We start from the raw sequence: 69,263 nt of genomic DNA, 5'->3' as shown, positions 1-69,263 counted from the left end.
TGCTGCAACCTGATGGCCAAAGAGAGCAAAGCATCTGTCAAGGCCCCAGGAGGTCAAATTCACCAGAGCTTATTTGCTGACAGGAAAAATTACACTGAGGAAGTCGACCCAGCCTCTACGAGGTAAAGATATGGGCGCAGGCAGGGCCTTGAATTACCTCACAATTGTATTTTAGTTTTTGTTAGTGGGCCCTTTATTCTGATACTTACTAGACTGCTCCACAAAAGACACATTTGTTTCCATATGTCTTGCCATCAGTGCCACAGACCGGGTTGTACTCTAAGGTGCAGATTTCTGGAGGCTTCTTGTACTCACTGCAGAAACCCTACCAGGAACATTAGAATTGCTATTACAGTAATTGTCTGCATTTCAGTAGTGCCCCGATGCCCCCACTCGCCCATGGGGCTGGGCATTCTCTGAATAGAGAGGAAGGGACAGTCCCTGCCCCCCAGAGCTCACAGTACCTAATCCTGTCCCTAGTCTCTGCTGACGTTCTGATTAACTGACTTCCCAATTCCCCTCTCGCTGCCAGGAGGAGCCGGGCCCATCTCCCTGGTGTAAGAGACGTTTCTGAACCCACATCACATGGTGTGTGAGCGAAGGGGCATCTCCGTAGGCATCAGATGCTAATCTGACATTACCCAGGGTACAATCTGGACTGATGAACAGCTGTGTCCCCTCAATCCTCCAACCTGGGGTGCCTTTTACTCTGCTTTGCTATGAAAGCAACCACTCCTGTTCCTACTCACACACAGCTTCCAGCATGTAAATTACTCCGAGCTGTACGGTATGAGTCTTTTGGCAAGCCACTCTCGAATTACACTGCAGGGGAAGAGCAGCAAATTTCCAGTCCCAGACTTCCCCCAGAAGTGTGCATCTTGTACTGCCCAGCACCCTCCTGGACCATATAAGCTCCTATAAAGTCTGTCATTTTATTAATAGAAAATGAAATGCACAAATCCTATTGTCGCAAATGGAGTTTTCCAAACACTTCAATCCAAACACACTGGTTTAGATAAAACAAGATGCTTAACTACAGAAAGATAGATTTTAAGTGATTACAAGTCAGGAGGCATCAAAGTCAGGATTGGCTACAAGAAAATAAAAGCAAAACACCACTAATGCCTGACTTATCCAGCTAAGCGAATTCAAAGCAAAAGGTCTCTCTCACCAAATGCTTCAGCAGTCTTACTGGCTGTCATTTCCGCCAGGACCCCTCCCTCAGTCCACTGTTACTTTCCTTGTCTTTCAGGTGTTGTTGATGTCATGGGCAGAGAGAAAGGGAGGAGTAACTTGGGGAGTTTGTTCCCCATTCTTATATTTTTCCCTCTTCTTTGAGCATCATCTCCAGCTGGGGTTCATGCGACAGAAAGTTTGTGGGGATGGGAACCTCCAGCTGTTCCTTTGCCAACAAGTAAATTTCTCGCTCACAGCTTTTTTGCTGCCAAAGAATGGCCCCTTAACCACGTGATGGTCCGTTTGATTATGTAGAGACCTGGCTGAGGTGTTAGTTTGTCTTTTGTCTCTGGTTTATGACTGTTTCCCCAGATTGGGGACATGTCTTATACAGTAGAATCTTATAACTTTACATACCATGGTGTCTCACAGACTTAACAGGACAATAATGTTCAGCACATTATGAGTTTTCAAATGATCCCTTACACTGCATACTTTGTACAAAATTTATCACAGTCTTCTTAAAGGGGTGAACATAGGGGTACAGGCTGGTCTAAGAGAGGCTTCTGAACCTACATCATATAGAATGTGAGTGAAAGAGCATCTCCACAGTTAGCAGATGCTCATAAATAAAAAACCTCATGCTCTTGTCATACCGTCACCTCCTCTGTTCTGTCTCAGTTGCTCCCTATGTCTCCCCCAGGCCCATCACAGACTGCCCTGTACAATAGTCTATGGAATCCATCACTCTGACCCCATGGCTTACGTCTACTCGGCAGTGAGACACTCCTGGCTAGCTCAGGTCAGCTGACTTGGGCTCGGGCTGTACAATTGCTGTGTAGACATTTGGGCTTGGGCTGGAGCCCGAGCTTTGGTACCCCACGAGGGGAGAGGATCCCAGAGCCCGAACATCTATACCGCAATTTTTAGGCCTGCAGCCCAAGCCCCCTGAGCCCATGTCAGCTCAGCCGGTCCAGCCATGGCCAGGCCCTGGATCTTTTGTTCCAGTGTAGATGTACCCAGGGATTCTCAGCCTCAGAGATTCACTCTCCCCTGGCTCGGGCATGAGGTAGACTCTGCTTCTGCTTTGAGTCATGAGTTCTAGCATGTTTCTAACCCAGAGATCATGGTCCCTATGATGTTACAAGCCAGAGACTGAGGAAAGTGATTATTAATGAACAGGGAGAGTTCGACTTACCTTACCAGCCTGGCCAGCAGCATCTGGAACAAAACATACAGACAGAATGAGACTGTTTCAGATTCTCTCGCCCATCCTGGTGCTGGGGTTATTGATGTCCCGAGTTCTGACCAAGTCTCTCTCTTTACTTTGGTACAGAGCCTTTTCAAATGTTCTGGTATGGGGTTGTGCCACTAGGGATGTCAGCTCTTGTATACCTGTATTAACTGAATTGACGTCGCAAAGGAGGAACGGAGGAAGGAAGAGGCAAACATTCTTGGGACGTTCCAGAGTGATCCTACTCTAGACAGGTGTCTCCTCTACAGGATCTCACCCTCACCTTTGCAGGAGGCTGGGGAGTTTCCTACTTTTCCAGGAACTTCTGAGAAGATATCAGTGCTATTTGTTTTAACCCTTCTCCTTCTGGATGAAGGGTAACACTGTATCTACTCACTCAATTCAGTGAAAGGGTTCAGAAAACATTCATGTTGTCAGCAAGACTTAATCATAAAAATGCAAAGAACTTTCTTTCTTTCTTTCTTTCTTTCTTTCTTTCTTTCTTTCTTTCTTTCTTTCTTTCTTTCTTTCTTTCTTTCTTTCTTTCTTTCTTTCTTTCTTTCTTTCTTTCTTTCTTTGGAGTTTCATGGGGGATCAGTTCAACCATATAGCGGGATCATGCTTGTCTTAAGCCACCTATAATAAAACAACACCCACATGTTGATCTCCTCTTTAGCTTTTGAAACACAGGCCCCTGCCACTTGAGCCTAAGGACTAGCTCTGTTAGCTGCCAGCTCCATAATACCCTGATGTTCTTTCAAAGCTACATCCAGCCAACAGAGGCCAAGAAACATTCATTGACACCAGTGGTAGCAGGATTGGACCCAAAACTATCCACAACAAAAGTGGTTAATGGCTTTGCTTTCCAAAGCCTGTTACGGAGTCCTGCATTTCAGAGGCATTTCATACCACAGCCACTTTTCTGCCATTGGGTTCTCCTGTTCTCAACAGGCTGCCTAGTCCATTCATTGACACTGTCAGGTGCTGGCCTCTCACATTGACTCCACTTCAGGTGTCTCTGTTGTTCCCTGATCTCTCTTGAAGTGTGCGGGGTTTCCTGGTTCTGCTTCTTGGTCCTGCTAATTAGGGGCTCTGTTGGGAAACTTGTGATCTAGGTCTTCAGGAGTCCATTTTCAAAGAGCCAACCTAGAGCAATAGGGATTGAATTGTGCCTCGGTGCCTTCGGGAGCAGCCTGCTTTGTCTCTCTCTGTGTTTTGGGTTCTTGTGTGTTAGGGTTCTGGATTCTGAGAAATCATGTCGTAGTACATTACAAGCATCCAGAAAGAGAGTTTTACATTTTACTCTAACATCCGTTTGGATGGTGTGACCATAACACTGCACACTCTGCCACGGACCCTGTCTGGTCCGTTCATTGACACTGTCTGAAAAATACCAGAACACTAACGGTTGTGTCTCAGCAGCTATTTTGCAGGATCCAGGATCTCACGGGCATCCATAAAAACCTCAGCAGCTTTTGACTCTCTCTCGCTCCGTATCTGATGAAGTGAGCTGTAGCTCACGAAAGCTTATGCTCAAATAAATTGGTTAGTCTCTAAGGTGCCACAAGTCCTCCTGTTCTTTTTGCGAATACAGACTAATGCGGCTGCTACTCTGAAACCTCCATTATTTGAGTGTCTCTTCAGAGTTAAGCCATAGCACAGAGTTACATCAACAATTACTCAATTCTAATGAGACGTTTCATTCTGAACAGGTCTGACTCTGTTAATGAAACTCTATCCAATTGACTAAGATCTCAGCCCCCCAAGTGACGATTATCTGTATTAAGGAGCTATGGATAACGGGATCATCCAGCATTACAAGGTAGGGATTTAACCCCAACAAAGCAAATGTTTGGAGAGGATCTAAATCCTCCGCTTTCTACTTTGGCAATGCCATAGATCTTGTCATGCTAATAAAGTATCGTTGAACTGGATTAATTCAGGGCATAAAGCAACTCCTATGTAATACAAGGTAAGAAGAAATTTTTCCTGTGGGAAGCTTCCCTCAGAACTGCTGAGGGCCTTGTACATCGCTCTAAATACACTGGCACAGGCTAGTGTTGGAAACAGAGATTGGGTAGAAGGGTGCCTGGTCTGATCCAGGGTGGGAATTTTTGACTCCTGATGGTAGGGTAAGTAGATAAAAATTGTGAAAAACTGGGGGGAAGGGGAGGGGAAATAGGCACCTATATAAGAAAAAGCCCCCAATATTGGGAGTGTCCCTATAAAGTCGATACATCTGGTCACCCTACCTAATGGCCTCTTTGTGGAGTTTCTTAATAAACAATGACAGGAATTAAAATTATGTAGGCAACTAGATCAAGAATTTTACTGCCAACCAACCCCCTTGTCCCCAACAAAATAATCAGAAAACAACTAGAACCGTGGATGAGAAGAAATTCCAAAAGAAAGGGGATTCCATGGATGTTTGTTTTCTAGGGGCTGTGAATCTTTTGAGCTGCCTCGGTTTCTGGCAGAGTCAGTGAGATCCCAGTCCATAGAGAAGCCCGGGAACAGCCCTTCCGAGCTCTGGGATCCGTGCAGGGAGGTCAGCGCTCCTGGAATCAGCCTGCTGCTCAATGTCCAGGCTGTGCAGTGGCATCTCAGAAATAAACCAGCTGCTCCTAGAATCAGCCACTGTGGGGGTGTGCGAACCCCTATAGAGATGAGAGTGAGGCTGGCCCCATCCTTTCGGGGATTAGGGCAGGGTTCAGCACAGGCTACAGCCAAAGTGACTCACCTGAGTAGAAGCAGCAAAGTGCCAGAGCGAAGAGCAGAACGGCCCCTGTTATCTTCATGGCGGACGTGGCTGTCTGGTCTGCAGTGGGCTCTTGGTGCTCTGCTCCCTCAGTAAACCCCCCACACAGAGCCCCACTATATATAGGGTGTCGGAGAACCCACCTTCATTGTGACTCACCCGAAATACTCACTCACAACTCCGGCAACCGGAAGCAAAGCTCTCAGTGGGAATGCCAAGCTGTGAACAATGTTTCCTCCACAACAAGTTTCCAGGATAAGTTGGAGGAAAAGTCACACCCTTGATTTGGTGAATAATGGAGTAGTTATGTGGGCTGAGTGCTCACCATGGCGCACATGGGCAGCCGAACCTGGACATTCCTGATTGTCAGGACTGTGAGTGTGGAACATATTCGTCACGCTGCACGTTAAAGGCACCGAGCCAAAGCACCTGTGTTACCAGCCTCTTCCGGCTATTACCAGCAGGAGAGTGGGGTGGGAGGAGGTATTGTTTCATGGTCTCTGTGTATATAATGTCTGCTGCAGTTTCCACAGCATGCATCTGAGGAAGTGAGCTGTAGCTCACGAAAGCTCATGCTCAAATAAATTGGTTAGTCTCTAAGGTGCCACAAGTCCTCCTTTTCTTTTTGCAAATACAGACTAATACGGCTGTTACTCTGAAACATCTCAGTCTGAGAATCAAAACCGGGTCCCTGAGTCATGAGAGCATAAGAACAGGCACACTGGTCAGACCAAAGGTCCATCTAGCCCAGTATTCTGTCTGCCAACAGTGGCCAATGCCAGGTGCCCCAGAGGGAATGAACAGAACAGGGAATCATCAAGTGATCCACTCCCTGTCACCATTTCCCAGCTTCTGGCAAACACAGGCTAGGGACACCATCTCTGTACATCCTCCTATCCTCCATGACCTATCTTCCATGAATTTATCTCATTCTTTTTTGAACCTTGTTATTGTCTTGGCCTTCACAACATTCTCTGGCAAGGAGTTCCACAGGTTGACTGTGTCTTGTGTGAAAAAATACTTCCTTTTGTTTGTTTTAAACCTGCTGCCTATTAATTTCATTTGGTGACCCCTAGTTCTTGTGTTATGAGAAGGAGTATATAACACTTCCTTATTTACTTTCTCCACGCCAGTTTTGATTTTATAGACCTCTATCATATCCCCCCTTAGTTGTCTTTTTTCCAAGCTGAAAAGTTCCAGTCTCATTAATCCCTCCTCATATGGCAGACGCTCCATACCCCTAATAATTTTTGTTGCCCTTTTCTGAACCTTTTCCAAGTCCAATATATCTTTTTTGAGATGGGGTGACCACATCTGCACGCAGTATTCAAGATGTGGGTGCACCATGGATATATGTAGAGGCAACATGGTATTTTCTCTCTTATTATCTATCCCTTTCCTAATGATTCCCAACATTCTGTTTGCTGTTTTGACGGCCACTGCACACTGAGTGGATGTTTTCAGAGAACTCTCCACAATGACTCCAAGCTCTCTTTCTTGAGTGGTAACAGCTAATTGAGACCCATCGTTTTATATGTATAGCGGGGATGATGTTTTCCAATGTGCATTGCTTTGCATTTATCAACGTTGAATTTCATCTGCCATTTTGTTGCCAAGTCACCCAGTTTTGTGAGATTCTTTTGTAGCTCTTCACAGTCTGCCTGGGATTTAACTATCTTGAGTAGTTTTTGTATCATCTGCAAATTTTGCCACTTCACTGTTTATCCCTTTTTCCAGATCATTTATGAACATGTTGAATAGGACTGGCCCCAGTACAGACCCCTGGGGGACACCACTGTTCACCTCTCTCCATTCTGAAAACTGACTATTTACTCCTACCCTTTGTTTCCTATCTTTTAACCAGTTACCAATCCATGAGAGAACCTTCTCTCTTATCCCATGACTGCTTACTTTGCTTAATAGCCTTTGGCGAGGGACCTTGTCAAAGGTTTTCTGACAATCTAAGTACACTATATCCACTGGATCCCCCTTGTCCAAATGCTTGTTGACCCCCTCAAAGAGTTCTAGTAGATTGGTGAGGCATGATTTCCCTTTAAAAAACTATGTTGACTCTTCCCAAGAAATTATGTTCATCTCTGTGTCTGACAATTTTGTTCTTTACTATAGTTTCAACCAGTTTGCCAGGTACTGAAGTCAGGCTTACTGGCCTGTAATTGCCAGGGTCACCTCTGGAGCCCTTTTAAAAAATTGGCCCCACATTAACTAACCTCCAGCCATTTGGCACAGAAGCTGATTGACATGATGGGTTAGAGACTACAGTTAGTAGTCCTGCAATTTCACATTTGAGTTCCTTCAAAACTCTTGGTGAATCCCACCTCGTCCTGGTGAGTGATTACTCTTTAATTTATCAATTTGTTCCAAAACCTCCTCTGATGACACCTCAGTCTGGGACAGTTCCTCAGATTTGTCACCTAAAAAGAGTGGCTCAGGTTTAGGAATCTCCTTCAAATCCTCAGCCGTGAAGGCTGATGCAAAGAATTTGTTTAGTTTCTCCACAATGGCCTTATCGTCCTTGAGTGCTCCTTTAGCACCTTGATCGTTCAGTTCCCCACTGGTTGTTTAGCAGGCTTCCTGCTTCTGATGTCATTAAAAAAATGTTTGCTATTACTTTTTGAGTCTTTGGCTAGCTGTTCCTCAAATTCTATTTTGGCCTTCGTAATTGTATTTTTATACTTCATTTGCCAGAGTTCATGCTCCTTTCTATTTTCCTCACTAGGATTTAATTTCCACTCTTCGTAGGATGCCTCTTTTGCCTCTCACTGCTTCTCTTACTTTGTTGTTTCGCCATGGCGGCTCTTTTTCGGTTCTCTTACTTTGTTTTTTAATTTGGGGTAGACATTTAAGTTGAGCCTCTATTATGGTGTCTTTAAAAAGTTTCCATGCAGCTTGCAGGGATTTTACTTTTGGTGCTGTACCCTTTAATTTCTGTTTAACTAACCTCCTTGTTTTTGTGTCGTTCCCCTTTCTGAAACTAAATGCTACAGTGTTGGGCTGCTGTGGTGTTTTCCCCGCCACAGGGATGTTAAATTTAAGTATATTATGGTCACTACTACCAAGCGGTCCAGCCATAGTCACCTCTTGGACCTGATCCTGTGCTCCACTTAGGACTAAATCAAGAATTGCCTCTCCTCTTGTGGGTTCCAGGAGTAGCTGCTCCAAGAAGCCGTCATTTAAGGTGTCAAGAAACTTTCTCTCTGCATCCCGTCCCGAGGTGACATGAACCCAGTCAATATGGGATAGTTGAAATCCTCAATTATTATTGAGTTTTTTATTTTAATAGCCTCTCTAATCTCCCTGAGTATTTCACAGTCACCATCACCATCCTGGTCAGGTGGTCGGTAATATGTCCCTACTGGTATATTCTTATTATTCGAGCATGGAATTACTAGCCAGAGAGATTCTATGGCACAGTTTGGTTCATTTAAGATTTTTACTTCATTGGATTCATTTGATTTCTTTCACATACAGTGCCCCTCCCCCACCAGCATGACCTGTTCTGTCCTTCCGATGTATTTTGTACCCTGGTATTACTGTGTCCCAGTGATTATCCTCATTCCACCAGGTTTCTGTGATGCCTGTTATATCAATATCCTCATTGAATACGAGGCGCTCTAGTTCACCCAGCTTATTATTGGTATAGAAGCACTTTTAAAATGTGTCGCTTTTTAGCTGTCTCCCGTTGCATGACGTAATTAAATGAGACTTTTTTTCATTTGACTGTTTCTCATCAGATCCTACCTGTACTTTATCATCTTCCATCCTCTCCTCCTTAATAGGACATAGCCAATCTCCATTAGTAGATCCTGCCCTAAGGGACGTCTCTGTCCCAACCACGTGCTCCTCCGCACCTCTCGGCTTTCCCCCAGCCCTTAGTTTTAAAACTGCTCAACGACCGTTTTAATTTTAAGTGGCAGCAATCTGGTTCCAGTCTGGTTTAGGTGGATCCCATCCTTCCTGTATAGACTCCCCCTTTCCCAAGAGTCATTTCGGGCTGCCTCTTTATACCAACCTCCCCGTTCTTTGTCTCTGACGTCTCCCTGCCCCCAGACTCTCATGAGTCACTGGGAGTCCCCCAGGGCAGCCCAGAAGTGAGGCAGCTTCCATGCACGTGAAGAACCAAATGTGGAAGGTTGTTGGTCTGCTGCACAGCGCAGCTCAGACCCCAGTCAGAGGGACTCTGCAGTCCCCTGCGCGCCATGGAGGAGACGGACAGGCTGGGCAGCTCGTGGGTCTCTGGGGGGGCAGTATCGGAAGGATCAAGGGTTTGTTGGTGTGTAGGGTGTGACGCACAGCATGGATCCACATGCCCACAAGCCCTTTACACCTCCCACCCCGACAAGTAGCCCCCTGGGCCCTATGTCTGGGTTGGGGATCCTGTATCCTCCCATCCCTTGCTGTTCTCCCAGGTCAAGGCCTTTTACGTGGGCTTTGCTCACGGTCTCGTGTTGTGGTCCATGGAGAATACTCAGGCCTGGAAGGGAGTCAGACACAGGGAACGTGTCCGGGGTTTGTGTATCGATTTATCTTGTAGGAAAAGCCATGGCAGGAGGAGATATAATACTTGCCAGTCTGTGGCTCCCTTAAAGCCTGTGACTGGTTACTGCACTTTGTGTTCTCATTAACTCTGGTCTGTAAGCTGGGGAGAGCTTGTGTGAGACACGGGAGAGCAGAGTCCCTCCTTGGAAAGGGGGAAAAAACCCCACAGAGGTCACAAATTCTGCTGAGTTTGCTTTATTGCATAGACAGGTGGAGAGTCAGCGATGCTCTTAGAGGCCTGGAACCGATGGATGAGACGAGAACGTGACTCCGTGCAGGGATCTGCTCATGGGAACCAAATGCTAAAGGTCTTCTCTTTCCTTGTCCTCATTGTGCGACTTGCATTCTCCATAATGCTGAAAGCAAAGACTTCCAAGGTTTTCACTAGAGGGAAAGAGAGAGACACAGAACTCAGTGCTGCAACCTGATGGCCAAAGAGATCAAAGCATCTGTCAAGGCCCCAGGAGGTCAAATTCACCAGAGCTTATTTGCTGACAGGAAAAATTACACTGAGGAAGTCGACCCAGCCTCTACGAAGTAAAGATATGGGCGCAGGCAGGGCCTTGAATTACCTCACAATTGTATTTTAGTTCTTGTTAGTGGGCCCTTTATTCTGATACTTACTAGACTGCTCCACAAAAGACACATTTGTTTCCATATGTCTTGCCATCAGTGCCACAGACCGGGTTGTACTCTAAGGTGCAGATTTCCGGAGGCTTCTTGTACTCACTGCAGAAACCCTACAAGGAACATTAGAATTGCTATTACAGTTATTTTCTGCATTTCAGTAGTGCCCCGATGCCCCCACTCGCCCATGGGGCTGGGCATTCTCTGAATAGAGAGGAAGGGACAGTCCCTGGCCCCCAGAGGTCACAGTACCTAATCCTGTCCCTAGTCTCTACTGACGTTCTGATTAACTGACTTCCCAATTCCCCTCTCGCTGCCAGGAGGAGCCGGGCCCGTCTCCCTGGTGTAAGAGACGTTTCTGAACCCACATCACATGGTGTGTGAGCAAAGGGGCATCTCCGCAGGCATCAGATGCTAATCTGACATTACCCAGGGTACAATCTGGACTGATGAACAGCTGTGTCCCCTCAATCCTCCAACCTGGGGTGCCTTTTACTCTGCTTTGCTATGAAAGCAACCACTCCTGTTCCTACTCACACACAGCTTCCAGCATGTAAATTACTCCGAGCTGTACTGTATGAGTCCTTTAGGAAGCCACTCTTGAATTACACTGCAGGGGAAGAGCAGCAAATTTCCAGTCCCAGACTTTCCCCCAGTAGTGTGAATTCTGTACTGCCCAGCACCCTCCTGGACCATATAAGCTCCTATAAAGTCTGTCATTTTATTAATAGAAAATGAAATGCACAAATCCTATTGTCGCAAATGGAGTTTTCCAAACACTTCAATCCAAACACACTGGTTTAGATAAAACAAGATGCTTAACTACAGAAAGATAGATTTTAAGTGATTACAAGTCAGGAGGCATCAAAGTCAGGATTGGCTACAAGAAAATAAAAGCAAAACACCACTAATGCCTGACTTATCAAGCTAAGTGAACTCAAAGCAAAAGGTCTCTCTCACCAAATGCTTCAGCAGTCTTACTGGCTGTCATTTCCGCCAGGACCCCTCCCTCAGTCCACTGTTACTTTCCTTGTCTTTCAGGTGTTGTTGATGTCATGGGCAGAGAGAAAGGGAGGAGTAACTTGGGGAGTTTGTTCCCCATTCTTATATTTTTCCCTCTTCTTTGAGCATCATCTCCAGCTGGGGTTCATGCGACAGAAAGTTTGTAGGGATGGGAACCTCCAGCTGTTCCTTTGCCAACAAGTAAATTTCTCGCTCACAGCTTTTTTGCTGCCAAAGAATGGCCCCTTAACCACGTGATGGTCCGTTTGATTATGTGGAGACCTGGCTGAGGTGTTAGTTTGTCTTTTGTCTCTGGTTTATGACTGTTTCCCCAGATTGGGGACATGTCTTATACAGTAGAATCTTATAACTTTACATACCATGGTGTCTCACAGACTTAACAGGACAATAATGTTCAGCACATTATGAGTTTTCAAATGATCCCTTACACTGCATACTTTGTACAAAATTTATCACAGTCTTCTTAAAGGGGTGAACATAGGGGTACAGGCTGGTCTAAGAGACGCTTCTGAACCTACATCATATAGAATGTGAGTGAAAGAGCATCTCCACAGGCAGCAGATGCTCATAAATAAAAAACCTCATGCTCTTGTCATACCGTCACCTCCTCTGTTCTGTCTCAGTTGCTCCCTATGTCTCCCCCAGGCCCATCACAGACTGCCCTGTACAATAGTCTATGGAATCCATCACTCTGACCCCATGGCTTACGTCTACTCGGCAGTGAGACACTCCTGGCTAGCTCAGGTCAGCTGACTTGGGCTCGGGCTGTACAATTGCTGTGTAGACATTTGGGCTTGGGCTGGAGCCCGAGCTTTGGTAGCCCACGAGGGGGGAGGATCCCAGAGCCCGAACATCTACACTGCAATTTTTAGGCCTGCAGCCCAAGCCCCCTGAGCCCATGTCAGCTCAGCCGGTCCAGCCATGGCCAGGCCCTGGATCTTTTGTTCCAGTGTAGATGTACCCAGGGATTCTCAGCCCCAGATATTCACTCCCCCCTGGCTCGGGCACGAGGTAGACTCTGCTTCTGCTTTGAGTCATGAGTTCTAGCATGTTTCTAACCCAGAGATAATGGTCCCTGTGATGTTACAAGCCAGAGACTGGGGAAAGTGATTATTAATGAACAGGGAGAGTTCGACTTACCTTACCAGCCTGGCCAGCAGCATCTGGAACAAAACATACAGACAGAATGAGACTGTTTCAGATTCTCTCGCCCATCCTGGTGCTGGGGTTATTGATGTCCCGAGTTCTGACCAAGTCTCTCTCTTTACTTTGGTACAGAGCCTTTTCAAATGTTCTGGTATGGGGTTGTGCCACTAGGGATGTCAGCTCTTGTATACCTGTGTTAACTGAAGTGACGTCGCAAAGGAGGAACGGAGGAAGAGGCAAACATTCTTGGGACGTTCCAGAGTGATCCTACTCTAGACAGGTGTCTCCTCTACAGGATCTCACCCTCACCTTTGCGGGAGGCTGGGGAGTTTCCTACTTTTCCAGGAACTTCATGTCGTAGTACATTACAAGCATCCAGAAAGAGAGTTTTACATTTTACTCTAACATCCGTTTGGATGGTGTGACCATAACACTGCACGCTCTGTCACGGACCCTGTCTGGTCCGTTCATTGACACTGTCTGAAAAATACCAGAACACTAACGGTTGTGCCTCATCAGCTATTTTGCAGGATCCAGGATCTCACGGGCATCCATAAAAACCTCAGCAGCTTTTGACTCTCTCTCGCTCCGTATCCGATGAAGTGAGCTGTAGCTCATGAAAGCTTATGCTCAAATAAGTTGGTTAGTCTCTAAGGTGCCACAAGTCCCCCTTTTCTTTTTGCGAATACAGACTAACGCGGCTGCTACTCTGAAACCTCCATTATTTGAGTGTTTCTTCAGAGTTAAGCCATAGCACAGAATTACATCAACAATTACTCAATTCTAATGAGACGTTTCATTCTGAACAGGTCTGACTCTGTTTGTTAATGAAACTCTATCCAATTGACTAAGAACTCAGCCCCCCAAGTGACGATTATCTGTATTAAGGAGCTATGGATAACGGGATCATCCAGCATTACAAGATGGGAATTAACCCCAAAAAACCAAATGTTTGGAGAGGATCTAAATCCTCCGCTTTCTACTTTGGCAATGCCATAGATCTTGTCATGCTAATAAAGTATCGTTGAACTGGATTAATTCAGGGTATAAAGCAACTCCTACGTAATACAAGGTAAGAAGAACTTTTTCCTGTGGGAAGCTTCCCTCAGAACTGCTGAGGGCCTTGTACATCGCTCTAAATACACTGGCACAGGCTAGTGTTGGAAACAGAGATTGGGTAGAAGGGTGCCTGGTCTGATCCAGGGTGGGAATTTTTGACTCCTGATGGTAGGGTAAGTAGATAAAAATTGTGAAAAACTGGGGGGAAGGGGAGGGGAAATAGGCGCCTATATAATAAAAAGCCCCGAATATTGGGAGTATCCCTATAAAGTTGGTACATCTGGTCACCCTACCTAATGGCCTCTTTGTGGAGTTTCATAATAAACAATGACAGGAATTAAAATTATGTAGGCAACTAGATCAAGAATTTTACTGCCAACCAACCCCCTTGTCCCCAACAAAATAATCAGAAAACAACTAGAACCGTGGATGAGAAGAAATTCCAAAAGAAAGGGGATTCCATGGATGTTTGTTTTCTAGGGGCTGTGAATCTTTTGAGCTGCCTCGGTTTCTGGCAGAGTCAGTGAGATCCCAGTCCATAGAGAAGCCCGGGAACAGCCCTTCCGAGCTCTGGGATCCGTGCAGGGAGGTCAGCGCTCCAGGAATCAGCCTGCTGCTCAATGTCCAGGCTGTGCAGCGGCATCTCAGAAATAAACCAGCTGCTCCTGGAATCAGCCACTGTGGGGGTGTGCGAACCCCTATAGAGATGAGAGTGAGGCTGGCCCCATCCTTTCGGGGATTAGGGCAGGGTTCAGCACAGGCTACAGCCAAAGTGACTCACCTGAGTAGAAGCAGCAAAGTGCCAGAGCGAAGAGCAGAACGGCCCCTGTTATCTTCATGGCGGACGTGGCAGTCTGGTCTGCAGTGGGCTCTTGGTGCTCTGCTCCCTCAGTAAACCCCCCACACAGAGCCCCACTATATATAGGGTGTCGGAGAACCCACCTTCATTGTGACTCACCCGAAATACTCACTCACAACTCCGGCAACCGGAAGCAAAGCTCTCAGTGGGAATGCCAAGCTGTGAACAATGTTTCCTCCACAACAAGTTTCCAGGATAAGTTGGAGGAAAAGTCACACCCTTGATTTGGTGAATAATGGAGTAGTTATGTGGGCTGAGTGCTCACCATGGCGCACATGGGCAGCCGAACCTGGACATTCCTGATTGTCAGGACTGTGAGTGTGGAACATATTCGTCACGCTGCACGTTAAAGGCACCGAGCCAGCAAAGCACCTGTGTTACCAGCCTCTTCCGGCTATTACCAGCAGGAGAGTGGGGTGGGAGGAGGTATTGTTTCATGGTCTCTGTGTATATAATGTCTGCTGCAGTTTCCACAGCATGCATCTGAGGAAGTGAGCTGTAGCTCACGAAAGCTCATGCTCAAATAAATTGGTTAGTCTCTAAGGTGCCACAAGTCCTCCTTTTCTTTTTGCAAATACAGACTAATACGGCTGTTACTCTGAAACATCTCAGTCTGAGAATCAAAACCGGGTCCCTGAGTCATGAGAGCATAAGAACAGGCACACTGGTCAGACCAAAGGTCCATCTAGCCCAGTATTCTGTCTGCCAACAGTGGCCAATGCCAGGTGCCCCAGAGGGAATGAACAGAACAGGGAATCATCAAGTGATCCACTCCCTGTCACCATTTCCCAGCTTCTGGCAAACACAGGCTAGGGACACCATCTCTGTACATCCTCCTATCCTCCATGACCTATCTTCCATGAATTTATCTCATTCTTTTTTGAACCTTGTTATCGTCTTGGCCTTCACAACATTCTCTGGCAAGGAGTTCCACAGGTTGACTGTGTCTTGTGTGAAAAAATACTTCCTTTTGTTTGTTTTAAACCTGCTGCCTATTAATTTCATTTGGTGACCCCTAGTTCTTGTGTTATGAGAAGGAGTATATAACACTTCCTTATTTACTTTCTCCACGCCAGTTTTGATTTTATAGACCTCTATCATATCCCCCCTTAGTTGTCTTTTTTCCAAGCTGAAAAGTTCCAGTCTCATTAATCCCTCCTCATATGGCAGACGCTCCATACCCCTAATAATTTTTGTTGCCCTTTTCTGAACCTTTTCCAAGTCCAATATATCTTTTTTGAGATGGGGTGACCACATCTGCACGCAGTATTCAAGATGTGGGTGCACCATGGATATATGTAGAGGCAACATGGTATTTTCTCTCTTATTATCTATCCCTTTCCTAATGATTCCCAACATTCTGTTTGCTGTTTTGACGGCCACTGCACACTGAGTGGATGTTTTCAGAGAACTCTCCACAATGACTCCAAGCTCTCTTTCTTGAGTGGTAACAGCTAATTGAGACCCATCGTTTTATATGTATAGCGGGGATGATGTTTTCCAATGTGCATTGCTTTGCATTTATCAACGTTGAATTTCATCTGCCATTTTGTTGCCAAGTCACCCAGTTTTGTGAGATTCTTTTGTAGCTCTTCACAGTCTGCCTGGGATTTAACTATCTTGAGTAGTTTTTGTATCATCTGCAAATTTTGCCACTTCACTGTTTATCCCTTTTTCCAGATCATTTATGAACATGTTGAATAGGACTGGCCCCAGTACAGACCCCTGGGGGACACCACTGTTCACCTCTCTCCATTCTGAAAACTGACTATTTACTCCTACCCTTTGTTTCCTATCTTTTAACCAGTTACCAATCCATGAGAGAACCTTCTCTCTTATCCCATGACTGCTTACTTTGCTTAATAGCCTTTGGCGAGGGACCTTGTCAAAGGTTTTCTGACAATCTAAGTACACTATATCCACTGGATCCCCCTTGTCCAAATGCTTGTTGACCCCCTCAAAGAGTTCTAGTAGATTGGTGAGGCATGATTTCCCTTTAAAAAACTATGTTGACTCTTCCCAAGAAATTATGTTCATCTCTGTGTCTGACAATTTTGTTCTTTACTATAGTTTCAACCAGTTTGCCAGGTACTGAAGTCAGGCTTACTGGCCTGTAATTGCCAGGGTCACCTCTGGAGCCCTTTTAAAAAATTGGCCCCACATTAACTAACCTCCAGCCATTTGGCACAGAAGCTGATTGACATGATGGGTTAGAGACTACAGTTAGTAGTCCTGCAATTTCACATTTGAGTTCCTTCAAAACTCTTGGTGAATCCCACCTCGTCCTGGTGAGTGATTACTCTTTAATTTATCAATTTGTTCCAAAACCTCCTCTGATGACACCTCAGTCTGGGACAGTTCCTCAGATTTGTCACCTAAAAAGAGTGGCTCAGGTTTAGGAATCTCCTTCAAATCCTCAGCCGTGAAGGCTGATGCAAAGAATTTGTTTAGTTTCTCCACAATGGCCTTATCGTCCTTGAGTGCTCCTTTAGCACCTTGATCGTTCAGTTCCCCACTGGTTGTTTAGCAGGCTTCCTGCTTCTGATGTCATTAAAAAAATGTTTGCTATTACTTTTTGAGTCTTTGGCTAGCTGTTCCTCAAATTCTATTTTGGCCTTCGTAATTGTATTTTTATACTTCATTTGCCAGAGTTCATGCTCCTTTCTATTTTCCTCACTAGGATTTAATTTCCACTCTTCGTAGGATGCCTCTTTTGCCTCTCACTGCTTCTCTTACTTTGTTGTTTCGCCATGGCGGCTCTTTTTCGGTTCTCTTACTTTGTTTTTTAATTTGGGGTAGACATTTAAGTTGAGCCTCTATTATGGTGTCTTTAAAAAGTTTCCATGCAGCTTGCAGGGATTTTACTTTTGGTGCTGTACCCTTTAATTTCTGTTTAACTAACCTCCTTGTTTTTGTGTCGTTCCCCTTTCTGAAACTAAATGCTACAGTGTTGGGCTGCTGTGGTGTTTTCCCCGCCACAGGGATGTTAAATTTAAGTATATTATGGTCACTACTACCAAGCGGTCCAGCCATAGTCACCTCTTGGACCTGATCCTGTGCTCCACTTAGGACTAAATCAAGAATTGCCTCTCCTCTTGTGGGTTCCAGGAGTAGCTGCTCCAAGAAGCCGTCATTTAAGGTGTCAAGAAACTTTCTCTCTGCATCCCGTCCCGAGGTGACATGAACCCAGTCAATATGGGATAGTTGAAATCCTCAATTATTATTGAGTTTTTTATTTTAATAGCCTCTCTAATCTCCCTGAGTATTTCACAGTCACCATCACCATCCTGGTCAGGTGGTCGGTAATATATCCCTACTGGTATATTCTTATTATTCGAGCATGGAATTACTAGCCAGAGAGATTCTATGGCACAGTTTGGTTCATTTAAGATTTTTACTTCATTGGATTCATTTGATTTCTTTCACATACAGTGCCCCTCCCCCACCAGCATGACCTGTTCTGTCCTTCCGATGTATTTTGTACCCTGGTATTACTGTGTCCCAGTGATTATCCTCATTCCACCAGGTTTCTGTGATGCCTGTTATATCAATATCCTCATTGAATACGAGGCGCTCTAGTTCACCCAGCTTATTATTGGTATAGAAGCACTTTTAAAATGTGTCGCTTTTTAGCTGTCTCCCGTTGCATGACGTAATTAAATGAGACTTTTTTTCATTTGACTGTTTCTCATCAGATCCTACCTGTACTTTATCATCTTCCATCCTCTCCTCCTTAATAGGACATAGCCAATCTCCATTAGTAGATCCTGCCCTAAGGGACGTCTCTGTCCCAACCACGTGCTCCTCCGCACCTCTCGGCTTTCCCCCAGCCCTTAGTTTTAAAACTGCTCAACGACCGTTTTAATTTTAAGTGGCAGCAATCTGGTTCCAGTCTGGTTTAGGTGGATCCCATCCTTCCTGTATAGACTCCCCCTTTCCCAAGAGTCATTTCGGGCTGCCTCTTTATACCAACCTCCCCGTTCTTTGTCTCTGACGTCTCCCTGCCCCCAGACTCTCATGAGTCACTGGGAGTCCCCCAGGGCAGCCCAGAAGTGAGGCAGCTTCCATGCACGTGAAGAACCAAATGTGGAAGGATGTTGGTCTGCTGCACAGCGCAGCTCAGACTCCAGTCAGAGGGACTCTGCAATCCCCTGGGTGCCATGGAGGAGACGGACAGGCTGGGCAGCTCGTGGGTCTCTGGGGGGGCAGTATCGGAAGGATCAAGGGTTTGTTGGTGTGTAGGGTGTGACGCACAGCATGGATCCACATGCCCACAAGCCCTTTACACCTCCCACCCCGACAAGTAGCCCCCTGGGCCCTATGTCTGGGTTGGGGATCCTGTATCCTCCCATCCCTTGCTGTTCTCCCAGGTCAAGGCCTTTTACGTGGGCTTTGCTCACGGTCTCGTGTTGTGGTCCATGGAGAATACTCAGGCCTGGAAGGGAGTCAGACACAGGGAATGTGTCCGGGGTTTGTGTATCGATTTATCTTGTAGGAAAAGCCATGGCAGGAGGAGATATAATACTTGCCAGTCTGTGGCTCCCTTAAAGCCTGTGACTGGTTACTGCACTTTGTGTTCTCATTAACTCTGGTCTGTAAGCTGGGGAGAGCTTGTGTGAGACACGGGAGAGCAGAGTCCCTCCTTGGAAAGGGGGAAAAAACCCCACAGAGGTCACAAATTCTGCTGAGTTTGCTTTATTGCATAGACAGGTGGAGAGTCAGCGATGCTCTTAGAGGCCTGGAACCGATGGATGAGACGAGAACGTGACTCCGTGCAGGGATCTGCTCATGGGAACCAAATGCTAAAGGTCTTCTCTTTCCTTGTCCTCATTGTGCGACTTGCATTCTCCATAATGCTGAAAGCAAAGACTTCCAAGGTTTTCACTAGAGGGAAAGAGAGAGACACAGAACTCAGTGCTGCAACCTGATGGCCAAAGAGAGCAAAGCATCTGTCAAGGCCCCAGGAGGTCAAATTCACCAGAGCTTATTTGCTGACAGGAAAAATTACACTGAGGAAGTCGACCCAGCCTCTACGAAGTAAAGATATGGGCGCAGGCAGGGCCTTGAATTACCTCACAATTGTATTTTAGTTTTTGTTAGTGGGCCCTTTATTCTGATACTTACTAGACTGCTCCACAAAAGACACATTTGTTTCCATATGTCTTGCCATCAGTGCCACAGACCGGGTTGTACTCTAAGGTGCAGATTTCCGGAGGCTTCTTGTACTCACTGCAGAAACCCTACAAGGAACATTAGAATTGCTATTACAGTAATTGTCTGCATTTCAGTAGTGCCCCGATGCCCCCACTCGCCCATGGGGCTGGGCATTCTCTGAATAGAGAGGAAGGGACAGTCCCTGGCCCCCAGAGGTCACAGTACCTAATCCTGTCCCTAGTCTCTACTGACGTTCTGATTAACTGACTTCCCAATTCCCCTCTCGCTGCCAGGAGGAGCCGGGCCCGTCTCCCTGGTGTAAGAGACGTTTCTGAACCCACATCACATGGTGTGTGAGCAAAGGGGCATCTCCGCAGGCATCAGATGCTAATCTGACATTACCCAGGGTACAATCTGGACTGATGAACAGCTGTGTCCCCTCAATCCTCCAACCTGGGGTGCCTTTTACTCTGCTTTGCTATGAAAGCAACCACTCCTGTTCCTACTCACACACAGCTTCCAGCATGTAAATTACTCCGAGCTGTACTGTATGAGTCCTTTAGCAAGCCACTCTTGAATTACACTGCAGGGGAAAAGCAGCAAATTTCCAGTCCCAGACTTTCCCCCAGTAGTGTGAATTCTGTACTGCCCAGCACCCTCCTGGACCATATAAGCTCCTATAAAGTCTGTCATTTTATTAATAGAAAATGAAATGCACAAATCCTATTGTCGCAAATGGAGTTTTCCAAACACTTCAATCCAAACACACTGGTTTAGATAAAACAAGATGCTTAACTACAGAAAGATAGATTTTAAGTGATTACAAGTCAGGAGGCATCAAAGTCAGGATTGGCTACAAGAAAATAAAAGCAAAACACCACTAATGCCTGACTTATCCAGCTAAGTGAATTCAAAGCAAAAGGTCTCTCTCACCAAATGCTTCAGCAGTCTTACTGGCTGTCATTTCCGCCAGGACCCCTCCCTCAGTCCACTGTTACTTTCCTTGTCTTTCAGGTGTTGTTGATGTCATGGGCAGAGAGAAAGGGAGGAGTAACTTGGGGAGTTTGTTCCCCATTCTTATATTTTTCCCTCTTCTTTGAGCATCATCTCCAGCTGGGGTTCATGCGACAGAAAGTTTGTAGGGATGGGAACCTCCAGCTGTTCCTTTGCCAACAAGTAAATTTCTCGCTCACAGCTTTTTTGCTGCCAAAGAATGGCCCCTTAACCACGTGATGGTCCGTTTGATTATGTGGAGACCTGGCTGAGGTGTTAGTTTGTCTTTTGTCTCTGGTTTATGACTGTTTCCCCAGATTGGGGACATGTCTTATACAGTAGAATCTTATAACTTTACATACCATGGTGTCTCACAGACTTAACAGGACAATAATGTTCAGCACATTATGAGTTTTCAAATGATCCCTTACACTGCATACTTTGTACAAAATTTATCACAGTCTTCTTAAAGGGGTGAACATAGGGGTACAGGCTGGTCTAAGAGACGCTTCTGAACCTACATCATATAGAATGTGAGTGAAAGAGCATCTCCACAGGCAGCAGATGCTCATAAATAAAAAACCTCATGCTCTTGTCATACCGTCACCTCCTCTGTTCTGTCTCAGTTGCTCCCTATGTCTCCCCCAGGCCCATCACAGACTGCCCTGTACAATAGTCTATGGAATCCATCACTCTGACCCCATGGCTTACGTCTACTCGGCAGTGAGACACTCCTGGCTAGCTCAGGTCAGCTGACTTGGGCTCGGGCTGTACAATTGCTGTGTAGACATTTGGGCTTGGGCTGGAGCCCGAGCTTTGGTAGCCCACGAGGGGGGAGGATCCCAGAGCCCGAACATCTACACTGCAATTTTTAGGCCTGCAGCCCAAGCCCCCTGAGCCCATGTCAGCTCAGCCGGTCCAGCCATGGCCAGGCCCTGGATCTTTTGTTCCAGTGTAGATGTACCCAGGGATTCTCAGCCCCAGATATTCACTCCCCCCTGGCTCGGGCACGAGGTAGACTCTGCTTCTGCTTTGAGTCATGAGTTCTAGCATGTTTCTAACCCAGAGATCATGGTCCCTGTGATGTTACAAGCCAGAGACTGGGGAAAGTGATTATTAATGAACAGGGAGAGTTCGACTTACCTTACCAGCCTGGCCAGCAGCATCTGGAACAAAGCATACAGACAGAATGAGACTGTTTCAGATTCTCTCGCCCATCCTGGTGCTGGGGTTATTGATGTCCCGAGTTCTGACCAAGTCTCTCTCTTTACTTTGGTACAGAGCCTTTTCAAATGTTCTGGTATGGGGCTGTGCCACTAGGGATGTCAGCTCTTGTATACCTGTATTAACTGAATTGACGTCGCAAAGGAGGAACGGAGGAAGGAAGAGGCAAACATTCTTGGGACGTTCCAGAGTGATCCTACTCTAGACAGGTGTCTCCTCTACAGGATCTCACCCTCACCTTTGCGGGAGGCTGGGGAGTTTCCTACTTTTCCAGGAACTTCATGTCGTAGTACATTACAAGCATCCAGAAAGAGAGTTTTACATTTTACTCTAACATCCGTTTGGATGGTGTGACCATAACACTGCACGCTCTGTCACGGACCCTGTCTGGTCCGTTCATTGACACTGTCTGAAAAATACCAGAACACTAACGGTTGTGCCTCATCAGCTATTTTGCAGGATCCAGGATCTCACGGGCATCCATAAAAACCTCAGCAGCTTTTGACTCTCTCTCGCTCCGTATCCGATGAAGTGAGCTGTAGCTCATGAAAGCTTATGCTCAAATAAGTTGGTTAGTCTCTAAGGTGCCACAAGTCCCCCTTTTCTTTTTGCGAATACAGACTAACGCGGCTGCTACTCTGAAACCTCCATTATTTGAGTGTTTCTTCAGAGTTAAGCCATAGCACAGAATTACATCAACAATTACTCAATTCTAATGAGACGTTTAATTCTGAACAGGTCTGACTCTGTTTGTTAATGAAACTCTATCCAATTGACTAAGAACTCAGCCCCCCAAGTGACGATTATCTGTATTAAGGAGCTATGGATAACGGGATCATCCAGCATTACAAGATGGGAATTAACCCCAAAAAACCAAATGTTTGGAGAGGATCTAAATCCTCCGCTTTCTACTTTGGCAATGCCATAGATCTTGTCATGCTAATAAAGTATCGTTGAACTGGATTAATTCAGGGTATAAAGCAACTCCTACGTAATACAAGGTAAGAAGAAATTTTTCCTGTGGGAAGCTTCCCTCAGAACTGCTGAGGGCCTTGTACATCGCTCTAAATACACTGGCACAGGCTAGTGTTGGAAACAGAGATTGGGTAGAAGGGTGCCTGGTCTGATCCAGGGTGGGAATTTTTGACTCCTGATGGTAGGGTAAGTAGATAAAAATTGTGAAAAACTGGGGGGAAGGGGAGGAGAAATAGGCGCCTATATAATAAAAAGCCCCGAATATTGGGAGTATCCCTATAAAGTTGGTACATCTGGTCACCCTACCTAATGGCCTCTTTGTGGAGTTTCATAATAAACAATGACAGGAATTAAAATTATGTAGGCAACTAGATCAAGAATTTTACTGCCAACCAACCCTCTTGTCCCCAACAAAATAATCAGAAAACAACTAGAACCGTGGATGAGAAGAAATTCCAAAAGAAAGGGGATTCCATGGATGTTTGTTTTCTAGGGGCTGTGAATCTTTTGAGCTGCCTTGGTTTCTGGCAGAGTCAGTGAGATCCCAGCCCAGAGAGAAGCCCGAGAACAGCCCTTCCGAGCTCTGGGATCCGTGCAGGGAGGTCAGCGCTCCTGGAATCAGCCTGCTGCTCAATGTCCAGGCTGTGCAGCGGCATCTCAGAAATAAACCAGCTGCTCCTGGAATCAGCCACTGTGGGGGTGTGCGAACCCCTATAGAGATGAGAGTGAGGCTGGCCCCATCCTTTCGGGGATAGGGCAGGGTTCAGCACAGGCTACAGCCAAAGTGACTCACCTGAGTAGAAGCAGCAAAGTGCCAGAGCGAAGAGCAGAACGGCCCCTGTTATCTTCATGGCGGACGTGGCTGTCTGGTCTGCAGTGGGCTCTTGGTGCTCTGCTCCCTCAGTAAACCCCACACACAGAGCCCCACTATATATAGGGTGTCGGAGAACCCACCTTCATTGTGACTCACCCGAAATACTCACTCACAACTCCGGCAACCGGAAGCAAAGCTCTCAGTGGGAATGCCAAGCTGTGAACAATGTTTCCTCCACAACAAATTTCCAGGATAAGTTGGAGGAAAAGTCACACCCTTGATTTGGTGAATAATGGAGTAGTTATGTGAGCTGAGTGCTCACCATGGCGCACATGGGCAGCCGAACCTGGACATTCCTGATTGTCAGGACTGTGAGTGTGGAACATATTCGTCACGCTGCACGTTAAAGGCACCGAGCCAGCAAAGCACCTGTGTTACCAGCCTCTTCCGGCCAGACTCTGCAGTCGGTCCCCGCAGCAGGGGGAAAGCTGACCATAAGCGACGGTCCTGCTGTCCTGATCTTGCACGTATTCTGCCCGGAGCCGGTGCCTCGTTTAGTTTGAGGAGCTAAAGGGCAGGTCTAACTCATTCCAATGGCCTGTGACCCCAAGAAGCTGTTTCCAGTGTCGTGAGATTCCAGGATCTTGGTTCTGTCCCCTTCCCCCAGTTGTGCGCCCTGCGGCAGCTGCAGTGATGGGGTGACCCAGGAGATTTTGTGGCACCTGGAGATCCCCGTGCACAGGAGAGATGCTGCTTTGCCCAGCTAATCCATCTTGAAGTCAGCTTTGTGATGGTGCCGCACCATTGAACTGCCAGAACTCAGGTGATGCTCCGACTCTTCATCTCCTTGTGAAGCCTGGGAGCTGTGCCCAGTTCTCTGCTCAGCCAGACATGATGAAATCCCATCAGCATCTTCTCTCGAGCCAGCCAGCTTTCGGGAGATGCTGTTGCTTTTGGGTCTGCACCTCCTGAGCAACCCAGCAACTCAGCCTTGTGCTCCAGTCTGCTGGGCCACTTTGTGGGACAGGTTTAGCCCAGTGTTGACTTAGGGCCCAACCCTGCATGATGCTGGGCACCCTCGAGAAGCTCTGAGAGCTATTTAGGATAAAACCAATCATACTAATGTAACCCTTCTGCCAGGCCAAGTTGATAGCAGCAAGGGCTGGGTTCAGTGCACAGGGGTTCCCTCTCATCAAAGCAAATGCAAAACTGGCTCGAGCCCCCACCCAGTGACCTGGGAAAATCTTACACACCCCCTGGGCGCCTCAAAGAGGCGATACTTCCCCTCTCGCAAGCACGGAGTCTCGGTGTAGCAGAGAATCTTTAATAACATGAGGTAAACGACATCAGCATTAAATTGGGGAAACACCACAGCTAGTGTTCATTAACCAAACCATGAGCAAAGACCCACCCCAGCAAATTGGGCCACATCCTTTCCCTCGGGTTCTTGAGTCCCAGAACCCAAACGTCTCTTGAGTCCAGCAATCCACAAATCACCCAAAGTCCAAAAAGTCCAGCCCCAGAGTTCAAAAGTTCATCTGCAAAGTGTTACTCTCCAGTCTGGCTAAAAATGTGCCTGTGTGGGGGGGGGGGGGGGGAAGAGGCAAGGGGCACCTTACGTGACCTGAAGCTGACTGCCCCACAGGGCTCCGCTCCGTCATCTCACAAACGGCTCCGCGCTGCACAGCTCTGTCATCTCACAAACGGCTCCGCCAGCCTATCCACGAACAGCACCACTGCTCTCTAGATCTTCCGGCTCCCCACTACTTGACACAGTGCTCAGTGATTCCAGCTCTCAGTGATTTCCGCTCATAGTAGTGGGAGCCTTAGTGCTGGTGCACCCTAAGGCCAAAGTGAATACAACACAGTACCTGTAGCAAGACTCTTAATAGACCCAAAATTAGCTCTGACATTCCACAGTGGAGAGAGACAGAGGTGCAATTGGTGTTGCAAGCCCTCACAAAGGGGCCCACACCACCAGCTACTAATATCTATCTCAAGCCTCTCTCAATTCAGAGTTTTGGAACCCATGGCCCTTGCCTAGCGAGTGCTACTTAGTTGATGGTGAGTCCCTCCATCGTAACAAAAGGCCCAGTACAGTTCCAAGCACAGTTCCCATAATCAGGGTAATAACAATTTATTCTTCCCGCCCCAATAACAGAGACACTGGGGATCCCACAACAGCCAAAGTGACCATTGGGCAGCTATGGCCTCATTCTAGGCGGGGTGGGTGTGCCTATGCAAATGAGATCGGACCCTGAAGTTATTTTCCACAACTTGCCACACCTCACCACCAGATGTCAGGGTGGAGCTCATCCTGACTCCGCTTACACTAATATGAATGACTGTATCTCCTTGAACTGATCTTGCTCACCTTCCCCATGGCAGCATGAATGCTCCATTAAAGGTTGGGACTTACCAGCCGGGGCTATCTAAGTCCCCCAGTGCAAGTGGAAGGACATGACCAAAGATTTTTTTTAGCAGTTTCCAGTACAATGGTCTATCTTTCCGTGTTGATGCCCCTTGAGTTCTCAGTCTCCAGCAACCCAGTGAATAGCAATTCTTTGGAGAGGAATGTGACTTTTGCCTGTAACCTCTTCTCCATATGTTATAGTTTGACTGCACAAGTACTCTTTCTATCCCCTTCCTTTTTCCTCAGAGTTGGGAGGAGAGATATTTTGGGTGTCAAAGTTTGTGTTCATACCATCCTAGAGGTGGGATGGGAACTGTAGAGAGATCTTAACTTCATGCCCTTCCTGGAATTGAAGCAGGGCTTCCTAGGAGATGCTGAGGTACCGGCAATGTGTCTGTGCACATGGGGCATAACATCTTGGAGAATGGGGAGGGAATTCCTGCTTGTCTCTCACTAGAAGCTCAAGACCCAATGGACTCCAATACCATGGTGATGGGCAGGATGCAAATGCCTAGGCTTGTTAGACAGATGGACAGACAGAGACAATTCTTCCAGGAAAAAATCAAGATGGTGTCCAGAAGAGAAGGCGAAAGAAGAAGAGTTCATCATGGTGAGTAACTTGTGGCTCTTAGAAACCGCATCTAACCTGCAGCTTTGCATCGGAGACTGCAGATGATGGTCTCTTGGTGATATGGGAATAGTTGGGAGAGCTCCTTTACAAATGGTGTCTCCATCAGTACAGCAAGTTGTAAGATGTTCTTGTGAGCTGCTCTTGTTTATTGCCAGCCAAGAGAAGCAAGGGAGGGCAGCTGTGGTTAAGTACAAGTGTAGCTGATGCTTCCCCTACTCAAGTTTCATGCCTTCACAGAGGCCAAATTGGTATTTGGCATAAAGCCATTGTAGACACTATCATGTCAAAATGTGCATGGCATCAAGATGGACCTGTGTGCCATCTCAGCTTCTGGCCACATAATGGAGCGGTACATGCTTGATGGTAATGGGCAGTTCCTCAAAATGTGCTGGCCCTCTGGATTTCAGCTTCTGTTTTGATGTGTATGGAAAACCCATTAAAATATGCCCGGCCTTGACTCCCTCGGGGTACATTTTGACAGACATAGGAAGCCGATCCAGATATGTCCTGCCCTGGTTTTCACTCCCAGCGCCAATGGGGCAGAGTCGGATTCATTTACCGAGCCAGAGACCTTCAGCTTCCGTCGTTCCTGCTGAGGACATTTGGAAATTAGCAGAGAACACGGAAGAGATTTGTGCTGTTTCCTTGTTCAGTATAAATGAATCCATAAAACCAGAGCTGGGTGCCCGCTAAGGCTGGTCAAGACATCAACGTGCCTCACACACACTTTTAAAATAAGGAAATGGAAGGTTAGGGCAAGCACCACCACACCCCCCCTACCCCTCTACCCAGCGACACGGGCCTCATTGCGAGCACCAGCACCATGCACCCCCGAGAATGCAGCACACCCAACCATCCCTTCTTCACAGCCCTGCCCTGCTCAAAGATCCTCTGGGACACAACACAAACATCCCCAGGCTAGCAACACCCATTCCCCATTCTCCTCGCTATGCCTTGGGTTCAGATGAACCCACGAGAACATTTCAGGAGGGGCGTATGACAAAACACTGTTGTATTCCTCTTCTTAATGGCTCTAAAAGGCATTCACATGCTGCACCAGAGAATGCAAGGAGCCAGCATTAACCACTTTCTCTGCTGGCTGACAAGGGCACAGAAAGATTCAAGTTCTGTTGAATAAGGTTCTTCTGTCTAAAACCCTACCTGCTCTTACCCTGCGTCAGACAGCCAGTGTCCAGATAAAGTCTGGGTTCCATGGTGTGGACAGATTGTCTGGGATCTGGATGAGAGGGGCTTCCTGGGGGTTCCACCTCCATCTATCACAGCTCCCATCTCTCAGTTCATGGCACTACCCCTGCAGTGCACACTTTTGTCATGACATCTCCTCTCCTGGCCTGTGCTGCTCTGGTGAAGTTTTTATAAACTTTGGGGAAAGTTCCCCTACCATGGGAGAGCATCTCAGCAAAGGGTTAAGAGCATTCTTGGCTCCACCAGCAGTGATAATTATATTTCAAAGAAAACAGGCAAACCCCAACTCTTAAAAGGCACCAGATTCAATTAAATACCCTGCCAGAGTTTCCCATCAAAGGCAAGGAGAGATGTGTGACACCGGCTAATCAAACCAAACTCCATGGGTGTGGTGTTTTGCTGCTCCTCATGCTTCCATCCCTCTGGCAACCCCACCCACACCTCTGTGTCTGATGATAGCGTCCTGGAGTCTCCACTGACTCATGCTACTTCTAACAGTGGCTTCATTTCTACTGTGCCTCAGAGTATAGGCTAGGCAAAGGAGCAGGAACACACTGAGGTGGAGCAGGGAGGGGTTAAGGCTCCTGGTCTCCTTCTCCTCTTTTTCCCACCTTCAGAAGTGGGGAAGCCACATCCTGCTGTCTCTGGCAGAGACAATGGCTGAGTGTTATGCCATGTATCTTTGCTGATCCCCAGAACTCAAATCTGAAGTGCAACACGGTGGGAAGTTCCTTCACCTGTTCTCCAGAGGCTCACTCACTGTCCCCATCTCATCTTCATCCTCCAACTGATTCCTTCAACCCTTCCTGCAGCACCAGAGGAGACAGAGCTGGAAAAGACCCCTTTGGTAGCTTCTGTGGAGGCTGGAAGCGTGGTGACCCTGATGAATTCCCCATTAGAACAGAATGAGCAAAGCCTGTCCCAATAAGCAGACTTCACAGAAACAACAGACACACTTCAGGAGCCCGTTGAACGTGCTTTGCCTACTTAGCTGAATGGAAATTGCAGGGTTGTGGGGGAGGGAGGGAGAGAAAAGCTCCAAAGAGATTTGAATGGGAGTAACATTGATCTGTGAAATGGCCAGACAGAAAAACACATGGAAATATATGTAAACAGCTAACCTGGTATCATTTGTCATTTCTTCCTTTCAAATAACTCATTCAGTGAGTTAGCATATTAAACTCCATTGGAATGATGAGCAGAGCTGAGATGGGGGTGTTGTTATGCTGGAAGATGTTAATGGCATCCATCAATTACAGAGCTGGTTAAAACCAGTGGGTGTGCTAACCACCCTTCTTTCAGATTCCATGGAAGGAGCAATTAAGCCCCTTGAGGCCATGAAATAATAGGAGGCCACTGCCCAAGGCACTGGGCCACACAGCAAGATATGATCAGCGCTAAGCCATGTGGGTTGCGGGGTTTCCCTAGAACTGGTTGCAAATGCAGGGGTGAGGGGATGGATTGGTTGTAGTTCTGTGCATGTGCGAGACAGAAAAACAGAAGCCAGAGAGGGAAGCAGTATTGAGAGTGGTCCCGAGTGGGAGCAGAGGACAGAGTTCCTTATGGGACATGGCTGGCTGGAGGAGCAGGCTTGGAAACTGAGCAAGGAAACTGCCTGTTGCTGATTATTTCTACTAAGCAAAACAGGACTCTGTAGATTATAAATAAACAGGCTCGCACCAGAGAAATAGCTGACTAATGTAATCCCTTTCTCCACCTAAACAGAAACAACCCAGCAAGGCCCTGAATCTCGGTTAACCACTCAGGTCGAAAGGGCAGCAGTACATTCTGAGACAGGAGAAATCAAGCACCTCTTGAAAGGTGAATGAGTCTGGGAAGAATCTGGATCAGTGCTTTTCAATCTGTGGTCTGTGAACTCCTGGGGGTTCACAGACTATGTCTAAGGTTACCAAAGGGGTCCACACACCATATCGAAATTTTTTAGGGGTCGGCAAATGAAAAAAGGTTGAAAACCACTGCCCTAGATCATCATCATCAGAAGAGCGGAACGGGTGTGAGTGTTCGAAAGGGAAAGAGAGAGAAAGAAAGTTTTGTCAACAGAGAACAAGGAGCAGTGACTCACCACAGTGCATTTAACCGAGCCCGGGAAGCCAGACGAAAATCGGATGTTGCCTGTCTCCTCTAAAATATAACCATTCCTGTTCAGAGGAGATGAGCTGCCCCTCAAACCTTTGCTGGGACATTTTATGATGACAGGGAAGCATGTCCAATATTTATAAAAATGCACTCAAAGCCAAAGAGGGGATTTATCCCAGAATATAACCCCATTGCCTGTGGGAAGATGCCTTTGGAATCAGTTATAACAACGTGGCAGGAGCAAATGGAATATTGCCATTAGGAGTAGGGTCAGGCAAACCTCCAGAGGCTAGTGTGGATGAGATTAGGGCTGGTTGGGAATTTTTTGATGAAATATTTTTTTAATTGGAAAATGCCAATTTGTCAAAAACAAAGTTTTTCAGGGGAGAGGGTCAGTGTGTAGATGAATTTCCCAACTTGAAAAAAATGTTGAAAAGCAAGCACGTGTTGAAATTGCCAAAACACACCAGTTAGACACATTCTAACTGAAACCAATGGAGGCTCATGATCAGCTTGTGTGAATTGCCAAACCCGCTGGTCCAAAGTTAATGATCATGGCTAGCGCCTCTGCCCTCAACTAAGTGTAAATGTTTGAGATTGCTGCCTCTTCTGACATCAACGTCGCCTCCCTTCTGAATGACCTGCAGAATTCCTGGACCACAAAGGTCAGTTCCTCAGAGTCTCATATACTCCAAGCGTAACTTGCTTTATTTACACCAGGCCTGGAACAGAGGTGGTCACAAACAGCATGTAGGCAATCCTCTATACCCGAAATCCCAGCTCACAGTCATATACCTGGTTCCTGGGAAGATTCTCAGTCCTAAGAATTGGCTCTAAATATAGAACAAATAAAGCAGAAAGCAAACTCTGTGCTGTCTGCCAGAGCTTCTCATGAAGGGTCACTTCATTAAAAAAGTGACAATGTAACTGTAATTCTTCAAAGACTAAAAACTTGCTGACTCCCTAAGAAAAGAACAGAACATGCAAGTCTATGTGTAGTGGCCTTTTGAAACCGCCAGCCATATAAAGTGAGTCAGAGTCTTGAAAGGCAGCGTGGTCTAGAGGCAAGAACACAGAGCTCCTGAGTTCAAATTCGGCTCTTCCACTCACACTGTGTGGCCTTGGGTGAGTCACTTCTCCCTGTCTCAGTTTCCCCATTTGTGTAACAGGGACAACAACAGTAACCCATCTGTCTAAGATGGATGCTTTGAGTGTGTGTTAGCTAGTGCTTGGAACATAGAAAAATGCTAATCAATATTGTGTGTCATGGGCCAAATTCATCCCATGTATATGCTGGATTTACACCAGGTATAATTCAACCCATGCCCAAATCTAATACCGGGCAATATATTTTCTGATAGGTTGTCTGGTGGCAGATTAGAGTGAGGAAACTCAGAGAGAAAAGGAGTACTTGTGGCACCTTAGAGACTAACCAATTTATTAGAGCATAAGCTTTCGTGAGCTACAGCTCACTTCATCAGATGCATCTGATGAAGTGAGCTGTAGCTCACGAAAGCTTATGCTCTAATAAATTGGTTAGTCTCTAAGGTGCCACAAGTACTCCTTTTCTTTTTGCGAATACAGACTAACATGGCTGTTACTCTGAAACTCAGAGAGGCACTCGATAAAATTCACCTTCTGTGATCTCTGCAGTTGGGAATTGGAAAACACCAGCGGTTGGTGACCAGTTAGAAGAGGTGGCCTGGTACCAGCCAGCGGATTGATATCACAACGGGATATGTTCCCCTCTTTGTGCGATGTGTCAGAGATAACGCGCAATAGGGAACCTGCCATATTCCTGCAAGCAGGGTGGAGAGTGGATGTGTGTGTAGAACAGAACTTCACTTAATGAGGGGACCACCACACCCCAGCTCCCCCAGCTTCTTTTAGTGCTGTAGATTTTCACTGTCCATCCCACCCTCGTGATGTTAATTGAGCCCTGGGGTAAGCAGGTGTGTCTTCCGTGCTGCACTCACACCAGGAATCAGTTTGGCCCATAATGAGGATAAACCCTGCTAATTAAACAGGGGAAGTGTTAAGTGGTAGGACCAACCACTTAGGGTAACCCATTCTTACGATCACCTCATGTCACCTGTGGGATTCTGGTACAATCACAGACCCTGCAAGATTGCCTATTAACTCCCGCTGGATGCCTGCCATGGATCTGGCCAGAGGCAGGCTTACCCAGCTGTGCAAACTGCATTGTAATCACTCTACAGAGCAGCCAAAAAGCTTCAGGGGTAGGGAGTCCATCCAAACATGAAGAATGTTAATTCAAGATGCCAAACATTGAGCTAGGACTGGAAAGCTCGTGCTTATTCGCTGTTATTATTGTTTTTTCATGTTCTCAAACTTACTTACAGGAAAGTAAAAGTTTGAACACAGCAGCAGCACACAAGGGGAAGCTGCCTGAACTCTCCGTTATTAAGTAAGCCCTAGTTAGAGTGGGCAACCATTTTGGAGACCCTAATCATGACTGTCCACAAAAATCGTGGGCTCAACTGTGTTCCCTGCTTTACTTTAGTAACTGCACCCCTATGGGAAAGCCGTCCCATAATTTCTTCCTTCTGCTCTGACAAGCGTAGCATGCATAATGTTCATTTAAATTTGTTGCCACACTGAGATTCATTTTGGCTTTTAAAAATTGCACTAACAAGAGCCAAATACAGAATAATTATCAAATTCCAAAGTGCCCTAGAACAATGTTCTCTGCCTGGTGCAGCTGGATATTCCAGCCTGAAAGGTATGCTCGGGGCGGGGGGTGCAGTGATATTTCTGGGAATGGATCTCATTAGGAGACGTGTTAACGTCAGTGGTATGATAAAGCATACAGCATGTGAATTTAGGATCCCCATAAGTGCGCCTTGGCTGGCTGTCTATCTATCCAGAGGCATATAAAGGGTTAATCATATTTTCGGAGGAGTTGGTAAATGTACGAAGGTACAGTATGTTGGAAAAATCTGGCAGGTTTAAACAGCGTCTAGGACAAAATACCTCCAATCTGCTCACGTCTGGGATTGCTGGCTTTGCTTGACATATCAGGATTACGGCAGTCGCTGCCTGGATGCTTCCTAAGACTGCATGAAACGGCAATGTCTATACAAATCTTGGAGCAGATGGGATTTGCCATAAAACAAGCTGCCATTCGATGTGCTAAGTGTATGGGCAAAAAAAAGTCACCTTTGTTCTGAACTGTAACAGCGATGCCCGACCAGAAGGAATATCATCAGGAGAACCTAGGAGTGTTATGGACAAATATCCAAATAGTCAGAGGTCAGATTGCGTCCAGCTAAATGGCCCAAAGGTTTGGATGCTTGTCTGAATTAGGGGCTCAAACCCACCTTGAAAGTTACACTGAGAAGCTGCCAGCCCCGGGATGTGCTACCTGGCGTTTAACCAGGGCTGCCCCAAACCTCCCGCCCGCCCCCCAGGTGTGTATGTTCTGCTGCGAGGTGGGCAGGGACTGAGGCAAGTGTCTCTTTCCCCAGCTGCTGCACACAAACAAAGAGAGGAAGCAGCAGCACCGGGCAAACACAGTTTGGTGCTGGAAAATACCCAGGGCAGTGAGAGTTCAGCCTGGAAAGCTGGGGGTGGTGGGGTGTGGAGAAGTCCAGGGCCTCCCCAGAGGATCCTTGGTATAGTCTCTGCACTCATCAGAGGCATTTTTATAAGCCCCAGATGTGGTGTGACAGTGGAAAACGATCGCTGCCAGAGTCACTTTCTTCTAACACTGAGCAAGGCACTGTGAGTAAAGGGATTATCCTGACAGCCACTCGCTCCTTCTGCTTCCCTGGTGAGCTTCTGCCCAGAACCAGCCCTAGCCCCCTCCCGCCTGCCTTCCCACTACAGATTGAAAGGAACAGCTGCGCACACATCCCTACCTCCCTCCAGTTTGTTTACCTCTTTGTAGTAAAGAGGTTCCTAATTTTGCCCAAGGTACAGAGGCTGTCCGCTCCCTGTCCCTGGCCTAATGAGTTGCATATACAACCCAAAGCTGCACCGACCCCTTCTTGCAGCTGCAAATGGGTGCTGTCCCAGAGCAGCCCCTCATGGCATGGGACAGCCCTGCAGGTACCGTCAGTTCCAAAAATAATCCACTTACACCCAGAGTCTTTAAGAACAATAGTTCCCCTCTTTTGGGAGCTAGCTTATTCTGATTAACCAGCTCCCCCGCCCACAAGAACTCCCCTGTTCGATTCAGGGTTTCACAGCCCTCCTTCTTGGGCTATGCCCCAGCTGAGTTGTTCTTCCTGGGAAGGGAAGGGAAAGGAAGGGGGCTCAGCAGCTTCCTCCTTTAATAAGCTTAGACCCTCTTTCTGAGTCCCCCTCCCCCCAAGGTCAACTCCTCAGGTGCTGGATCCTGCCCAGCTGAGCGTAACAGCCCCATGCACCTGTCTGCACTGCCTGGGGGAGGGGAGCTTCGCCCTCTCTCCCTACAAGGCTTTTGGTCCCAGATCCTCAAAGGCATTAAGGCACCCAACTCCCACTGAAATTCCCAGGAGGATCTCACCCACAGGCAATTAATGCCCAGATTTAGGGCCCACCGTAGTCCACACACCCCCACTCAGCTGCCGCCTACTCTTCCAGTGCCTACACTCACTTGGCACCTCAATTTCCCTAGGCACCTACGTTTCCGCACCTGGGCACATCCCGCAGCCTCAGACGGGCGCCTGTCCCCCTATCTCATGCCCGAGCCAGGGGGAGGCCTGGCTGACTTGTGAGGCATGGCTCAGCATGCCTAACGCCACACAAACCTGTTGGGGCAAAGGGAACCTCCCTCGTAACCACTAGCCCAGGTGTGAGGGTACTCGCCGGGCACGTGGAAGAACCATGCTGAATTGCCCCACCTGCCAGATGAGTCGAGGGGCTTGAGCAGGGGGTTCCCACCTTTGAGACGAGGCCCTGAGCCTCTGGACTATGGGGTGAGGCGGTCTCAGTCTCTCCTTTTAAAGTTGCTCCACTGTGTGCTAACTATGAATTGGGCCAGAGAGAGAGCCTGACGCTGCAGTTAGGAAATGCCCCTGAGACGTGGGGAGCCCTGGTGCAAATCCCTTTTGCCCATCAAGCAGTTGAGGGAATTGAGCCAGGGTCTCTCACAACCTTTAGTGGAATGACAAGACGCCCATGCTACAGAGGGGGAACCGAGCCAGAAAGCGACTGACCACAGGGAATATGTGGCAAAGGTGAGAATTATTAACACCTGCCCGGCCAGGTCCGAGGCTAGCTGTTCTCTCGGAGACACTGATGTAGGACTTAATCAACCGGTGCCACAGCCCTGGGTGTGGTTCCTGCTCTGCTTTTTTTATGTACTTGTCATTTTCTTCTCTGGAAAAGGAAATGTGATGCTGTAGTACAGGAATCTCCCATAAATTGGGCCCCTGGTGCACATTGCTAGTATTATAGATTCATAGATACTAAGGTCAGAAGGGACCATCCTGATCGTCCAGTCCGACCTCCTGCGCAACGCAGGCCACAGAATCTCACCCACCCACTCCTGCGAAAAACCTCTCACCTATGTCTGAGCTATTGAAATCCTCAAATCGTGGATTAAAGACTTCAAGGAGCAGAGAATCCTCCAGCAAGTGACCTGTGCCCCACGCGGCAGGAAAAAGTGAAAAACCCCCAGGGCCTCTGCCCATCTGCCCTGGAGGAAAATTCCTTCCCGACCCCAAATATGGCAATCAGCTGAACCCTGAGCATGTGGGCAAGATTCACCAGCCAGATACCCAGGAAAGAATTTTCTGTAGTAACTCAGTATTACACACTCTATCCTCAGGTTTCAGAGTAGCAACCGTGTCAGTCTGTAGCCGCAAAAAGAACAGGAGGACTTGTGGCACCTTAGAGATGAACAAATTTATTTTAGCATAAGCTTTCGTGAGCTACAGCTCACTACATGCGTCCGATGAACCGAGCTGCAGCTCACGAAAGCTCATGCTCAAATAAATTTGCTCGTCTCCAAGGTGCCACAAGTCCTCCTTTTCTATCCTCAGGCATTGTCTCACTTCAGCCCTTCTCTGTTTGTTACGGACAAAGGAAACAATCAACAAATTCTGCTGAGTTCACTTTATTGGGCAGGCCAAGTGGAGACACTGTCGTCACCAGCAGCTCCTGGGGAGGAGGCATGTGGAGACCGTAGCTGTGAGCAGGGATCTGCCATGGCTGGCGTGAAAGCAAAAGGGAAGCTTTCAGCACTCAGCAGTGAGGAGGATTCAGCACTTTCCAAGATGCTGCAGTCGAATACTTCCATGACTTCTCCTACAAAAGGAGCAAAACAGACTCAGGCACTGCTGGGGATAAGAGACATTCAGCTCAGTGCCGCAGACACAGGACAGGACCTGGTGCCTGGGAACAGCCCAGCTTGTCTGTCCAAGACACTGGCCAGTTCCTGATGTGTCAGAGGAAGGGTCAGGCCCCTTTTTTAACTTCTTGCCTGAGGCAGAGTGGTCTGGATGGGAAGGGCCTCTGGCTTTTCCTTTGGGGTTTTAGACCTTGTTCCACAAAGACAGTCAGTCTGAGCCCATTCAAACTTTGAGTTAACATGTTTGCCATGGGGCAGGTGGCTCCCACAGCCCTGGGAACCCTGTGGACACCTCTCCTGAAGTTTTCAGAGGTGCAGTTCACCCCTCGCGGAGGTGCAGCAGAATCACAGAATCATAGAATCATAGAATATCTGGGTTGGAAGGGACCTCAGGAGGTCATCTAGTCCAACCCCCTGCTCAAAGCAGGACTGATTCCTGACTAAATCATCCCAGCGAGGGCTTTGTCAAACCTGACCTTAAGAAGAGGCTGTGCACCAAGGCAGTTCACAAAAGAAGGCTCAGGAGGGACTGACCTGGGGGCACAGGCTGTGGGCCAACTCCCTGCATGGGTGGATTTAATTCAGGGAGCGGAAATGCCTTCCAGTGAATTTGGATTCATCCGGGTCTGTTCTGGGTGAGGCGCTTCACTCAGAAAACCTCTCACTGGGCCAGAATTATAGACTGGTCCATAGAAGCAGAAGCAAAATGGAGAGAGGGCCTCCCTGCCGGGAAGAAAATCGGGAAGCCAGAGCAGCTCTACTCGTTTTAGTGACTTGCTTCCACTTACTTGACAGCCTTGCAGAAGGCACATTTGTTGCCGTATGTCATGCCATTCGAGCCACAGTGCGGGTTGGACTCCCTTGTGCAGTACATGCCGTCGTCCATGAACTCCTTGCAGTCAAACTGCAAAAGTAATAATAAAACCCGTTAAAACTCCTTTCTCCACCCCCCCTTCTTTTTCTTCCATGGCACTGATAATCAATTGACTCACTTACTCTCATCTTTCTACTGAGAGGAGTTAAAACAGCAGCAAGGGTATTGTCTGCTCCCCGGAGAGAGAAATCCTTCCACGGCCAATGGATGTGGCATCAGAAGGAGCATCTCCGCAGGGTTGTAACCACCTACTTATCAAGAGGAAATTCTGGTTTCCCAAACAGGTTGGCCCAGTCATGTCAGAAGCGAATAGATATCAACACTCTTAAAACCAATCAGCCTCCAGTGCAGCTAGCTCCCTGCGGATCGGAGCCAGACTGTCCCAACTGAGTGCACCGACCTTTCCTAGGCACTCAGAAACTGGGTGAACAAGCTCCAGTCCTGCAGCTTCCATTTATTAGGAAAGGTTAAGACAGGCATCGGTCTAACATAACTCTCGGTCCCTTCCCACCGGATGGACAAGCGAATCAGAGTTTGTAAATGTCTCCAGCATGCTAGTGTGTCGATATGGATTCTAATCACATTGTACAGCTGGTTTGGCTTTGGTCACGTTCCAGTAATTGACTCTGCTATTGGGAAATAAATAGCCTGCGTAGTACCTATTTGCAGCGTCTCTCTCCTGTGAGAAGACTGGGCTGTGGAGCTAGAAGGAAAAGGAGCAGTGTGACTCTGCTCTGGAATACATTCTGCAGACACTGTGGTGTCTGAGCCCGCTCAGGTCTCATCCCATGGACAGTCCATCTTGTGGGTCTGCCTGTGTCCCACAGCCCAGCTATATAATTGTGTCACATATACAAGGCTACACTGCCACGAGCGCTGGGGGACCCTGGAAGCACCCATCGGTTCCTGTTGTTTTTTAGGGTTTTCCAAGGCCTGAGCTGTTCCTTACAAAGCCATTTCTCTGGGATCGGGGGGAAGTGCAAAGTAACAAGCAGAAACAGCTGCACTAACCTGGTCCCCGTCTTCACTGGCCACATCTGGAACAAAACCACAGATAGACAAGATTTTACAAAGCCACCAACTATCTGACGGAAGCTGAGTGAAAGTTGAGTTCATTTACAAAAACCTTGAAAATGACAGTATTTTCCTGAATATGATCTCCTGCAGTACAGGCTGCATGTAGGGGGAGGGGAGGGCTAGTAAATCAATGATCGGAATCGTTGTACAGGATTTTATTAATTGACCAAAAATACGAAGTGACTTATCACAGCCACTCAGCTGTTGCATTGCATCATGGGTACATTCAGCAGACTCCTTGGGGTGCTCGCTAACCCCCGTGGCAATACTGTGATTGCAGCAGCGCTCAGCAGGCAAAGGGTTCAAAGGGAAGTGAAAAAATATATTTTAAGCTGTGTGAGCATTTTAGGTTGCAGCAGGTCTGCATAACTGAAGGTGGCTGGTGTTGTCTGTGGCTTCAGAGCACATGGAGCAGAGACAAGGTCCCTGGAAGGAGGGGGGGAGGGGCATCAGCTTAGGAAAATTAGCCAGTCCTGGTGGTCAATGTTAGACTCCTGGTCAGCCCTGTGGCCAGTGGTTCATCCCATGACCGCTTCGTCGAGGTCAGGACACAGGGAGACCCCGTGCAGGGATACTGAGCAGGACGAGCTGTGCTTAGATTTTTCCTGAGCCAGCCAGGAAGAATCATGGCAGCTGTCTGTTTCTGTCAGCCTCAACAGACAATCAATCCCCTTTCTGTTTCCTCACCCCCAGACAGCCTGCAGGCAAGCTCTCGAGCTGAGTCCTTCTCTCCGGCTGGGGGACATTGCAATGGCTTTAAGGAGGAACCTCACAGCCGGGGTATAGGTGAATGTAGGATCCTGGGGGCCTAGATCATGCACTCCAACATGGTGCTTGAACCCATATTAAAGAAGGGTTCGGACTAAGGGAGGCTCCAGCTTCGCATCCCACGAGGCAGGGCCTCCATCGCGGCTCGCTGCTGCCTCCCCGCTGCTGCCAGGTTAGCGATTTTGTCGTTAGCGCTGGTGACTTTTTGGTCTGCTTGAGCTTTTTCCAGCTTTTCTGCGACACATCACAAAACTGCCACTTGCAATGAAATCGGGCGACTTTGGCTAGATCTTGTGACAGAATCACTACATTGGCAACACTGGGGAAGGCAGAGGTGAGAGCCGCAGGGGTGGGCGGGGTACCTGGGGGGGCAGGGAGGATGCCAAGCGGGGCTGGCGTTAGGCAGGGGGAGGGCACTGGAGAGAGCAAGGGGGTGTTGGGTAGGGAGAGGGAAGGGGGCATTTTGAGTGTCGGGTCTGTAATTGGTGGGGAGAGGGCTTAGGGAGTCGTGGTCAGCCAGAGGAGGGGGAAGGGAGGGTGCCTGGAGAGAGGGCAGGTGGGCTCTGTGAGGGGCATCTGGAGGGTCCCCATTCCCTCACAGGGAGCTGAGTGGCTCTGGTGGGGCGACAGCACTGGGCTGCTCCTGGCTGCTGGCCCCGGAGAACTTGGCTGTGGGGTGCTTCTCTGGGACGGGCTATGCGGTGTAGGCCTTACCCAGCCCCACTCAGGGGTTTTCTGTACCTGGAGGAGCAGGTCCCGGTGCAAGGGGCTCAGCCTGGCTGGAAGGTGCCCAGTGTGAGCAGGAGATACGGCGGCTCTCTGCTCCGGAAGGAGAGACGGCAGCTGAGCCGGGTCTGGACTCTGGGGGGGTCCTCCTGGCCCCAGGGAGACCCCGCCCCACCCCTAGACCCAGCTCTTCACTACAGAAGGAGAGATGGCGTCTTGGCAATCAGAAGTACTGGAACACCATTGTGCTGGCATGACATGGGCACTGCCCTAACACCCCTCCTCTCAGGGCTGCCAAGGACCCAGCATCTCATGACACCCATGCACGGCACAGGCATCTTGGCTGGAGCCTTCGACATCCAGCCAGTCACTCCTGGCTGCCAGGAGCCACTGATGCACCTGCTCTGCAGGCACCAGCCAGGCAGCCACTCTGCCTCCCCTCCCCACACAACTGCCCCCTAAACGTCCATCCCTCCTTCTCCCCCACCCACCCAGCACCCCCCAGACATCCTAGCCCGGTCCCCTCCAAAGCCCCAATTACCCATCCACCTCATCCAACCTGCGCTAGCAATTTCTATGCATCTCCATGTTTTATCACTGCTACTTCTTCAGGCAGGCTGTGTGGTACTGGGGCATGTGCTTTAAGGGCTGAGCTTCCCAGAGACTGGGCAGGGCATTGTGACAGCCTTGTTGTTATGCCTGGCCAGCTGGACACAGAATAAAGCAGAGCTCTGGAGAGCAGCTTAAGCCCCAATTGATCACTGAACATCACAGGCTGTGTTGACCATAAGCTGCAGTTTATGTGCAAATCTTTTGGAAATCAGCTCAACAAATACTTGGCATAAAATGTCACAGATGAAGCGTGACGAGACTTGTCAGCTGTGCTCTCAGGTGCCTGTTTGGCTTATATAAGACCACAGGGCCTTCTGGTGTCTTCCTCCTCTGGAGCAGGCAGCTCCAGAGATCTGGTGGATCTCTGCCCTAATTAAGTCTCACTTTGAGCTGGGTGAATAAGCCATAATCAATCAGTTATTCCGTGCCTTTCCCCGCTCTTCGTCCACACACAGCCTGTGATTTTTCTCAAGAGCGTTTGCTATTGTAACTAGCTCACTGAAAAACAACGGCAAACAGTTGTCGGCCTGTGGATTCTCTCTGGCAAGCGCGCAACACGCTGAACTGGAGCTGTTTGAACGGGACACACGAGTCCCTGGGTATCCGTGTGGAGACCAACTCCAGATGTTCAATAACAGTGAGCCAGGCTCAATAAATCATGGGATTAGCTTGAAAATCATGAGATTTTTTAAAAAAATGAATAAATACACGTAGGGGTTTTAATTTGCCTTCGGCTCTTTGCATCTCCGGGGGGGCCCTCGGCTCCTGTTTTCAAGCTTTTCTTCACACTCTCGAGGACGAGACATTTTTGAATGAACACGGAGATTCTGTCCTAATCACATGCTTCCAGGAACTGGGGCTTTAAGAAAAACAGCAGCTATTGCAAGACTCATGATAAACTCACAGGATTTGGCAACACTGGAGCACAGTTCTCAGATTGCTGGTGCCAAACGTCACACTTGCAAATGTGCTTTCTACAAACATCCTGTAACAATCACTTAAAATATCTGTCGTCACTGCCATTCCTGAGGGCAAACACCTGGGCTGCAGCAGTCACTGGCTGGGAACACTAGAAAGGCAGAGATGCAGTTCCAAGCACATTCATCTAAAAACTCAGCCCAATCTTAGCAGCAATCGGTGCTGCATTATTTGCTCCCTTTCAGTTTTATCTCACCCCCTGCTGCTGCTGCCCCTGACATCCAGTAATCAAGGCTCCCTAGGGCTAGAGATGTTAGACAGCACTATGTACAAGCTGCAGGAAGAGTTACTCACCAGAGAAGAAGAAGAAAAGAGACAGGCCGAGTAGCACAAAGTAACCTGTTGTTTTCATGGCTGTTCTGTGCAAGGCCAACAGCCTGCTCTGGAGATGCTCTCTCAGCAAGAAACCCACAGAGAGTGCTCATGTACATCTCTTTATATACGCACGGGCACGTTCACATTCCCCACTTGCATTATGAAAACTTTCTCCCTCTCCTTTCCCAAGTAATCATTGGCCCTAGGAACCAGCTGTTGTTTATGAGGCTCCGTCCCAGGCGTTAGGAATGCTGCCCTATCCACATCAAACCCAGAGAACTGGGTTAAGTATGCAAGTCACAAACTACGGCTTCTAAATGGCTCCGCCAATGGTAATCTCCCTTTCTCCAGTAATCACAGGAGTCTCACAAAGGGAGAACTTTCAAAGCAGTGACTCAGGAGGGAGGCTGGTAATTGTCCTGCTACGGGGCCCTTCCTGAGTCCCTGCAGTGGGGTTTTGCAGTGCAGCAGGCTGGCTCTTAAGGGACATGTAGGAAATGACTCACACCAGGAGAATGGAGTGGGTGTGAAACCAATTATTTGGGGCACCCTTTCTATTTTTGAAGTCAAGACTACATTTGTTCAGCTGGGGTGGAGAGAGGCAGCATAAAGTGATATGATTTCATGGCTGTTTGCGGAGTCCCAGATCAGACATGCTGATGCTCCTCCTTCAGCTGTTTAAACTGGGGCTATAAGCTGTTTTTCAGGTCTCCTAAAACCCGAGAATACATCCTGGCCCCAGTCCTACCTTTGGTGTCAGCAGGAAGGCACCTGCTGAAGAATCAGATGACCTGGGCTCTTTGCCCAGCTCTTTCCACTTACTTTCTGTGCAACCTGAGAGACAACACATACATGCAGTTTGCCCATCTGTAAAAAGGGGATAACAAGTCCTTTGAGACAAGAAATGTTACATATTGGTTTCATTTGCCCATCCCAGACAGACCGTTCCATTGAGAACAATGGGGCTTCCTGCATAAAGACAGAGCTGGGTGAGATCTAGCGTCTTGTGGTTCCTGGTACCTGTATTGTCACATGGTGCCTTTGGATGCAAGCGGCTAGAAGAATCACATCAGCAAAGAAGAGCTATCGTCTTCAGGTCAGTTCAACCAAGAATGGAGAGTGGCTCATACAGCACTGCCATTGCTAACGGCTCTGAAAGCCCCCCAAGAATTACAAGGACAGGAGAAAGGATTTCACAATGTATAAACCTGCCACTGAAACCAGAGGTGGGCTGGATCCAAACCTCAGATCCCAGTACTCCTGAAACAAGGGCAGAATATTTACCATAGGGTAAGTCACAATTAAATGTGTCACATGTGAACTGCTAAGCCACCTTTGAACTACCAGGCAATGGTGTGCACGTACAGATGATATCAGCTCTAACTCGTTAGTATGACTATCTGTGCGAGAACAGGAGGTTTTTTTGCTTCCTTAGCACCAGCCAGGTCCTCATACAATAAACCAAAGAGCTGCTCAAAGATAGGTCAGTCCATGGTGCCCCGCAATGGGACTTGGGGGCAGGGGCTGAAGTGAAGAGTGCCCCATCACACAAACATCCCTGAAAAAATCCAAGACAGGTTTGAAATGTGTCTGGTTTCGGTGCAGCTAAAAAAACCTGGGTTTGGTTAAGTCTTTTGAAACGTAATTATTACTCCTATGCCAGTGCAGATGCCTCTTAAACATTTGCAGAGATGCTGGACAGTGGCAGAGGAAACTTTGCCAAAGCCTATAAAAATGTCATCAAAGTGGAACGGGCTAGGACTGGTAAATTACCATGGTGTCAGTCACACGTGATGTTTGTTGAGTGTGTTGTGTGTTGTGATAATGCCTATGAAACAAGACATTAAATGAGGACAGGAGGAGGTAAACAAAGGGGATATTTGCATTAAGACACTCGTGTTCTTGAGGGAAACTATAGCATGTGTTCTGTCCTTCTAGGTCACCCAGCCCCATGGCGTATGGGCACCTCAGTTTTTTTTTAATCACAGTGAGCTGATGCAGCGCTGAATGTGGTTTGCTCTGCATGCTAAGTAGTGTTCAACCTCAGTTCAGCTAACATGACTGCTGACAAGATCACAGGGTGGTCATAGAATAGCAGGGTTGGAAGGGACCTCAGGAGATCATCTAGTCCAACCCCCTGCTCAAAGCAGGACCCCACAACCTCCCCGGATCAGAGTTTATCATGTGATGGAGCATGGCTGGATTGAGCAAAACATTAAGAAATGTGCCCTAGGAAACAATCCTGCATGGGATGAGTGGAGGACTAGACCAGAGGACCCACCAAGTCTTGGCAGCTGAATGATGGTTTTTTTCACCTTTCCCAGCGGCATCTGGAACTGGCCGCTGGCTGCTCTGAGCAGGTGTGGAAATTCCTAGCTGCCTAATTTGTCTAGGAGCATTTGACCTGCGAGGGATCTTCTCTGAGCCTCTCGCAGGCCAAATGGGGCCAGGGGCAAGTGCTGACCCGGATGGCCTGCCTCCCTCAGAACCCGTGGCACAGCAGAGGCCAGCGGGGCACCCTCGGAGGGGCAGATAGGGAGGGCAGCCCTGGCAACTCCTGTTTGTGATTCAGAGTCACAGATTCAAAATGATTCACAGTTGGAGAGAGTTCCCTGCCACGCTCATGTCTCTGCTCTTCCCCAAGGAAGCTACACCCTGGTTAGCCAACCAGGAGCCATGGCATAACCCACAGCCCACCTCTCCCTTGTAGACTTGGAGTGGTGCTGCCAAACAATGTGGCAGAGCAGGGTATAGGGCTTTACCGAGGAGCCTGCGGGACGCTGGCAGCAGAGTCATGAGCAGACACCGATTCCTCATTTCCCCCACTGGCATGGCTCCTTGTGTCTGTTCTGACATGACAGGACTACCTGTTCCCATAGCCTGGGGCGAAGGAAGGGTACAGATGCTCCAGAAACCACATTGTATATTGCACTGAATTACTGATAAACTGGAAATATGGAGAACGTCGAGTTAGTAAGTCTTCTACTGAAAATTGCTTCGTTTTAATGCTAGAAGGAGGGAGACAGCAGCCTAGCCCATGAAGGGAGGTGGCTGGACTGTTGCTATGCCAAGCAATGGAGTCAGAAAGGCCAGGAGGGGTGTTTGGAAGTCCCAGATTATAAACCAGACGAGATGGATTCTACATTGCATGCATCAGCTGCGCGGAAAGAGAGTGGAAAGCGGAGAAAGGACAGAGAGGTGAGCAGGTGTCAGGTCATGCAGGATGTTGTCACCCTCACGCGGAGGGTGGGGGGGTTCATTTGTCTGCATGCTCTTTAGCTGATTCGGGCGCATTGAGATGGCAGGTTGCTACGTGTCACTCACACTCATGCGGGTCAAAATTCACACCACCGCCTCTGTCACACACACTCACCGATGGATGTTTTCATTGGCTTCACGCTCCCAGGCGGGCAAAACGATGCGAGGCACACACAACTCACAGCCTCCCCCCCGAGTGCCATTGTAAGACACAGGCATTGGTTAAGCAAAGAGCCCGGCCCAAGGTCTATGGGCTACAGTTTCTATGGGCGCCTATGGTTTATATCAGTGGTTCTCAAACTTTTATACTGGTGACCACTTTCACACAACAAGCCTCTGAGCGTGACTCCCTCCCCCCGCCCCCATACAGTACAAACACTTTTAAAATATTTAACACTAGTATAAATGCTGGCGGCGAAGTGGGGTTTGGGGGTGGAGGCTGACAGCTCGAGACCCCCCCCCACCTAATAACCTCACGACCCCCTGTTTGAGAACCCCTGGTTTGTATCAAAGCAGAAAGCGAGTTGCTATAATGCTGCAAAGTTGCATAATAAACTCCAGTAAGAGGGCCACCCAGTGCATGTTACTGGCGTTACACTCTGTGGTCTCATAGACAGACTCCGATTCCGAGGCCCGAAGGGACCACCGCCATCGCACATTGCAGACCACAGGGCCTCACCCACCCACTGTCATAGTCCCTAACCTCTGGATGAGTGACTGACGTGCTCCCCTGCAACTCATTTCCCTTTCCCCCACGTGTTCGCATTACTAATCATGTTTATTACAGTCGGATGGTACCTAAGGGCCAGGACCCTGGAGGCCATAACGCCTTGCCCAAAGAACAAACTGAGGCAAAGCATGCTGCTGAGTTTACTTTATTGATCAAGCCAACAGAGGGACCGAGAAGCCCCGGTGAGCTGCCGGAATCTGGGGTGAAGGGAGAAGGTATTTCATTGCAGGGCTTTGCTGGCGGAAAGTGCAAGCAAAAGGGCCACTATCAGCTCGGCACCACTGGGGATTCAGCATTCCCCATACTGCCTGAGGTGAAGTTTTCTGTTACTTAGTCTGGAGAGAGAGAGAGAGAGAGAGATTGATTAGCAACGAGTAGCCCTGGAGGAATAGCCTCCCCCTTTACTCTGCTAACCGGCTAAAATACAGAGCACTTCTTTGGTGCTTGGTCCCTTTTCCTTGCTGCTTGTGACAGTCATTTTGTGCCAGCCAGTGAGAGGGGTTTGGAAAGGGACCAATAACTTTTGAATGCTTCTGCTAAAACCCAGTTTACACCTCTACCGGTGAGGGACCCAGGGGAACTGTGGGCCAGTAACTGGGGATCTGAACTGAATTCTAAGGGAAGCAGAAGAGAAATGAGACTCCTCTGGGCTAAGCAGCTGCAGTGTTTGTCTCGGCTAGGGGATTATGTAGAATGTAGGTGGTCCTAAAGAAAGAGAACCAGGTTTCAAGAGGGCGCTAGATTTGTGAGGGGTGATGGGGGTGCTCTGGGATGCCAGCAGAGTTGGGTGGCTGCAGGACAAACATCAGCATGCTGTCATGCCCAAACAAACAACAGGAAGTATTTTTTCACACAACGCACAATCAACCTGTGGAACTCCTCGCCAGAGGATGTTGTGAAGGCCAAGACTATAACATGGTATAAAAAGAATTAGATAAATTCATGGAGGATAGATCCATCAATGGCTGTTATCCAGGATGGGCAGGGATGGTGTCCCTATCCTCTGTTTGCCAGAAGCTGGGAACAGGTGACAGGGGATGGATCAGTTGATGATCACCTGTTCTGTTCATTCCCTTTGGGGCACCTGGCATTGGCCACTGTTGGAAGACAGGATACTGGGCTAAATGGACCTTTGGTCTGACCCATATGGCTGTTCCTATGTCATGTAACACTGACTGGCCTATCAGGGTGTTTATTAAAGTTCTCAGAGTGGTAGCTGTGTATCTGTATCAGCAAAAACAACGAGGAGTCCTTGTGGCCCCTTAGAGACTAACAAATGTATTTGGGCATAAGCTTCCGTGGGCTAAAACCCACTTCATCAGATGCATCGAGTGGAAAATACAGTAGGTAAATATATTTACACAGTACATGAAAAGATGGGAGTTGCCTAGAACTGACCCCCCACTTGGTAAGGCAACTCCCATCTTTTCATGTACTGGGTAAATATTTAATATTTATAGTATCCTAGTGCCCAAAGACCCGTCTCAGGATCAGGGCTCTGTTGTGCTAGGCACTATATAAACAGGCACTGGCTCTGCCTTGAAGAGCTTGAACTCTGATGTCATTCCGCAACATGCGGAAGGTGGAGAAGAGAAACAAAGGCATACATTACATAAATAGCTACTTTCCCCAGCTGCCCCTAAGCCTGGCCATTGTCCATGGGCCAGTTCCTGGTTGGGGTTGGTATGCAGCAGAAGAGGGTCTTGAGAAAGAAGGAAGAGGCCTTGCAAATCAGACTGGCGAAGACAGAGGAATTATTGCTCATTGCTAATCAACGCCTCTGATAATAATTGACTCGCCAGCTTTCTTTGTTCAGGAGTGGGGTGAGACAACAGCCATGGCAAAGCCCATTTTCCCAATTAGTGGAGCAGCCGATACCAGCAGATCTCAGAGTTTGAGGGTTTGGAGTTTTTCTGCACACCGAGGTGTGTGTTAGAAGGCTGTGTTAACGTTACCCCATCACATTTGACAGCTCTGGGCTACTCTTAACACGTGTCTCCTATCATATTCCCAGTCTTGTCGCCAAGTGCCTTGAAAACGGTATCAGCATAACACAGATACTTTCCCTCAGGTTGGCCATGCTGACGCACTGAATTGAAGGTATGCCATATATACGTATAAACAGTTAATAAGGCTGATGTCTGGGCTTTACCTGGGGACATTCTCCATCATTGTTCTGGTCAACGTCTGCTCCATTCCTTCGGGAAGAAAGCAAGGTTAGGGTGGATGAACACAGAGCAGCCTCTCAAGAATTAGATCACCGCATCGCACCCTGGGAACCAACACGACGAGCGAAATGTCCATACATCTCTGTAATGGCCCAGCAGCTCTTGTGGAACTTACGCGATAGTAGAGCAAAAAGCACATTTGTTGCCATAGGTAACGCCGTCAGTGCCACAGATTGGGCTGTACTCCAGCGTGCAGGCCGCTTCCTGACCTGTGGGTGTTTTCATGTAGCCAGTGCAGTCAACCTGCAACAGTCACAAGGCAACACAAGGTTCAATCTGTAACCCTCCCTCTCCTTCTTCTAGGGATCGGATTGTAACTGGCTTGCTGTCTCTCTCCCCTGTCTGCCGGGAGGAGGTAAAAGAAGAGGAGAACAAGGCCAATTGTAGGAAGCAGAAAAGGCTGCATGAAAGGCGAAGCTGAGGTCAGTGGTGTTTATATCACGTGCAAGATACAATCCCAAGTAATAAGGTGTACAGTTCTGGAGGAACATAATGTACCATTCAAGGCAAAAATTACTGAAATTCCACGTTGGGATTTTTTGTTCCGAATGACATTTTGTTTCAATGTTTATATTCTGTTATATGTTAGAATAAAATAGAAAATCAAACCTCAAAATTGAAACAAAATGTTTTAACTGAACTGAAACAGTGTTGTGGGTATTTTGGAAAATTTTATTTTATGGGAAATTTCTAAATTTGTTTTCATTCAAGTTTGGAACAAAAACAAATTTCAAAACTGCAGAATTTCCTGCAAAATGGAAATTTTTGTTGCTCCCAGCTCGGTTGCTAGTGCATTTGTAACACCGACAGACCCCAGTCATTGGTGGGCAGGATCGAACCGAACATAAAAACATAAGAATGGCCCTATGGGTCAGACCAAAGGTCCACCTAGCCCAGTATCCTGTCTATTGACCGTGGCCAGTGCCAGATGCCCCAGAGGGAATGAACAGAACAGGTGATCATCAACTGATCCATCCCCTGTCACCTGTTCCCAGCTTCTGGCAAACAGAGGCTAGGGACACCATCCCTGCCCATCCTGGCTAATAGCCATTAATGGACCTATCCTCCCTGAATTTATATAGTTCTTTTTTGAACCCTGTTATGGTCTTGGCCTTCACAACATCCTCTGGCAAGGAGTTCCACAGGTTGACTGTGCACTGTGTGAAGAAATACTTCCTTTTGTTTGTTTTAAACCTGCTGCCTATTAATTTAAACCTGCTGCCTATTAATTTAACTTGGGACCTTTGGAGCTAAATGCATGAGCCTCTACTGCATGAGCTAAAAGCCACGTGACCCTTAGCGAAGGCAGTAGCAGACTCATTAATCTCTAAGTGGTCTTGGTGGCACTAGAAGGGACAGAGCACCACACCCAGGAGTGTGTGGGTTACACATTCATACTGTCTCTATTGTGAGGACATGTCATTGCTAATGTATCAGGAAGTAGGTTATAACAATGAACAGAGCAGATATTTGGCTGTACCTGAACACATCTTCCATCATGCTTTTTGACAATCTTGTTGCCACGTCTTGAGAGAGAAAGAGAGAAGAGTATGTGAAGAGAGGTTAGTTTGTGAGCACTTTGCAGGAATCTCACTCATTACATCTCTTCAGTTCTATGATGCTGATACAATTAACTAAACTCCTTTAAATCAGATAGCTCCCAAGTGATCTCTGGTTGGACTGATCTCTGATCAGTGAATACCAGACTCACAACGATGAGTCGCAGAATCACATCAAGCCATCTCGTCCGTCCCCAGCCCAGTGGTGCTTATACTATGGGCTTTTCTGTGCTGCTTTGCTGCTTTGGTTAATCAGAAGAAGTTACTTAAGAACTTACAGGATTTCTCTGCAGAACAAACACTCATTGGGGTAGGTGACACCATCACTGCCACAGACTGGGTCAATCATCCTGGGACAAGGAACTTCTCTACTGGGAAGCACTGCATAGAGACTGCAAAGAGGCTGCAAAAGAGAGTGTCATTTGGGTGTGACCTTTACTACAACATTACACCTGATAGCTCTGTGCTTCTCTGTGTATCCACTTTGCCTTGTGGTCCTCCCCCACCTGTACCCCACTCTTTGCATGTGCCATCCCCTTGTAGTTCCTTTAACAGAGACTTTATAGGACATACTAGAACGTTTCCCCCCATCCTGAATGGGAGGCGAAGGGGTGGTAATCATCCTAGGTTCCTCTAGATCTCCTGCTCTGGAGGGGAAGGAGAGCTCACCAGAGCTGGGTGAATAATGATTTTTTTTTCTTGGTTTGTTGGTAATTTCAAAAAGTTATATATACGTGAAAAGGGGGGATGGGTTGCAGAGGAAGCTTCACAGAGCTCTTATACCTGGGTACAGTTTCCGTTTGGACCAAACTCCCAAATCTTCAAAATTTTTGGAAAATGGAAAAGGGAACTAAACCTTTTGTTTTGATTTTTAAGCATTTTAAAACATTTTTGATTTTTTCAAAATACAGTTAGAGGGAAATCTGAAGCGAAAAGCCATTTCAAGCTGAAAATATTTTGCTCAAAAAATGTGGAAATGAAATGTTCTGATTTTTTTCTGATTTTTTAAAATGAAAAATTCAACAAAAGGGACTCAAGGTCATTGGATGGTTGTGTCCTGAATCTGCATTTTTTTAGCAAAAAACGTTTCAGTTGAAAAATGTTGCCAAGCTCGAAGTTCAGCCTGGAGCATGTTCTCTGTGTTGTCTTTACGCTGACACTGGTCGCCTTCTGGGAGACAATAAAGATTGAGCCTCAAAAGATAAGCTAGGATTTCAAACCTCAATTTCCTGCCATATCCTTCAAAGACATTATTGTTTTGAGTTTCTGTATCGTTGTGGGCCAGGATTGTATGTAACGTCTCTCGGGGGGATGTGACAGATGTAAGGCCTGGGAGTTCAAAAGACTGCATGGAAAATGGGCCGGACAAGGATGGACTTTTGGGACAATAAGTGTGAAGTGGATTTCCTGGGGAATCCCCAGGGAGACATTAGTGCAAATTCCCCAGCTCTGGTTATGCAAAAATGCAGCCTTCTGAAATGATGCCCTGAGGAGAGGGTCATTGTCTGCTGATTACCTGTTACAGAAGGCCAGGATCAAAGACCCTAGCTGTATAAAGAAAGGGCTGATCTGCCCAGTCTGGGTAATGGTTCTGGATCTCAAATGGATGAACACATAACCATGGGGAAAACCCAGTCGTGGATTTTGAAGGACTAAAACCTACCAGAGCCCCAAATTAAAGCTGGGAGGTGACCAAGGAACTGCCTATGCCTCTGTGGGATTTGGGAGAAAACCTCCTTAGGCTCTTTTGAAAATTACCTATGTGACAGGGTCAGGCCACATGGCTATAGGAGATTGTTAGAAGGCCAATATATTAGTCCCAGATTAAGTAGACCCCTTTTCCCTGGGTAAGGTAACAGGGGCAGTTCCAGAACAAGCAGGAACTTGCTGGAACCAATTAAGGCAGGCAGGCTAATTAGGACACCTTGTGCCAAATAAGAAGAAACTGCTAGAATCAGTTAGGACAGGCTGGCTAATCAGGGCACCTGAATTTAAAAAGGAACTCACTTCAGTTTGTGGTGTGTGTGTAAGGAGCTGAGAGCCAGAGGCACTGGGAGCTGAGAGTGAGAACGCGGACTGTCGGAGGACTGAGGGGTACAAGCGTTATCAGACACCAGGAGGAAGGTCCTGTGGTGAGGATAAAGAAGGTGTTGGGAGGAGGCCACATGGGGAAGTAGCCCAGGGAGTTGTAGCTGTCGCCCAGCTGTTCCAGGAGGCACTCTAGACAGCTGCAGGCCACAGGGCCCTGTGCGTTCCACCAGAGGGGAAGGTTTCTGGGCTGTTCCCCGACCCACATGGTGGATCAGCAGAGACTATGGGTATTGTTTTCCTTCCTTTTCCCCATGCTGGCTGGTGATGAGGTTATCTGAGTAAAACAGCAGATTTGAGCCACGAAAGTGGCCAAACTGAGGGCTGCCGTGAATCTCTGAGGCGAGCAAATCTGCCAATAAGAGCAGGACCCACCAAGGTAAAGGAGGAACTTTGTCACACCACCCGTAGATCTGTGTAGGTTTTTATAATGGTGCCCACCATCCTCATGCAACAAATATTCTCACATAGCCAAAACATTCAGGTAAAATGTAGTCTGCTGGTGGAAAATGAGAGACTAGAAAATGAGGTGATTTTCTTGGAATCAGTCAATTTTATGAACTATTCACTGAAGTCCTTTAATTATATTCAGATGGCTGAAATTTTGTGTAGCTTTTAAAACAAAAGGCAAGGGATACTTGATCACATGTGACACTATGATGCAATTGTGTTTGAACTAAAAAGCACATGGAGTATATTAAATTAACAAGGGGCTTGACAAATGCATTATGGATTAAATTGACCCCTCTGCACTAGGGCTTAAGTGGGCTTTAAGCGGTACATTGGCCTTGCATTGGCCCTCTATGCTGGGGTAAATTTCACCCTATATTATTAGTAGTTATTGTTTGTTTTTATCAGTTGCACCGTGTGGAAACAATGGATCCAAATCCCAGGGATCCATTGTCTCAATTCTACAGCAAGGCAGTCATTTCACTTTTTGAGGCACCTCTATTCTTTCATTGGTGTTTAGTGGTTTTCCATATGTGCCTATCTGTGATGGACCTAGGGATCAGGGGAAAATGACAAAGAAGATCTGAAACTCACCTGACCTGCCCCATTGGCGACACCTGGAACAAAAAACAGAGACAAAAATGATAAAAACAAAGCAGCATCTTTGATAAACATCCATTAGGAAACATGTTTCAGAGTAACAGCCGTGTTAGTCTGTATTCGCAAAAAGAAAAGGAGGACTTGTGGCACCTTAGAGACTAACCAATTTATTTGAGCATGAAATAAAAAATAAAAAAGCACGAAAGCTCATGCTCAAATAAATTGGTTAGTCTCTAAGGTGCCACAAGTCCTCCTTTTCCATTAGGAAACATTAATCCTAAAGAATAACCAAATATACACTCTTAACTCAGGAAACCAACTGTTCCTTCTTGTATTGATGGCCACAGCTAATATTATATCTCCTCTGAGTAAATATCAGATAACGTTCTACAGCTGGAATTTTTTGATTGTTTAATAAAAACAGAGTTTTTGGTTGCTCCTTAATGATGAAATGCAATGTGAACTTTGCCTCTGCGACCCACAAGTCCTGGTAACGTCCTAGAGGTTCAAGTAGGACTTAAGTGGTACAGAGGCCTTGCAGGAGCTCTCTGCACAGGAATGAATTTCATCCAAAGAGAAATCCCATACCAACCCGCTGGCTTGGAACTGTTCTTGGCACAAACCCTAGCTCAGTGTCACCTCTTTAAGGTTGTGCATACATCACTGACTTCTTGGCTTCAAGAGGGCTAGAGATATCTGCCAAGAGGCATTACACAGCCTACAACAAAATCAACTCACCGGAAAAAGAGCTGAAAAGCGCCAGACCGAGCAGCCCAAAGACACCTCTTATCTTCATGGTGGAGGTGATGGGTCAGGGGAGTCAAGTCTGTAGCTGCTCTGCTGAGTAGATGATGTTTCTCAGATTCCACTGCCCGAGCTCACAGAGATATAATGTGTGTATCTCCCCAACCTTGACTGTGAAATCACCACCCTAACAGCACTGTTGGCTCTGGAAGCTAGCTGGTTTTTATTGAGGCTTGTACGGAGCTGTAAAGAACATTTTCTTATCAGCGAGATGCCCAGGAGAATGCAATAAACACACAGGCTGCACCCAGCTTGTTAACAAAGCTTGCTGTACAGTGGGTCCTTTGTTTTTCCTGGACAATGAGCACATTGTCTATGCGGTGGAAGCTATGAAATTGGAGGGAGGAATCTGGTAATGTGGATGGACCATGCCATTAAGTTGTTACATTGAATGCTATTCAGATTGCGTACTGCATTACATATGTTGTAAGATATTCTAGAGTGCAACAGCTTTTGAAACAGTTATTTGGGGTGACGAATATAGGGTTTACATGAGACTTTAAAGGGGCCTGAAGCTGGGCCTCTACAGATTCCACGCATTCTACGGACACTTAGGGAGGTGTGAGGACTTGCCATACTGTCCTTCCCCATCCTCTCCAGGGTTTTCTTGCTGTGCTAGGTTTCTCACTGACAGATGGTCAGCTAGGACTTCAGCTGAAAGTCTGGGTTTGGAAACAATGGATAAAGGTTAACATATGTTTGGTGGGGTGAATTCTGTGCCAAAGAATATGCAAGTTTCTAATCATCAGAGGAGTGAAGTTCTGGAACAGCCTCCCAAGGAGAGCAGTGGGGGGAAAACTCTCAAACTTGTTTCAAGACTGAATTTGAGAAGTTTATGGAGGGGATGGTATACTGAGGTTGCCTACAATGGCATATGACCCGTCCACAACTGCTATTAGCAAATACAGTAGAACCCCAATTATCCAACCCTCCATTATCCATCTCTCTGTATTAACCAAACAACCAGGACTCTGGGTCCAGAAGCTGCCAAACTCTCCTGTGGCCACTAGATGGCGCTTCAGCCTTGCACTTTCCCATTCTCTGGATTATTTGAATTTTTGATTATCCTATCTAGCCCCGGTCCAAATAGATAGGATAATTGGGGTTCTGCTGCATCTCCAACAGCTGGAGATGGGACAATAGATGGGGAGGGCTCTGAGCTACTACAGAGAATTCTTTCCCAGGGGTCTGGCTAATGGGTCTCCCCCACATGCTCAGGGTTTAACTGATCGCCATATTTGGGGTTGGGAAGGCATTCTTCCCCACGTCAGATTGGCAGAGACCCTGGGAGATTTTGCCTTCCTCTGCACTGTGGGGTACAAATCACTTGCTGGTTTGAGCTAGATTTTCTGTAACATCAGGTCCTTAAATTATGATTTGAGGATGTTAGTAAGTCAGCCAGAGGTTGTGGACCCATTGCAGAACTGGGTGAGTAAGGTTCTGTGGCCTGCGATGTGTGGCCTTAAAGTCTCTGAGACAAGTATAGGCTTCATTAAAGCATTATAGATGAGGGTAGGGCCCTTGCAATAGAATGAGCCATAATTAAACGCCACATGTACTGCCATGAAGACTGAAAAGCAAATATAGACACTGCATAAAAGAGATCCTTTGTGCTAAGGAAGTAATGTAAACAAAGGAGGAACAAAGGGTTTCGTCTTTAGAGACCACATCCCACCTGCATATGGGCAGGGAGTGAATTAAAGGGAACCTGAGTTTTTAAATAGAAAATCAGAAACATTTTTCTTCTTATCCTGGGAGATGCTGCTGACTCTAGGCCTAGGTGGGCAGGCTGTCGTTGCTGGTTGCTGAGGGTGTGTCCCACGGCAATCCGAGGGGTGACTGCAGCGTGGGTAGGCGTACGCACATAAGTTTGACCCATTGCTAATAATGACGGTTTAGATGTGGCAGGACAAGCTTCAGCACGGACTAGCAATGTGGGTATGTGCCTAGGGTCCCGGGTGGGCTTGTGCAGCCCATGCTAAAGACCGTGGCGCATTCTATCCTGCTACTTTTAGCCGTGCTAGCGGGGTTATGTCGACACCTCAGTCTGCAGTGCAGACATACCCTGAAAGGGCAGGATGATTTTAGCTACCGGGTAAAGACTGCAGGCTTTGACTCCCTGGCTCCAACGAGAGTTTTGCCTGAGTCAGAAACAAGGAACCTCTTCTGGGTTTGGTCCTTTTATCTGTAGTTTTGTTGGAAATATCACTCTCTGGCATAATCCCTCCCTGAGCTCGCTGGAAAGGACGCACATTCATGAAACAAGAAGGCAAAAAATAATCATAAAGGAAGTTTTATGATGTTTATTTTTGAGGCTTAGACACTTCATGCGAGGCTGACCCCGGCCCAATAAGACCCCTGTGTTTCAGGGTGGGAAGTATATTGTATTGCGATTGCATCTGCACAGACAGTCAAGCCAAGCGCGCTAGTCTGAGTGCCTAAACCACTCAGCAGTTGAGGGACGGGCATTGTGCAAGTCTATGAGAGAGCCAGGCAGCCCATGCCAGTGGGTGGAGCCTGCAGGGTGTTGGGTAGCAAAGGGTCCTGCTACAACATCCCAACAGGGTGAGCCAACTCCTGTTTGGGGAATAAATCCAGGCAGGAGAAATTCCCTCTACTACAGGATTTCCTGGGTGACTTCTTATGGCCTGTGCTATGTAGAAGGTCAGAGCAGACATGGACAGTGCCCCCTTCTGCCTTAAAATCAATGTGTAATGATCATAATACCTAATTCTCCTATAGGACTATTCATCAGCGGATCCCAAACCTTTCAATCACACACCAGAGAAAAAATGGTTCCCAGATAATTAGAGGAGGTAAAAATGAAAATATTTGCAATGACTATTGTTCCAATGGTCTCCAGCCCTCACTCTTTGGGATCATGAGTAAGTAGTTTTACAGTGACAGAGGTTCACTTCGGGATGCAGTTTGGATGAGGGTGAGGAGATGACCCTGGGATTTCTTGGGAAGGATTTTCTCTAATTTTAGAATCAGCTGGAAAGATCCCAGAACTGAAGAAACGTGCAGGGAGGCGGATACGCTGTGTATGTCAGCAGGTCAGTCAGGTATCATCTCTCTCACATCTTGAGGCAATTGAGGTACAGATTTCCTGGTCTCCTCTTCCAGAATGAGTGATATCAATGTTTCCATGGACACAGAGCTGAAAGAACAGTTCCAGTCTATGTTTCTGGGTCTACAACCTCAGTAGGAGAGAAAGGCACCAACGTGGACATCTGAGAGAAAAAATCGTTAGATAGCCGTTAGATAACCCGTACTCACCCCTGAGCACTGAGTGTAAGATATGGCCATCATCAGAACACTTTTGATTTTTATTTAGGGGATTAGGATTTTGTAGGGACTGAAATGGGGATATTGTTGGTTTGAAGATTGGCTTCTTTTACGGGGAGAATGGTTGCCAATTTCCTGTTAGTATCTGAGTTCATGTTGGACTGTGCATGATGAATTATTATGGGAAGGGAACCTAGGATTGGAACATCCTTCTGTCTTTTCTATGCCAAATGGAAATAAATAAAGAGGTCTGGCTGGTAGGTCTTGCCCACGTGCTTAGGGTCTAACTGATCGCCATATTGGGGGTCGGGAAGGAATTTTCCCTGAGGTCAGATTGGCAGAGACCCGCGGGGTGGGGAGGGTAGGGATTCACCTTCCTCTGCAGCATGGGTCATGGGTCACTTGCAGGTTTAAACTGGTGTAAATGGCAGATTATCAGTAACTTGAAGTCTTTAAATCATGATTTGAGGACGTCAGTCACTCAGACAGAGGTTAGGGGTCTACTGCAGGAGTGGGTGGGCCAGGTTTGGTGGCCTGCGATGTGCAGGAGGTCAGACTAGTTGATCATGATGGTCCCTTCTGGCCTTAAGATCTATGAGTCTAATTAATAAAAACTGGGTTTACCCCACACTTTCCCTCATGTTCTTTGTTAACATCAACTCCTTTTCGAGAGAGAGAGAGAAATTAGTGAAAATCACTGATTACTATAGGAGATCAGTTCACTTCAATATATTGTACAGAAACTACCAACACATTTAATCAAAAATCCCTGTAGATTTCATAGGGAAGGTATTTATCTGGTAGGGAAAATTTGCCGCCAGCTACCCACTGGTACCAGCATCACTGAGCTATTAGAATTGGGCAAGTAGCGGTCACTCCCCCACATTAAAGCTGCCTCGTCTGTCTGAACTGGACCCGCTGGGGTTTGCAGTCTGGCTCTTTTTGGAGAGTGCTCCCCTGTGCATTGAAGTGTTGTGAGGGGCCCTGGAAGGGTGTTGAGGGATGTGGGAGGAGCGCACAGGACAGTGAGAGGCTGGGATTCTAAGCAAAACTAGCCCATTATTCTCCTTCTTTGAGGAAAATGCTTCCAGCAAAGGATATTCGCAGCTCAGCCGTGAGGAGGGAGGTGTAGGTACTTACGAGATTAGCCTACAGGTCTTGCATTCATGCCAGTAGGTGACACCATCTGTGCCGCAGACAAAGCTAACCACTTCTGGGCATAGTAACTCGCCATCGTACACAAACGGTTCTTGGTCGTACTGGGTGCAATCAAGCTGCAGAAGCAATCAAATAAAATGAGTGTAGCCTTTATTGTATGGAGTAATTGTCCTGCCCCTACGTTTCTCATCTGGACTCTTCTCTCTGTGATCAAGGAGAAGTCACTTGGGGCCTCCATCTGCAATCCTTTGCTGCAGTCCGAATGGGGAGGTGGTCAGCAGGCGTCTTTTCCCGTTCTCTGGGGCTGATGGGAAAGGACATTGCAGCAATAGTCAGGCATGGGAGACTCCCTTACAACTATTCCTTGCTGTGGTCAGCCTCATGTCTTCAAGACGTCCCCTCCAGATTCCTGACCATCAATTCAGGTCGCCTGAAGGAGAGAGCCAGTGCTGAGAGAAGCCATCCCCGGTGTTACGCGGAGGCCAGTGTGTGCTGGGAGCTGTGTCTGTGCTGTGCGAATTCTCACGCAGCGAGAGGTGGCTGCTCCGCAGTTATGTGGCTCGCTGTTAGAGCTGGTGGAAAATGGGCAGCGCTTTTGAAAAATACGTCCTTTTTTAGCATTCCTCTTTTGTATGGCGAGAGTGGAACAGGGAAAGCAACGGTGTGGCTGCAGTTGCCTCTTAAGGTCTCTTGTCCAGTCCAGAGCATGTAAATGGCTGTTGGTCATCGTCCGTGATGTGTCCGGCAGTTAGCACTACGTCACGGGCGCAGTTCAGCGGTTCCCTCACTTTCCATCTGTGGAGTGAGTATGGACATCTTCCATGTCGGGTGTCAATGCAGTTTAGCGCTGCCCATATGCGCCATGGGGAGCAGAAGCCCAGGACTTGCACAGTTGGGTCATTGCATTTAGCCCAGGACTTGCACAGTTGGGTCATTGCATTGAAAAATGTCAACATTTTTCATCCTAGCTCTATTCCCTCCATGTGCCCTGCACTCCGCTCCCCAATCCCGCACCTGGGGCTCGGGTCTCAGCCTCCGGCCCCACGCCCCGGCCACAGGCCCTGTGCCCGAGGGCCACGCCTAGGGCCTCACTCCCGGCCCCATGCCTGGGGCTCTGCTCCTGGGGCCATGGCCGCTGGCCCTGTGCCCGGGGCCCTGAGCCTGGCCCCACCCCCCGCTCCCAGGCCTCTGCTCCCACGGCACATGGGGTCCCGGCTGATGGTCCCTGGCCCAGGGCTCCACTCCTGGCCCCACGCCCACCCCCAGCTGTGGCCACAGCCTCTGCGGGGGGTGGACATGGGAAAGGGGGCTGGCTTTCAAGCCCCCCACTACTAATGTTCCAGCCCATTGCAAGTAGCACCAAGTAATCTGGGACACAGCAGTCATCAGGACAGAGATCTCCCATACTGAGAGCTACTGAGTATTAGAACTGCATCCTGAAGCGCTCAGAGCTCAACATCATGACGTGGCCATTTCCATCGGGTTAAGTAGAGATGTGAGGTAGATACAGGGAGAGCCATCCCAGCCACTTCTGAATACTAGGGTGTCTGCATTTTTGGTACCATTTTCATTCCAACCCCCCATTTTCAGAGGTGTATACATTTCTAAATAAAATACCTTTGGCAACAGACATGTTCATGGCCAGTCTCACAGCAGAAAGGAATTGTTTAATTTTGGAACGTTTCATAGAAACCTGTACTGCTAATCTGAGTTCTCAGAAGGTTAAAATAAGCATTTTTCAGACACTTTATTTGCTCTTGGAAAATTCAACCCTCCTCATTTTAAAATTTCACAGTTGCAAGAGACTCGCCCCCCTCAGAGAGGACATATACTTTTGGGATGTCTGGAAATAAAGGCAGGTTTGAAATAATGGCGATGATTGTATGGCAGTACGTCGCGAGCCTGCAATATTCCAATGCCAATATTCCCAATGGTGCATCTAGACAATATGATCCCAATGCACAGTCAGCAAGTGATTTAAAAAGTGCTCCACGCCAGTCTACAAAATCATCGAATGAAATGTGCCCTGGACACACGCACTAGGTGGCAGGGCTACACTTGTCTTGGGAAACTTGACTAAGAACCTGTTAGTCTCTAAGCTGCCCCAAGTGCTCCTGTTCTTTTTAAGAACACAGAGCAGGTCAAAGCCCTGGCTGGGATGATTTAGTTGGGGATTGGTCCTGCTTTGAGCAGGGGGTTGGACTAGATGACCTCCTGAGTTCCCTTCCAACCCTGATATTCTACGATTCTATGATTCAAAGCTCTTTTAATGCTGCCCAAGCACACGGTTGCACAATGTTTGTTCAGTGCACTTTAGTTGCCCCGCTGCTCTCTATATCTTTCACAATCTAACCACACATTATGCCACATCATGCAGCGATGTCTGGCGTTCACTAATCTGACTGTCTGGAAACCATGGGCCAGAACCTCAGCCAGTATAATTAGCATGACTCAGTCTGAATCGCTGGGGTTTACTCTCTCTGTGCTGTATTACTGAGGTGGCTCTGTTTTTTGATATGCCTAACTCTTAACCATAAGGACTTTGGGCAATTTTCCTTTTGCTATTGATTTCACTGATTTTTCCAACACCTAGATCTTGGGAACAGTGTGGTTAGGAACCATTTATCCATAATAAAGCATCAGAATAAAGTGATAAGAAATGAACAGAAAGAACTGGACTAACCTGATTCCTGTTTTGGCTAGCAATACCTGGAACCAAAACAGAAGCAGAAATATAAAAGGATGCAGAAGGACTGAGATAATTACATATCATGTGCTAACTGGTTTGCAGAATAACTGAATGGAGTTTTCTAACCTGGGAAATATTAGGGAATGACAGACAAGCTACTGTTGTGATGAGTGTGGCATAAAACACCCAGACAGACCGAATGTTTCCTGTACTAGTGGCCCTGGAGGGAGCTAGATTAGTGAATAGCAAGAGAACTTTTGATGATTTAGCATAGCAGATTTTTCTGGGTCCTACTGATCAGCAAACAAAATGCATTTCAAACAAGACGTTTCAAAATAGTGTTGGCACGTCTGAAATCTGAGGAGCCGCTCACCCTTCCCATGGGAGAAACCTCCAGAGAGCCAGACTCTGCTCTCATTGACAGCTGGGTAATGGCACAGACCACGGGACCGAAGAGCAGAATCCGGCCCCAGGAGTTTCCACTCACAGACTTTCATTGGAATTGCCCCATGCTTTGCCCTGCTCAGTGGAAATGACATGGGGCACCTGAGGTCTGTGCTGATCTTTGGAAACTTGCAGAGTCCCAGCACCTCTGTCCTGCTTCCCAGGCCCTTCAGCTCCCCTGCCAGCATGGCTTCTTCAAGTGTCCTCCTCCCAGGCTTGCTCATCTTCCTCGCCCTGAAACACACACACCCCCTCCCCCCAAGGGAGGTTTGGATCGTGGAGAGGACCCCTGAGCAGTGTAAGCTAACTGGGATGGCATTCCTTTACTCTGCTTACTCCTTGGGGGGGCGGGGATGGGGCAGGAGGAATTCTGTGCAGAGTGACTGTCGGAACAGCCAGACCCACCGCTGCTCCACAATGCACCTGGGAGGCTACAGAGCCAGCACCATCCCCACTTCCTCCCATCGGGGTAGCCCGCTGTCCCCTCCAATCATGGAAAACTGCTTATGCTGCTGGAATTTCCTTTCAAACTACAAGTACCAGAGTCCCCCCTCCACTAGGTCAATTGGGACAACTCAGGGACGTTACAGTGCAGGGAGTCCACTGTCCAGGGTCAGCAGTAATATCTCTTAGGAAGAAATCAGCTCCCATTAGACTGAGCCACTTCTCCAATTCTACTAACTTCCCAATCCTTATAAAGGGAGCAGGGCCCATTAAGATTGGTACGTACTCGGTTCCGGGACTGTGCCTTGCACACTGCTGCCAGGATGTCAGTGATTGCTAATGAACAATATAATTGAATACCGTGGTGACACTGAGCCTTTCCTGTTATCAGTCGTGATTTCCAGTGTTCAGAGCGTCACACGGGACTTTCTACCAGCTACAGTGAAAGCGACTCGCCTGAGAAGCAGCAGAGAAGGGCCAGAGTGAGGAGGACAAAGACACCCGCGATTTTCATGGTGGAGGTGGCTGGTTAGCCCGGCGTTCAGTCTGTTAGACCTGCGTGTGCCGTAACAATGCACGCCAACGGAGCTCACGCCCACACATAGACACTGGCCACTGTGATTGTGAAAACACCCTCTGATGTTGTTTTTGGAGCCGGGGAGCAGCGGTGGCTGGGGGTGGGGCTGCCCCAAGCACTAAGGAATGCATCCTGCTCAGTGACGGACAAGGAAATGTTTATCTGAAAACTACTCCAGGCTCTAACTTCTATCTGCTAAGGACAGTGGGCTAGGTGTGCAAATTGTTCCCTGGGGCTCGTGAGGAAAGGGGGTGCAGGGCTTCATGGCCTGGCAGAGAGGAGGGATAGAATGAATATTTCTCTGGGCCCTGGTTTGAAAAGTTGACGAATGAGGAAGGAGGGTCTTGCAGTGAAAGCGCAGGACTGGGCCTCAGGAGATTTAGGATGTTCTATAAACAGAACTGACCAAGTTATGGGCACACAGCATACGCCCTACTTTTTTCCCGCGGGAGAGCAAGGGATGCTGCGCAGGGAGGAAGGACCATTCCCTCAGACTGGTATTCTGTCTGAGACACCCAGACACTGTTGAAAGTTACTAGATTGAAACCACAACTCAAAATCTGATGAGTTTTCCATTATTCTTCACTCTCCAGAGGGTTAAATGAGGCTGTGACAGGTTGGGTCACAGAGACCCCCTTGGGATTGCCACCTGATATGCTGAGACTACTACCTCTGAGCTTATTTTCCCTGCCAGCTTGGGACTCCAGAACCCTGCCTTGTTAAACCAGATACACTAGCCTGCTGTAGACACAGACCCGGGTTCGAACCCTGTCCCCCAAAGCTGCAGACTAAAGTGAAAACAGCTTAAGAAGTGCTCCTGTCTCCAGCACCCAGATACCCAGTTCCTGTCAGGGTGGTTAAGCACTGGAATAAATTGCCTAGACAGGTTGTGGAATCTCCATCATTGTTTAACTTTCTCTTTAAAATTTCCAATCACCTGTCAGGGATGGTCTAGATAATACTTAGTCCTGCCAGGAGTGCACGGGACTGGACTAGATGACCTTTCAAGGTCCCTTCCACTCCTATGACTCTATGATTGTGCCCACAACTAATTATGGGTGTGGAACTGCACCTGCAGTTATTTGAACCCACAAAACTGTGGGTGCAAAAATAATAGCCCATTTAAGTCTGTGCTGAAATTAAGAACATAAGAATGGCCCTACTGAGTCAGACCAAGGGTCCATCTAGCACAGTATCCTGTCTTCCACCTTGATTATCATACACATTGTGAAGAGAGTGGTCACTTTGGATGGGCTATTACCAGCAGGAGAGTGAGTTTGTGTGTGTGGTTTTTGGAGGGGGGTGAGGAAGTGAGAGAACCTGGATTTGTGCAGGAAATGGCCCACCTTGATTATCATACACATTGTGAAGAGAGTGGTCACTTTGGATGGGCTATTACCAGCAGGAGAGTGAGTTTGTGGGGGGGGGCGGAGGGTGAGAAAACCTGGATTTGTGCTGGAAATGGCCCAACTTGATGATCACTTTAGATAAGCTATTACCAGCAGGACAGTGGGGTGGGAGGAGGTATTGTTTCATGGTCTCTGTGTGTATATAATGTCTTCTGCAGTTTCCACGGTATGCATCCGATCAAGTGAGCTGTAGCTCACGAAAGCTCATGCTCAAATTAATTGGTTAGTCTCTAAGGTGCCACAAGTACTCCTTTTCTTTTTGTCTTCCAACAGTGACCTGTGCCAGGTGCCCCAGAGGGAATGAACAAAACAGGGAATAATCAAGTGATCCAGCCCCTGTCACTCATTCCCAGCTTCTGGCAAACAGAGACTAGGGACACCATCCCTGCCCATCCTGGCTAATAGCCATTGATGTACCTATCCTCCCTGAATTTATCTAGTTCTTTTTTGCATCCTTCTTATGGTCTTGGCCTTCACAACATCCTCTGGCAAGGAGTTCCACAGGTTAACTGTGCGTTGTGTGAAAAAATACTTCCTTTTATTTGTTTTAAACCTGCTGCCTATTAATTTCATTTGGTGACCCCTAGTTCCTGTGTTATGAGAAATAGTAAACGACACTTCCTTATCTACTTTCTCTACACCAGTCATGATTTTATAGACCTCAAACATATCTCCCCTTAACCGTCTCTTTTCCAAGCTGAAAAGTCTCCGTCTTATTATTCTCTCCTCATATGGAAGCCGTTCCATATGCGGAATAATATTTGTTGCCCTTTTCTGAACCTTTTCCAATTTCAGTATATCTTTTTTGGGATGGGGCAACCACATCTGCACGCAGTATTCAAGATGTGGGCATACCATGGATTTATATAGAGGCAATATGATATTTTCTGACCTATTATTTATCCCTTTCTTAATTATCCCCAGCATTCTGTTCACTTTTTTGACTGCCGCTGCATCTGATGAAGTGAGCTGTAGCTCACGAAAGCTTATGCTCAAATAAATTGGTTAGTCTCTAAGGTGCCACAAGTACTCCTTTTCTTTTTGGTTTCAGAGTAACAGCCGTGTTAGTCTGTCTTCGCAAAAAGAACAGGAGGACTTGTGGCACCTTAGAGACTAACAAATTTATTTCAGCATAAGCTTTCATGAGCTACAGCTCACTTCATTGGATGCATTCAGTGGAAAATACAGTGGGGAGATTTATATACATAGAGAGCATGAAACAATGGGTGTTACCATACACACTGTAACCAGAGTGATCACTTAAGGTGAGCTATTACCAGCAGGAGAGCAGGGGGGACCTTTTGTAGTGATAATCAAGGTGGGCCATTTCCAGCAGTTGACAAGAACGTCTGAGGAACATTGGGGGGTGGGAGGGGGCTCTGAGAGGACCTTCCTTCTTATCCCATGGCAGCTTACTTTGCATAAGAGCCTTTGCTGAGGGACCTTGTCAAAGGCTTTCTGGATGTCAAGTCTTGTCAGTGCCATCTTTCTGAGACAAAATAGCTCTTCACAGGGAGAGATGTTCCTCCGCTTCGAGAACACTGTAATGTTTCTGAAGAGACCCAGGGCCCAGCCCAAATCATCCAGAGGCAGAGAATGTCAGACCCAGGGCTGTGCAATACTGCAGGACTTATTCACCTGAGAAGCAGGAAAGTGCCAGAGTGAAAAGCACAAAGACACCTTGTTGCGTTCACAGTGGAGGTGGTGGTTTGGTCTGTGGTGAGTCTGGTAGTGCTCAGCTCGGGAGTTAATCTTTTTGTGTTTCTCCACAGGTGCAACTCACACACACACATACACACACATATATATACACACACACATGCAGGTGTGCAGATCATCCAACCATATTATTGTATTGCTCTGTACCTTGGGTGAACACCCTACACCCCCACCTTCATCTTTATAAAATGATTGTGTGGTATCCAATGCAAAGTTTGTCATGTTGGATGTCTTCGGAAGGCTCATAATGCACTGAGCATGGTTGTTATAGGGAGGTTATAGTAATTGTTACAGGAATGTTATAGTAAGGTTATAGGTTATAATTTCATGTATATAGCTATGAGGTTGAACACAGGGAAGATGTCAGATGTCTGCATGAGCTCACTACAGTATTGTGATCCTGTTATCTTTGTAGCTTGAGGTTAAATTCCATGTAAAATCATGAGACAATGTATTTGATGTGGCTACATTTTCCGGCTATCCCGTATGACACTGATGGAAGGAAGTGGCTGCCTCTCTGGAAGTTACATCCTAGAGGGAGTAGAACGTCAAACAAACAATCCGTTTCTAGCACAGATTCACACTTTCTGTTCTCTCTGGCATCGTCACTCAACAACCCGGAAAGAAACGTGGTATGTGACACGGTGATAAAACAGGACAAAGAAATGCTGGTGAGTTTTGTTTTATTGAACAAGAAACTCAGGAGAAATCAAGAGCCCCCAGGATGCCGGCTGTGCTGAGGATGGGTCTTTATGAAGGCTATGCCAATGGGAAGTGAAGCAAAGGAGGGCTCTCTCTCAGGGCTCAGCACCTCTGAGGATTCAACATTCTCCAAAATGGCTCAAGGTGAGAGTCCCATTGCTTTCCCTGGAGGGGAAGAGAGAGAGAACTGGATCAGAGATGGAGCACGCAGGATGCTAATATAGGTCTCTTCATTCGAGTAGCGCTGGAAGTCTCTGATAGGGTCTTAGCACAGCATGGCAGACCATTCAAAGTAATAGAATCTCAACAGCTATTTCCATCCATGCTTAGCATTCAAAGAAAAGTGAAAGATTTCGCTCCTTCATCAGGAACAAGAAGCGTTTGTGAAATATTTTTCATGACATACTGAAACTCTAGGCCAAACAGGTAAAACTCATTGCAGATCTGCAGTTCGTGACATCTGGAGATCCGCTTCTGTCAAAATCAACATGACCACATACATAAGGAAACAGGCAAATGTGAAGTATGGGAACTTTACTTATGCCTCTTACAGATAGATAGATTGATTAATCACTTTAATTATTTAGAAGAAGAGATTTAGTTCTGTACGTACGCAACTGCACTGCAGAATAGACATTTGTTGCCGTAGGTTTTGTCATCAGAGCCGCAATGGGGTATGTTCTCCTGCGTGCAGCTGGGGCTGGGTGTAACGTAATCACTGCAGTCAACCTGCACGCAGAAGAGGAACAGCATGTTTGTAAAGCACGTAGCAACAAATGGGGCTTTGGGTGCTACAGCAATAATAATCTATTCCTGCACTAAAAAAATTCACTTTGCCATCTAAGAATCTGATAATTGACTTATCCACTCGCCTCTCCCTGCTGGGAGGAGTTACTATAAAAATAAAGCTTGTTCTCCCACTTTGACCTAAGCAACATCTGCTGACCACATGTACGAGGGTAACAGCAGGCGTTTAGAATGCCCTCTACACAGGGTGCCCTGCTTGTGATCAGAACATATGGGACTTTCCAGTGTATTGTCTTGGAAAATCCCAGTATCCAAAGAGGTCACTGTGCTGATATATACAGGGGTCCTGTGTCTCCCCTTCCCATGGTCCTAAATCAGGCTGCTCGGAGCTTAGCCTGATACTGTGAGAAGAGATGAGAAGAGATGCTATGGGGAAGTTCACATTTCTGCAGCACTGGGGCATTGCTGCTGCTGAGCTCATATCCCATTCCTCTCCTCTCTCCCCTCCTTTCCCCTGATCTCAGTGCGGTTTATGGATAATAGCCATTTGGTGTAGCTAGCTGAAATTCATCCCTGGGAAGAAGACCCACACGAGGGCAATGTGGATAGTGCCTGAACCATCTCTCACTGAAGTCAAGGGGAGCCTTTCCAATGCCATCCACGGAAGTAGGATCTGGTCCTTCTTTTGCATCTGGTGTCACTTACCATTGCAGTTTCCTGTTTGCATTTCCCATGGTGTTTCTTGGTAACACTGGTTCCATGTTCCCTGGAAGAGGGAGAGACTGAAGTTAGGAGCTTAGGCTCATCCTGTTACACCATAGCTGCTGATTAAAAATGACACAAACTCACATATACTGTCTGGAATTCAGAAACTATCTCAGTCAGATGCCTTATCACCTGTGACAAGGCAGGATAAGCATCTCTTAACAGTATATTCTTATTTGTTACTAGACATGTGACGTCTCCTTACAGTGTATCCATTTGAATAACATGCCGGCCCATTCTTTCCTCTGCTCAATCACCACTCAGCCCCCCGTTGAACTCTGGGGGTGGTAGTCTGTCCCCTCCATGATAGCCCAACTGAGCACATGCAAGGGGCGGGGGAGGAAACTCAGAATAGACTGGAGAGGCAAAGAAGAGGACCAGGGGCTAAGAGATCGGCAGAAAGAGGTCTATGAAGAAATTCTGGTTTTTATTAAGGCTGGTATCTGGAGCTCCGCCCACTGTGAGTAACTCAGAAGGAATGGTCTCTGCACAGTACTTACGAGTTATGGGCACACAGCCTGCATTCGTTGGGGTAAGTGATGCCATCTGTGCCACAGACCTCAGCCAGGAGAAGTGGGCAGGCTGTCAGAACTTTGCCATCCTCAGTAGTTCCCCGGGGGTACTTACTACAATCCACCTGTAACAGCAACGTCAAGCAATCACCGTGGTGCCCACGAGTCACCTCCCCACTCTGAGCCTCCAGCTGTTGTAGCTTTTGCTGAACGACAGACTAGGGTTATACTTTAAACTTCTTCTTCCATTGAATGTGGTGTGAGTAGTTCTCTCCCCTTCTCTCATGCTGGAGAGTAAGGAATGCCCAGGTGGGAGAAAGGATCATTCACTCAGTCTAGGCCCTGTTGAACTTAAATAGGAATCAGAAGTGCAGCTTTAAACCAAAGCCTCAAAAATCTAATAAGTTTTCATTTATGATCCATTTTCCAGGGGGTTAAATGAGGCTAAGAAATTGGTTCAGCCCATTAAAACAGGGAGAGAGAAATATGCTACCCGATCTTGTTTCATTCTGTAAAATATGAAAAACCCTCAGGCGAGAGCCTCAGCTAGTGTAAATTGATGGAGCTCTGTGCACTTCAGTGGGAGTCCGTTTAGCCCTTTGTTGTAATATTTTCATAGTTTCTCCGACAAGGTGTCTGCCTGTTGCTCTGTGTATCTCATACCATCTAAGCACAGATTGTACCAGGAAAAAAAATGCCATCCATCTGACTGTATCGAAATGGCATATCTAAATCCCAGGGTTTTGCTCCTTCAAATATAAAGCACTGGGGATGTTTTGTTTCTTGATGGCCAAACTATTGCTGTGTTTAGAGCTGGTCAGCCTATACAAAATAAATCAATCCAATCTTTTTTTTATTATTAGTGGTCATGTTCATCCAATGATTTCTGTATTTGTTCATTCCCCCTGCATGTAGGATGCCCTGACAGTGATCAGAACACAGGGGCTTTTTCACCTGCCCAGTTTATTTTCTTGGAAATCCCAGTATCAAAGGAGAGGAATGCACTAATCTATACAGGGGACTTGTGTCTCCCCTTCCTCTAGTCCTAAAACTGGCTGCTCAGTGCTTCGCCTGGTACTGTGAGAAGACTGCTATGGGAATGGGATATCTGTTCATATTTCCAGAGCACAGGATCATCTCAAAGCCCATTCCTCTTGTATCCCTCTTTCTTTCTTCTGACAGTACGCTGATGTATATAGATAATGGCCATTTCATGTAGTTAGGGTGAATTCACCCCCTTGCAGAAGATCCCTACAAACTCTAGGCACCACTTGAATCCATGAGTATTGTGTCTGAGCCATCTCTCGCTGAGGTTAGGAGGTGTCTTTCCACTGACATTACTGGGAGTCGGGTTTGGCCCTTGTTTTGCATCAGGTTACACTTACCGGCACAACGTCCTGTTTGCATTTCCCATCGTGCTTTTTGCTAACATTGGTCCCATGTTCTCTGGAAGAGAAGAGACTGGAATTAGGGAGCTCAGTGGGTAACTCTCCCTGCT

At 47.4% G+C, this 69,263-nt stretch overlaps 5 protein-coding genes across 5 annotated transcripts in view; all 5 read right to left on the bottom strand.

The window, feature by feature from the left end:
* Positions 1-5,244, bottom strand: part of LOC140916427 (ovomucoid-like) — a 5,357-nt gene extending 113 nt beyond the window's left edge. The window contains exons 1-3 of the mRNA XM_073358076.2: positions 5,151-5,244; positions 2,375-2,397; positions 210-325 (exon numbers count right to left, since the gene is read on the bottom strand). Of these exons, the coding sequence (XP_073214177.2) occupies positions 210-325; positions 2,375-2,397; positions 5,151-5,208 (197 nt within the window). The 5' untranslated portion in view covers positions 5,209-5,244. The remainder of the gene's footprint in view (positions 1-209; positions 326-2,374; positions 2,398-5,150) is intronic.
* A 4,669-nt stretch (positions 5,245-9,913) lies between these two features.
* Positions 9,914-14,425, bottom strand: LOC144930807 (ovomucoid-like). Its single transcript, XM_078854163.1, has 4 exons — positions 14,362-14,425; positions 12,516-12,538; positions 10,350-10,465; positions 9,914-10,109 (listed from the first exon to the last, which is right to left on the bottom strand). Exons 1-4 carry the CDS (start codon positions 14,417-14,419, stop codon positions 10,028-10,030), a joined length of 279 nt encoding a protein of 92 aa, XP_078710289.1. The 5' UTR covers positions 14,420-14,425; the 3' UTR covers positions 9,914-10,027.
* A 5,137-nt stretch (positions 14,426-19,562) lies between these two features.
* LOC140916426 (ovomucoid) lies at positions 19,563-53,477 on the bottom strand. The gene is made up of 10 exons (XM_073358075.2): positions 53,246-53,477; positions 52,502-52,524; positions 49,648-49,772; positions 49,291-49,336; positions 47,926-48,053; positions 47,735-47,780; positions 45,913-45,917; positions 23,579-23,739; positions 21,730-21,752; positions 19,563-19,679 (listed from the first exon to the last, which is right to left on the bottom strand). The coding sequence occupies exons 1-10, from the start codon at positions 53,301-53,303 to the stop codon at positions 19,563-19,565; spliced, it is 732 nt and encodes a 243-aa protein (XP_073214176.2). The 5' UTR covers positions 53,304-53,477.
* On the bottom strand, positions 35,995-41,862 carry LOC140915502 (serine protease inhibitor Kazal-type 6). The gene is made up of 5 exons (XM_073355181.1): positions 41,574-41,862; positions 39,705-39,782; positions 38,130-38,155; positions 37,033-37,148; positions 35,995-36,201 (listed from the first exon to the last, which is right to left on the bottom strand). Exons 1-5 carry the CDS (start codon positions 41,629-41,631, stop codon positions 36,156-36,158), a joined length of 324 nt encoding a protein of 107 aa, XP_073211282.1. The 5' UTR covers positions 41,632-41,862; the 3' UTR covers positions 35,995-36,155.
* Positions 53,478-65,810: 12,333 nt separating the features above from the next.
* LOC140915501 (ovoinhibitor) overlaps positions 65,811-69,263 on the bottom strand; it is a 14,615-nt gene continuing 11,162 nt past the window's right edge. The window contains exons 10-14 of the mRNA XM_073355179.2: positions 69,151-69,211; positions 67,754-67,890; positions 67,194-67,254; positions 66,355-66,470; positions 65,811-65,906 (exon numbers count right to left, since the gene is read on the bottom strand). Of these exons, the coding sequence (XP_073211280.1) occupies positions 65,861-65,906; positions 66,355-66,470; positions 67,194-67,254; positions 67,754-67,890; positions 69,151-69,211 (421 nt within the window). The 3' untranslated portion in view covers positions 65,811-65,860. The remainder of the gene's footprint in view (positions 65,907-66,354; positions 66,471-67,193; positions 67,255-67,753; positions 67,891-69,150; positions 69,212-69,263) is intronic.

The sequence above is a fragment of the Lepidochelys kempii genome, chromosome 8 (genome assembly GCF_965140285.1).
Source record: "Lepidochelys kempii isolate rLepKem1 chromosome 8, rLepKem1.hap1, whole genome shotgun sequence".
Taxonomy (NCBI): domain Eukaryota; kingdom Metazoa; phylum Chordata; order Testudines; family Cheloniidae; genus Lepidochelys; species Lepidochelys kempii.
Note: the sequence above shows the minus strand (reverse complement) of the source record. Positions and strands in the feature narration are given on the sequence as shown.

What these genes read in the sequence shown, in the direction of transcription:
- LOC144930807 (XM_078854163.1), bottom strand. Translation starts at nt 14,419, where the DNA reads ATGAAGATAACAGGGGCCGTTCTGCTCTTCGCTCTGGCACTTTGCTGC. An exon ending in ACTTTGCTGCTTCTACTCAG is followed by an intron (nt 12,539 to 14,361) that starts GTGAGTCACTTT and finishes GTTTTGTTCCAG; the next exon opens with ATGCTGCTGGCCAGGCTGGT. An exon ending in CTGCTGGCCAGGCTGGTAAG is followed by an intron (nt 10,466 to 12,515) that starts GTAAGTCGAACT and finishes TGTTCCTTGTAG; the next exon opens with GGTTTCTGCAGTGAGTACAA.
- LOC140915502 (XM_073355181.1), bottom strand. Translation starts at nt 41,631, where the DNA reads ATGAAAACAACAGGTTACTTTGTGCTACTCGGCCTGTCTCTTTTCTTC. An exon ending in ACCGGGACCTGCTCCTCCAG is followed by an intron (nt 38,156 to 39,704) that starts GTACAGAAAACC and finishes GTTTTGTTCCAG; the next exon opens with ATGTGGCCAGTGAAGACGGG. An exon ending in GCCTTCTGCAAGGCTGTCAA is followed by an intron (nt 36,202 to 37,032) that starts GTAAGTGGAAGC and finishes CTCCTTTTGTAG; the next exon opens with GAGAAGTCATGGAAGTATTC.
- LOC140916426 (XM_073358075.2), bottom strand. Translation starts at nt 53,303, where the DNA reads ATGAAGATAAGAGGTGTCTTTGGGCTGCTCGGTCTGGCGCTTTTCAGC. An exon ending in TCGCCAATGGGGCAGGTCAG is followed by an intron (nt 49,773 to 52,501) that starts GTGAGTTTCAGA and finishes TCTCTTTTGCAG; the next exon opens with CCTCTTTGCAGTCTCTATGC. An exon ending in ACTTTGCTGCTTCTACTCAG is followed by an intron (nt 21,753 to 23,578) that starts GTGAGTCACTTT and finishes GCTTTGTTCCAG; the next exon opens with ATGCTGCTGGCCAGGCTGGT.